Source organism: Bos mutus, chromosome 15 (assembly GCF_027580195.1).
Source record: "Bos mutus isolate GX-2022 chromosome 15, NWIPB_WYAK_1.1, whole genome shotgun sequence".
Classification (NCBI taxonomy): domain Eukaryota; kingdom Metazoa; phylum Chordata; class Mammalia; order Artiodactyla; family Bovidae; genus Bos; species Bos mutus.
Window position 1 is genome coordinate 26,188,289 of NC_091631.1, and position 71,203 is coordinate 26,259,491.

General features: G+C 49.9%; 1 protein-coding gene across 3 annotated transcripts; it reads left to right on the top strand.

The window, feature by feature from the left end:
- Positions 1–2,542: 2,542 nt before the first annotated feature.
- On the top strand, positions 2,543–16,656 carry LRRC32 (leucine rich repeat containing 32). Of its 3 annotated transcripts, none has more exons than XM_070383665.1 (3): positions 2,543–2,700; positions 7,345–7,435; positions 12,539–16,656. In XM_070383665.1, the coding sequence occupies exons 2-3, from the start codon at positions 7,349–7,351 to the stop codon at positions 14,438–14,440; spliced, it is 1,989 nt and encodes a 662-aa protein (XP_070239766.1). In that variant the 5' UTR covers positions 2,543–2,700; positions 7,345–7,348; the 3' UTR covers positions 14,441–16,656. The 3 variants fall into 3 exon arrangements, with proteins under 3 accessions (XP_070239766.1, XP_070239768.1, XP_070239767.1); XM_070383667.1 differs by lacking the exon at positions 2,543–2,700 and adding an exon at positions 2,731–3,413; XM_070383666.1 differs by lacking the exon at positions 2,543–2,700 and adding an exon at positions 3,428–3,570.
- The last annotated feature ends 54,547 nt before the right edge of the window (positions 16,657–71,203 follow it).

Below are 71,203 nucleotides of genomic sequence, written 5' to 3' on the forward strand. Positions count from 1 at the left end.
TGGGGGCTCTACAAGGGTAGGTCCTGGACATTTTGATTCTGGACCTGCCATAGAAAGGAGGTTAGGCTTTCTGGGCAAGGATCACAGGCCAGGCCCCCATCAGATGTTTACACACGTTTCTGCAATTTGGGCTTCACAATAAGCCAGAACATCAGGTGTTACTATTATTCTCACTTTGAAGATCAGCAAACTGAGGTCAGAAAGATCAAGCAATATGCCAAAAGTCACACTCAATGTGATCGCTGAAGACATGAAGAGATGAAGGAAGGGGCGCTGAGCACATGGGGTTCCCGCTTTCAGGCCCTGGTCCCCAGAGGCATCTGCAGCGGGTAGGCTCGCTTGGTTGCCCATCTGTCTCCAACTCCTGGGGAGCCCCATCTAGGCACTGAGTGAGGTGGACCCCTGTGAACTGACTAACCACAACCACAGTCTTTGGAGGTGTGTGGGAGGAGGAGAGTGGCTCTCCCCCAGCCCGCCATAGCCCCAGCCCCGCCCTACCCCAGCCCCAGCCAAAGCTCTGTGCCAGCCCAGCAGTTTCTGCTTGGCAGCAGCTCAGAGAAAAGTGAAGTGGTGCTGGATGTGGGGGGAGCAGGTTGGGTGGGAGAGCCTGAGAACTGTCTGATTCCAGCTCAGCCATGTTCTGCCAATGCTGCAGGGCTGCTGTGAGGCACTTCCCGGGCATTTGGCCCCTTGGACAAGGATCTGGAAAAGGAAGCCCACAGGGAGTGGCAGAAGCATCATTAATCAGCACAATAAAGACAGCCAGAAGTTGCCCAACAACCACTGGGTACAGGCCCCAGGCTGGGTCCGTTATTCTCAGTTTAGGCACCAACCTGAGAAGAAGCTACTATCTTTCTCACTCTACTGATGGGGAAACTGAGGTTGGATGAGATGAGGACTAGAGCTGGGGGCAGGTGGGGGGAATATTAGTGATGACCAGCAGGGCCCTCCGTCAGCATAGATCTGAGGTTCCTGGTGGCGAGGAAGGAGAAGAAGGTGTGGACACCCTTTTCAGGTCTTGTGACCTTTCCTACCCATGCTCTCCTAGCAGCTCAGGCCCCCTCTTAGCAAAGCTTTGCTGATCTCTTCCTCTGAGTCTACGTTAGGCCCTGCCCCATCCCCACCCTGTTCCCCTGGTGCTCACAGATTGTCATCTCTGAGCTGTCCCCATCTGCCCAGGCCTGTACCCACAGTGAGCCAGATGGGAGGAAGGAAAGGCAGATGCCATCGAGAATTCAAGGAACTCAGCTTGTTAAGTCCAGCTTCACCCTGATTTACCACAAGGCTTTGGGTGGTCCCTTCCCCATCTGTAAAATGGGGCACCCTGTGCTACTCTCAGGGCTGGTGACCATCAGGGAAGAGAAACACGTGGAAGAGGAATTCTCTACGATCCTTGGAACCGGGGTCTGGAGGATAGCTGTGACCCTCTTCCGCTTGGCATCCCTCCCTCGGGTCCATACTCAGCAGGGCAGGGCAGCTGTGATTTGGCAGGGTCGAGGCATCTAGAAGAGGAGGTGGCTTTGGGGAAGATGTGTAAAAGACAATGATACCACTGTGCTGCTTTTTGAACAGCACTTGAAGACAACCTGAGTAACGTGGTGCTGGAAACGGGGATTCAGTTTGGCCAGGGTTGGGATGATCCCCTGGAAGAGAGCTTGGCAACCCACTCCAGTATTCTTGCCTGGAGGATCCCATGGACAGAGGAGCCTGGCGGGCTACAGTCCATGGGGTCACAAAGATAGGCCATGGATGAGCGACTAAGCACAGCACAGCTAGCTTTGTGAAGACTGGGCTGAAATCCCTGTCTCTTTGAGTCAGTGTGACTTTGGATGTGCCACTTAACCTCTCTGAGACTCAGTTTCCCCAAATGGGGACCTTACTAGTCCCAGACAGGTGATTTTTATTTATACTCGACGACCCCATCCTTAACTTGTTTCTCCACCTGAATTCTGGAGACTTAGATGGTACCTTTCCACAGCTGCTTGAGGGTCCAGGAGACGCTGGAGGAGGCTCTGAACACTACAGCACAACCAGAGAGGGGACTGTGGACCCACCAGAGGGGGTGGCTGCGGTGTGGGGGAACCCCCTTTGTGGCCGCTCCAGGGCCAGTGAAGGGTCATTTCCTTCCGTGTTCAGCCCCGCCGTCACCTCTCCTGTTTGCCTCCCCTAAGTGCGGCGGCGCCAACAGCGGGAGAAATCGGGGCCAGGCCGGATTTCCTCTGCGGACCTGCGGCTGCTAGAGCCACCCGCCCCTCCGGACCCCGCGGGGCCACGAACTGCACGTGCGGCGGCGGCCTCGGTGGCACAGCGCTTCCTTAGGGACCCCTCTCCTTCCCCGTCCTTTCACCCTGTCCTCTTCGACCCGCCCCTCCCCAGCCTCGCGGTTTCGGCCGCGAGAAAATGCTTCCTCCCCTCGCGGGTTCCGGATAAACCGAGTCACGCGGGGGCGCGCCGGCCGGGCGCTAGGACCCCGCGGCCGGGCCCAGGGGGGGGCGTGGTGGGGCGGGTCGGCGGGAGAGGTATTTAAATTGGAGCCCCGGTCGCCCTCTCGTGGGTCGGGCTCCCGTGGGGCGGTGGAGCGGCCGTGCGCCTCCTCGGGCCGTGACCCCGGGGTCTGGCGCGGGGTGGGACGGGGAGGGCAGGTTTGCGCAAAATGTGCCGGGGCTGCCCGGGAGAGGAGCGGCGGCCGCGCTGAGCCAGGTAGGAGCCGCCCAGCGGGCGAGGCTGGCCGGCCCCTCGGGGAACTGGCGGTCCCGAGCCCCTCTCGAGCACCCGGCGCGGAGCTGAGCTGGGGCTGGTTCATCGAGAAACTGATCCTCAACAATCCCCCTCCAATACTTTGTGCGTGGGGCCAGGGTTGACCCTGCCTCGGCTCCAGGCTCCTAGCTCAGCGGATCTTTCCTGCGAAGGGCAGGGCGAGGCCGGCGTTCCCATTTGACAGATGGGAAAACAACCGCAGAAAGGCCGGCACTTGCCCAGGGAACACACAAGCTAGTCAAGGGCCGTTTAGGATTTGTCTCTGGTCTCCTACTGCCCTCTAACCCTGGCGAGGGGGCGGGGGCTGGGGGCGGGTCTTCGCATCCCACCGCATCAGATAGCCTGCCCATCTCTAGGGGTGCAGAGGGTGAGGCACCCACCTCTCTCCTAGGGTTTCCTCAGCCAGCCTTCTTAATGGGTGGTAGGACGTGAGGGACCCCCACCCCCACCCTCAGCTGCCTGAAATTCCGCCATCACAGACACATTCCTTTGGGTTAAGGTCTAATTCCCCCGTGGGCTGCACATGTCTCCAGAACGGGGCTTGCCCTTAGTGATTCACTGCTGGCTGGGAACATCTACAGCAGCTCTCCCAGGACCCGACTCTGCCCGTGATCCAGGCTGAGAGGAGGGAGAGGAGCACCCCGAAGCCCGGCACTGTGAGCCTGTCTGCTGCTGTGTGTGTTGGGGTTGGGGGATGTGTGGAGTGGATTAGAAAGGAGATCTTGGCTTAGTGTTGTTGAAACACTTGCTTTAGGAGGCAGACAGACTGGATTCTGATCTCGACTTTGCCATTAACTGCCTATGTGACCTTGGGTAAGTCATCTCCCTGAGCCTGGTTCTCCTCGTGGGCAAATTCTCTAGGAGGCAGGCAGCTCAGCACCTGCTGGAAAAAACACAACACACAGACCTGGGCTAAATCCCAAAACACTTATGAGCTGGGTAACTCTGGGGTAAGTCACTTCACCTTTCTGAGTCTCAGTGTTCTCATATGTAAAATGGAAATTATAGTAACTGATTCACTGGGTTGTTGTGAGAATTAAATGAAATGATATATGTCAAGTGCTAAGAAGAGTATCTAACATCCTTAAACACTAGAGATGGGCTTAATATTAGTAGTGCCCCTCCACCTCATCTCTCTCTCTCCCTCTCTCACACACACACACACACACTTTCACACACACCTACACATTTTTTTGGCACTTCTCCTCCCAGAGTCCTAAGATGTTTTTTTGCCTCCTCTTCCCTGGGCCACTTGTCTGCAGGCCGGGGGCTTTCCTCTTGAGCACTCCTCGCCTCGCCTGGGCTGCTCAGCCCTGCGAGTTTATCCCTGCTGGGAAAGACAGTATGTGTCCAGGGTACCTTCACGGCCGTTCTATGCTTGATCATCACAACCACTGGAGGCAAACAGTGGCAAAACAGGAACCAGGCTACTTGCTCTACAGATGGGACATGGAGACCCTGAAAGGTGAAGGGACGTGCCCCAGGGCACAGGGCTGGTGAGGAGTAGAGTCAGGATGGGAGCCTGGGTCTCAGTGAACCCAGTCCTCCCTTTTGAGAGTGAGTAGCCCTCAAATTCTACGCACTGTCTGGGCACTGCTGAAGGGTGCCCACCATCAAGGGGCCCCTCTCCTTTGGATGGCAGGGCAGAGTTCCACGTGCTGCAGGGAAGGGCCCCCCTGGATGTTCAGCTGCCCACCTGGGAGATAGGATGGGATTTGGCAGGGGAACAGGAAACAAGAGCCCCTTTGAGAAGGTTCAGAACTAACCCAGGTCCTCTCTTATCCTTACCTTGATAAGGTAAGATATCCTTACCTTATCCTTACCTACCTTATCCTTACCACTCAGCCCTTAGCAGTGGACTGCTACTCCTCACTTTTCTGTTTATTCAATAGATCTTTAGTGAGTACTGCTTATTAGACCCCTGTTCTCAGAATAAGGAATAAATATTAGGAAACAACCAAAATGAGGAAAACAGTAAAACATATGCAGATCTGGGGAGGTGGAGGGAGCAAGCAGGGCAAAGGCCCTGAGGCAGGAGGGCACTTGCTTGAGGAATGGCGAGAAAGCTAGGAGTCGGTGAGGGAAGGGCAAATGGTAGATGGAGTTAGAGAGGAGGTTGTGTACATCTGAATTTTATGGGAGGTTTTCAAGCAGTGAGATTCATGGTCTGATACATGATTTAAAGACATCACTCAGGCTACTATGTTTAGGGCAGACTGCGAGAGATCAAGGTGGAAACAAGGTGTTGCTGGGATCGAGGCCCAGGGTCGTGGTGGTGCCTCAGTCTGTCGGGCGGTGGGCAGATCCAGAATCTGGTTTTTTAGGAAGAGCAGACAGAACCTGCTGATGAGGGGAGGGAGTGTGGCAGGGAGGTAAAGAGAGAGTCCAGGAGAGAAACTGCTTTCTCCAGCGTCACCATGTCAGCGAGGCGCCACCGCGTGCCGATTCTCACTGCCTTCCCCGACCTGCACAGTGTGAGATGGGGCCCAGTGGAGAGTAAGGCCCCTTTGCCCTGGGGACGCGGCCCATGGTGATGGGGGAGGGGGCAAAGGGAAGGGAACCAGGGGCTGATGGGACGCTTGGCACCAATATAGAGCCCAGACTCGGAGAACCAGAGAGGGCTTCTTGGAGGAGGTGACATCTAGGCTGAGACCCAAAGAATGAGGAGGTATTCAGCACAATAGAGGGGAGGAAGTGAAGGTTAGGGGCAGTGAAAAGATGCTTAGAGAACTGAAGGGAATTTGAGGCTTTCAGAACACAGAATAGGAGAAGGGACAGTGAGAAATGAAGCTGGAGGGAAGAGCTGGCGAGGTAGGCACGCTCCGCAAGGGCCTCGAAGGCCTGCTGAGGGGTTTCCACTCAATTCTGAGTATACTGGCTTTCAAAAGGGTGGTGATGTTCTGCTTTTTAAACAGCAGAACAGAATTTCCTGTAAAAGCCCAACCTGTAACGCAGGTGAGAGGAAGAACAGCTGTGGGGCAGGGGGCCCATGGCCCCGGGGGAACCCAGGGAACAGGGCTTAAAAGACACCACTGCGTTCTTTGCCTATCTGAACAAGGAAGGACCTCAGAGCACCCGCCTTCATTTACAAATCATAGCAAGGATGTTTAACAGGTTCTAACAGTAAGGACTCAGCCCATAAAGTTTCTATAAATGCATCTTCTAAAGCATCCCTCAGATTCACAATTCAGCACTTACTGATTGAGCACCTGCAGGAGACCTTATAGCTAGAGGTTAAGGGCACAGATCCAGAAGCCCACCTTCCTGAGTCTGTCCCTTGTTAGTTGTGTGACCTTGGGCATGTTGCTTAATTTCTCTGAGCCTCCATTTTCCTGTCTGCACAGTGGGAATGGTGATCATAAAACCAAGTCACTGAATTATTGGAAGGAGTAAATGAGTTCATAGCTGTAAAGTGTGGAGAAGAGTGCCTAGTACATGCGAGCTCTGTGTGCGACACTTTCATAGAATATGTCTCATTTGATCTTTAACAAAACTTGGCGAGGTTGGCATTAGCCTCAGAAGAGGAAACTGAGGCTCAGAGAGGTGAAGTGACTTGTACAAAGTCACACAGCAGGTAAGTGGAGGAGACAGAGGAAGCAGTCTGGTGTGGGTGACTCTGAGTCCAGTGCTCTTGGAGAGCATTATGTCTCTCCTTGTTAATGTTTTGTAGGTATTTATATTATGGTCACTTCTGGGCCTTTATCTGTGTCCCCAGTTCCCAGTACAGAGCCAGACATGAAGAGGCATTCAGTAAGATGTGGGTGAATGAATGACTGAATGAATGAAACTGACAGACTGAGCTGTGTGTTGCCAGCACTTGGCCCAGGTTCTCAGTGAATGAGCCCCTAGCAGCACTGGGATGCGACCCGTCTGGGGGCTTTGTGGTCGCCCTCAACCTCAACCAGGCTGCTCATGAGAGAAGGGCTGGCCCAGCAGGCCTGGGTGTCCCACTGTGCAGGCGGTGGCTTCAGTGAAAGTTAAGGGCCTGGCAGCCTGTTCCTGGGGAAGTCCACGGGCCACAGTGCTGGGGGCAGGGCAGGCCTCCTGGCGGGGCTTCCTGTCAAGGCTCCAGGCCCAGCCTTCAAACAATGGCAGGGACTCGGGGATCAGAAAATCAAAAGAGAAAGGGCAAAATAAAGTTCTGCGGGTGGGGGGATTGAGGAATTCCGTTTGGAACTTGAGCTCAGATGGGGGGCCTGCTTGTGGCCTGTGTGGACCTGGAGTCCTGAGCTTGGCCCAGGGCAGCCCTTGAGGCCTGTCTGCCTCCTGCTCACCTCCTCCATGCTGTCTTCTGCCTGATGGGGCCTTTTGAAGCCCAAATCTGACCGTGTCACCCACTGCTTAAAAACTCCTGTCCAAGGTAATGGCTTAGCCCCTCCATCTGGCACTGAAGGCCGTTTGTGATGGGCTGCAGCCCTGTTTCCCACCACCTTCACAAGGGGCCCTGTTCACAGCACCTTCAGTCCAGCTCCCGCTGTGGTCTGGGGTTCCCTGAGGGCAGCTGCAGACAGGAGAGGGCGGTGGGAGCCCGCGGTGGGAAGGAGCCTGCAGTCTTACCATCTTCCCCTTTCTTCCTGCCCTCTGCAGAGCCATGAGCCACCAGATTCTGCTGCTTCTGGCCGTGCTGACCCTGGGCCTGGCTACCTCCCAACACCGAGACAAGGTGCCCTGTAGGAAGGTAAGATGCTCTGCCTCATCAGGGAGAGTTCCTCATATCCCCTGCCCCCGGGGGTCCTACTGGCCCAGAAGCCAGAGGCTAGAGGGCTCAGAAGAGGAAAGGGGATCCACTTAATGCCATTAAAGCTCGCATTTACTGAGCACCTACTAGAATGTCTAAATGCCCTGTTTACTATTAATCCTGCCAGGTAAGTATAATCATTCCAGTTTTAGAGAATTGGAAACCGGCTTGGAGAAGTTAGCCAACTTGTCCGAGGTCATTCACTTCAGTAGGGACTCTATTTCCTCAGGCCATCCCCACAGGTCAGTGGGTCCAGCTGGTTGCTGAAGAATATGTGTGCGTGAGTGCTAAGTCACTTCAGCCGTGTCCAACTTTTTGTGACCCCATGGACTGTAGGACCAGGCTCCTCTGTCCATGGGGATTCTCCAGGCAAGAATACCGGAGTGGGTTGCCATGCCTTCTTCCTGGAGATCTTCCCAACCCAGGGATCGAACCCACATCTCTTACAACTCCTGCATTGGCAGCCAGGTTCTTTACTACTAGTGCCACATGTGACGCCCTGAAGAACATGTATATGTGTGGGGAACCTGGGGTGGGCAGCTGGGAAAGGCTCTTCTGTCCTGGGCCCCTCCTGGGGACAAATCCCCTCCCTAACTGGGCTCCTTAACTTGAGCCCAACTGCCGTATTCCTGCTGTGATGCCTCTCACTTAGTACTGCCCAGGTCAAATGCCGCCTTCTCCAAGAAGCTTTCCCTGACCCCTCCCAGGCCATCCCTTTTCTGGGCTCCCACAGTCCTAAGCCTCCCTCCTTCTCAACACTGAGCACATGGGGTAGTTGGTAAATGGGTCCACGGCTGACTCAGCTACCAGACCAAGAGCTCCTCAAGGGTAGTGACAAGGTTTGATCCATTTTGTCCCATTTTCCTAGAGTCTGGGAAACGCTCTGAGGTTACTGTGACCCTGTGGGATACAGAGAAAAGAGCTTATCTAGTCTAACTGGACAGCTGGACAGTCACTGAGGTCAAGGCCAGAGCTTGGGCTGGGGAAGGGACAGGCCCTCCAGTAGCCTCATTTGGACCTGGGACTGGGAGCTCATGACACAGAGTTGGTGGTGTTTTAGTCACCCAGTCGTGTCTGACTCTTTTGTGACCCCGTGGATTGGGATTTTCCCAGGCAAGAATAGTGGAATGGGCTGCCATTTCCTTTCTCCAGGGGATCTTCCCAACCAAGGGACCGAACTTGCATCTCCTGCATTGCAGGAAGATTCTTTACTGCTGAGCCACTGGGGAAGCCCTAGTGACACAGGGTGGGCAGCTGCTTTGGGAGGTGCATGTGCTAGCAGCCAGGGCCAGCAGCACTTTCCTGGGGTTTGCAGTGTCTGCTGTGGCCACCTCACTCGTGCTCCTTGGAGCCCTTCCAGGGTTCCCAGAATCCAGAATAATGGGCAGAGAAGGACTCAGACATCACCACATGCAGCCCCACATCCTTCCTGGGGCACAAAGCTCAGAGGGAGGGAGGAAGGGCCTGGGCCACGCAACAGGCAGAAGGGAACTGGGTGAGCTTTGGATTTGGGGCAAAGGAGGTAACAGGCAGGAATGGACTTTCTGAACTCCCACAGAAGGCACTATGATGCTTTTCAGTAGTAAAAAGAAATGGCCACATGCCGAGGGCTAGCAAGGGGCCTGCTCTACACTAAGGACCATCTCTCATTTTGTCCTGCCCAGAACTTCTCTTTTCAGCTGAGGAAACTTAGGCTGAGAGAAAAGATGTGACCCCCAAGGTCATACAGACAGGAAGTAACAGATTTGGACCCCTCCCTCCCAAGTTCATGGTGTCCACTGCCGGGTGACTCTCCCTGCTCTGCTTCCCTTCTGTGTGTAGATAGTATGATGGGGTTGAGTGGCACCCTCTTCCCTCCTAAAAAAAAAAAAAAAAACCTGGGCAATGGCATCCTGGCACATCAGAGAGAGTGGATAGGGGGTCATTAGGGGAAGCTCAGAACCTGACTAAGGGTGGACACTCCCAAGATCCCTCCCCACATAAGTCACTCATGCTGGGGGCTCGGAGATCAGGGAGCAGTGGGTGCCTCACAAATGGTGTCCTGAGAGCTGCCCTGGCCTTCAAGTTCCTTCCTGGACTGAACTGGAGAGCTGAGCAGTCCTGCCTCGTGGCGGTCCCCTCTGGGCCTCTGTGACAGGGGTTCTGGGCACTGGGCAGAAAGCAGGATTGGGTGCTGGACTGGGCCAGCTTCGTGTCCTGGCTCAACTCTCAGGGGCTGGTGCCACAGAGGACCTTTGAGTATCCAGAGGTGAAATGGAGCTGGGCTTATACATGGGGTAAGCGCTCCCCACCCCACACAACACATGTTATGTCTGTGTTCATTTTGTTGTTTCTTCTTTAATCAGGATGGTTCAGGGAGCTGAGAATATGGATGAGGAGTCTATGCCCAGTAGCCCCAGCTGGCAGAGAAGTTGTGAGGGAGGAGGGAGCAAGGAGCCAGGCAGGTCTGGCAAGGTGGCTAGAGTATGAGGATGCTACTTTGCACTGGGCCCCAATGGCAGGGGTTGTCCCTGGGCCTCTGAGTAATGCCGGTCACTGTGCCGTGTGGACTTGGAAGAGTCACACATGCCTGATGGAAGACAGCCTGTTCCTCCTCGCATCCCTCCCCCTACCTTGGGCTCTTGGGAGGAAGCTGAGAGCTGGGCCAGGCAGGGAAAACCCAGGCTGTATTCCTACCCTGTCGGCCCAGCTGCTGATTTGTGACCTCATTCAAGTTACTGCCATCTTTAGGCTTGGTCTCCCCATCTGGGAAGGGGGTGGGCTGAACCCTTTGCGCTCTAATAGTCTTTGACTCTGGTCTGAATAAATGGATCGTGTTCAGTCGTGTCCGACTCTTGTGACCACACGGACTGTAGCCTGCCAGGCTCCTCTGTTCATGGGATTTCCCAGGCAAGAATACTGAAATGGGTTGCCATTTCCTCCTCCAGGAGATCTTCCCAACCCAGGGATCAAACCCTATCTCCTGCATTGGCAGGCGGGTTGATTACCACTAGCGCCATCTGGGAAACCCTGAATGAATGGATCATCCCTTGATTGAGTCAGTCCCTCAGACCTGTATTAAGCTGATGATGTCTTCCATCTACTGAAAAATGTACTGAGCACTTTCTGGTGCTCAGAAAGGCCAGGTCCAAATATCCAGTCAATCAAACCCTTTGCCCTGAGCTCACTTTCTAGCCGGTCCACACACAGATAGTCACAGGGAGAAACAAAGGGAAGCACAGGGACTGTGAGAGCCCAGGGGAGGCCCTGACCTGCCCAGCATTTAGGGAGGTCTCCTGGGTGGAGGAGACCCTGGTGCTCAGCACACAGAGTTCGCGATCCTGCTCTGGTTGGGCAGAGCACAGCCAGCACATGGAGCAGCGGGAAGGAGGCTGAGAGGTGGGTGTGGGAGGGTGCAGTGGGCCGTGGTCAGGTGTGGGCTGGGCTAGGGTGGGTTGGGAGAAGATGAGCAGGGACCACAAACAATGTTGAGCCCTGCTTAGGGTCCTGGCTCTGCCTGGAAGGGGTTTAAGTCAAGGGCAGCATGGTCAGAGTGGAGTTTCTGACAGTTTCCAGGCATTCGGCTGGCAGACCCGTCAGAAGGGGTCAGTGAAGACAGAGAGGCTGGGGTGGAGTGGGCCTGAGCTGGGTGCTTATGGAAGTCAGAGCCTTTGCTGGGAAAGGCTGGGGTTCCTGGTGTGCCGGAAATGACAGAGGGAGACTGCATTCACATGGAAAGAATTCTGGCCCCTGAAGGCACATGTGGTGGAGGACAAAAGTGGGGTCTTCGGTTGTTAGGAGACTGGGGTTCAAAAGCTACTAGCTCTGTTCCTCACCAGCTGGGTGATCCTAGACCCTCTCTTCCCCTCTCTGAGCTTGAGTTTCTTAAAGAGGGGTGATCATGTTTGATGGGCAGGCTACCATGACAATCCAATGAGACTATGGGTCTGAAAATGTGAAATAAAATATAAAATGCTGAAGAGGCATTGGGGAAGGATGAGTTACATTCTGGATCAGAACCAGATGGAGCTCACACAGCAAAATCAGCTCTTGTTAACAAAGAATATGGGTTGGGACTCTGGTCATCTTTTTCCCGGCCCCAACCCCATCTCTGGGGGCCCATCTGGACTGGACCATGGGAACTGAAGCCACTGATGGGGTGGGGGTGGGGTGGGGTAGATGGAGCAGCAGGAAAGAGGTCACATCTAGGGAGTGTCAGCAAGGAAGGCAGGCTCTGGAACCAGAGTTGTGCCCCATGGAGTGAGGGTTCGAATGAGATCTGAGGGTGCGAGACCAGAATTAAAACAGAGGACTAGAGTGGAAAGAGCATTTTTTGTTTTTGGAAACATTTCTCCCAAAGTGGTTTCTAATCTAACATCAGCTGGGTAAGTTTAACTCTGTGGGTCCATAGAAGGAACTTGGGATGTAGAACGAGGAGGCCTGGGTCCCAGCGTGGCCCTGCTCCTCACTGGCTCTGGCTCACTCTAAATGATACGTGGCTTAGTTTCCTGTAAAATAGGATAATAGTCAGTACAGAATTTTTTTGTTAGTACATTTTTCCTTCTGCCTATCATCTGTATGGTCTACCCATCAAAGCTTCCTTGAGTCCCTCCCTGATGCCAGCACTGCTGTGAAGTGAAGTCACTCAGTCGTGTCCGACTCTTTGCAACCCCATGGACTGTAGCCCACCAGGCTCCTCTGTCCATAGAATTCTCCAGGCAAGAGTACTGGAGTGGGTTACCATTTCTTCCCCCAGGGGATATTCCTGACCCAGGGATTGAACCCGGGTCTCCCATTGCAGTCAGACACTTTACCGTCTGAGCCACCAGGGAAGCACTGCTCTATCATGTACCAAAGACAGCGGCAGGGAGCAGGGTGGGGATCATGCAGACCTAGGCGGGTTAGGCTGGGGTGGAGGACCTGAATCATGCTGGGAGGACAGAAGAGAGTCCTAGCCAAGCCTGGTGGGGGCTCAAGTCATCCTTCCTAGAGGCGAGTGTCGGGTTCTACCTCCTAGGGCATGCACTAATGCCATTGCTCTCCCTGCCCTCCCACCCTCCCCAGGTGGACAAGGAGGTCTGGTGCCAGGGCCGTGGCCTGCTCCAGGTCCCCTCGGTGCTCTCACGGGACATCGAGGTCCTCAACTTATCTAGGAACCAGCTGCGGAGCATCCTGGCCTTGCCCCTGGGTTTCTACACGGCACTTCGTCACCTGGACCTGAGCGCCAACGAGATCAGCTTCCTCCAGCCAGGGGTCTTCCAGGCCCTGCCCCACCTGGAGCACCTCAACCTGGCCCACAACCACCTGGCGGTGGGCACAGCGCTGAACACTGGGGGACTGGGCCCCCTGCCGCACCTGACGTCCTTGGACCTGTCGGGGAACAGCCTGTACAGCGGCCTGGTGGAGCAGCTGCTGGGGGAGGCGCCCGCCCTGCGCACTCTCTCACTGGCGGAGAACAGCCTGACGCGCCTGGGCCGCCGCACCTTCTTGAGCACACCCGCGCTGGAGCGGCTGGACCTTCACAGCAACGTGCTGATGGACATCGAAGACGGTGCCTTTGAGGCCTTGCCCCGCCTGGTGCACCTCAACCTCTCCAGGAACTCCCTCACCTGCATCTCCGATTTCAGCCTCCAGCAGCTGCGCGTCCTGGATCTGAGCTGCAACAGTATTGAGGCCTTTCAGACGGCGGAGCCGAGGGCCGAGTACCAGCTCGCCTGGCTCGACCTGCGGGAGAACAAACTGCTCCACTTTCCCGACCTGAGCGCACTCCCGAGACTCATTTACCTGAATGCGTCCAACAACCTCATCCGGCTCCCTGCGGAGCCACCCCGGGGTGGAGCCGAGGGCCTCCATGCGCCTTCCGAGGGCTGGTCATCCTTGCCCCTCTCCAACCCCAGCCGCAATGCCAGCACCCAACCCCTCTCCCAGCTCTTGAATCTGGATTTGAGCTACAATGAGATTGAGCTCGTCCCGGAGGGCTTTCTTGAGCCCCTGACCTCACTGCGCTCCCTGAACCTCAGCCGGAACTGTTTGCGGGCCTTTGAGGCCCAGCCCGGCTCCCTGCCCTGCCTGACGCTTCTGGACATCAGCCACAATGCGCTGGAGACTCTGGAGCTGGGCGCCAGGGCCCTGGGGTCCCTGCGGACGCTGCTTTTACAGGACAATGCCCTGCGGGACCTGCCCCTGTACACCTTCACCAGCCTGGCCAGTCTGCAGAGGCTTAACTTGCAGGGGAACCGGCTCAGCCCCTGCGGGGGCCCAGCTGAACCTGGACCCTCGGGTTGCGTGGCCTTCTCTGGTATCTCCTCCCTCCGTGTCCTGAACCTGGCGGACAATGAGATGGAGATACTGCAGGCAGGTGCCTTCCTCCACACGCCACTGGCCGAGCTGGACCTCTCCTCTAACCCTGGGCTGGATGTGGCCCCAGGGGCCTTGGCGGGCCTGGAGGGCTCCTTGGAGGTCCTGGCCCTGCAGGGCAATGGGCTGGCCGTCCTGCAGGTGGACCTGCCCTGCTTCAGCTGCCTCAAGCGGCTCAATCTGGCTGAGAACCGCCTGAGCCGCCTACCTGCCTGGACACAGGCCGTGTCCCTGGAGGTGCTGGATCTGAGGAACAACAGCTTCAGCCTCCTTCCGGGCAGTGCCATGGGCGGCCTGGAAAACAGCCTGCGGCGCCTCTACCTGCAGGGGAACCCGCTCAGCTGCTGCGGCAATGGCTGGCTGGCGGCCCAGCTGCACCAGGGCCGTGTGGACGTGGATGCCACCCAGGACCTGATCTGCCGCTTTGGCTCTCAGGAGGAGGTGTCCCTGAGTCACGTGCGTCCCGAGGACTGTGAGAAGGGGGGTCTCAAGAATATCAACCTTATCATCATTCTCACCTTTGCAGTGGTGTCTGCCATCCTGCTCACCACGCTGGCCACCTGCTGCTGTGTGCGGCGGCAGAAGTTCAGCCAACAGTACAAAGCCTAGAGAGTTTGGAGGCCACACACGGGCTCTGTCCAGAGACCCTGCTGGGGCAGTGGGGGAGCCAGAGGCATGGAGAAGGGTGGGGACTGACCCATGATCACACAGTAAGCCAGGGTCCAAGACCCTCGGTCTCTCAGTCCCAGCCCAGGGCTCCTTTCCCCGTGTCCTGCTGCACCAGTAGGTGACCCACTTCTCAGGCCGCACATCATGTAGTCCAGCTGTGGAAGCCGGAAGTTGGGCAGTTTCAGGAGTGACAGAGTGTAAGGCTGATCCCATCAGATCTACAGATCTTTGCCAAGCATCTGTTTTGTGCCACATCCTGCCCTGGGCACTGGGGGCGCCGGGGAATGAGACACATCCCTTCCCTCAGCATTGCCCAGTCTGAGTGGGCAGGTGGTCACAGAGTGTGCGGTCACCACGTGGAGTGTGAAAGCCAGGGCTCCAAAGTTCTGCAGCCCCAGCTGGCTGAATGTGGATAGTCCTTCCCTGGCTGGGCCAGGGCAAGAAAGGGGCAAGACCAAGAGGATTTGTCTGAGACATTTCCAAGCAGACTATTTGTCACATCTTCTGATAATGACTTTCAGCTTCTCTGAAACATGAAGAGCTTGTGACCGGAAGAAAGCTGGAGCCACTTGAGTAAGGCTTGGATCCAGTGTTGTTAGGCAGGCTGCGGCAGCTCTGGCAGGGTTGGTTAAGAGGCAGTCTCCCTGGGCTCTGGCCCAGCACTGGACTGGTCTGTTTCCTGCTCTGCACAGGCGCTTTCCTACCTGGCACCCACAGGTTGCACACATGGGTCCAGATAACGGCCCTAGCCGCGCCCCCCCACCCCATCCCACCCCGCCGCCCATTCCCTGTCCAGGTCCTGCTCGGGCCTGCTGCTCCAGCTCAGCCCCATCCTGGCCAGTGAGCCAGGAGTGAGACCCTTAGGTTTCTGGTTCTGTTTTACACCACACTTGGCAGCAGTGACAAACCCAAGCCTGCATTTGCCTCTTTATGACAACCCTCTGAGGTTGGTATATTATCCCGTTTAACTAGAGGCTCTGAAAGTCTCCCTCCAGGGATCTCCAGCTAAGAAATGCCAGAACTGAGCTCCAGGCTCACATCCTCCTGCGTCCAGAGCCTGAGCTTGGCCACTGCAGGGGCTGCAGGCTGTAAGATGGACAGGAAATGGCCCCATATGGCTGGAACGGGGCCAGGGAGCATCTGGGCACACCCACCCACTCTTCTCCTTCCTCTCTCCCAGGCGGGCAGAGAGAAGACGGGCAGCCACAGGCCCGCTCCTCCTCCTGTGCCTCTGTTTCTCTTATTCCATCCTTTGCTGACTAGGTGGGCTCTCCTTTTCTCATCTAGCCCTAGAATTCCCTCCCTCCTTCTCCCTCTGTTGAACATAGCCTGGAATTTGAGACCATTGAGTCCAACCTCCCTGGTACGTAGATAGAACAGCTGAGACTTAGGAAGAGACTGGAACTTGCTCAGAGCTGCTCAAGTCAGGACAGAGCCTGTGAAAAAAGGTAGATTCAGATTTCAGACCTCACTGAGGGAGTCAGGGTTGGGGGGCTTGGGGGTTGGACCTGGGCAGTTTCCTTCTCTCTCTCAGCTGTCACATCACAAGATGATGCTGGCTCCAACCTCCCTTTCTGGTCCTTGTCATGCAGGGAATTTTTCCCCCTAGAAAAATGCATAGAAAAATCCCATGCAGATATAGCCCATGGAATCGTGGGCTGTCTGGGGACAAAGGAAGCCCTGGGACAAGCCCAGGACTCTGTGTCATGGTCTTCACCTTCTTACTGTGTTTGGCCTGCACTCAGGCTCACGATGGTGCTCGGTAAAGTATGAGATGATGAAAATGGCCCTCTGTCCACCCCATTTTACAGATGAGAAAACTGAGGCTGAGAGAGGGTCAAAGACTCAGGGAGTCCATGGCAGAGCAGGGCCAGAACCTGGCCTGGTGGCCTGGCCCCACCCGGGGGCCCTGGTGGCGAATGGGGCAGCTGGTGGGTCCAGTCCTGTTCGGGATCATGACCACAGGTGCTCAGTGCACACAAACACTCTTCTTCAGGCCTGAGGGCAAGGCGTGGGCCCCTTCTCGCCTGATCTTTGAAAACACTACAGGATGCTGCTTTCACCTCCCGGGAGCCAGGCCACAACCCAGGCCTCAGGACCCGCTCTTTGTGTAACCCACATGAATGTATTAAAAATGATTTTGGAGAAATGGTGCAGCCTGCCGGCCTCCTCCTTGCTGCTGGGAATCTTTGCATCCACTGGAACCCTGCCCTCCTCTACTTCCCTTCCAGGCTTTGAAGCCTCATGGCAGACCCCTGGGGAGACAGGCGGAGGACCACTGGGTGGGAGACTGAGGCCCTGGGTCTCACCATCTTGACCCTTGGTGTCTCAGCCACCATCATGCCCCTGCCACACCTCTGTCTCCTCACACTCGGCAAACGCCGCTCCCCACCTGCGAAGAAAACGGTGACTTCCAGCAGGAGCCTGTTAGTACCTCTCTCTCTCTGCAGCTCCATTCGAGTGCTTCCTCTATACCCGCTCCCCACGCTGTCCAGAGGCAGCATGTCCTGGGCATGTCCTGTCCTCTCTCACTCATTTATTTTCTCACTTTGCGCTCCCTTCAGCCTCTCCTCTCTGCTTCTGTCTTCCTTGCAGATTTCAGCTGTGCTCAAGTCTTGCCCATCTTAAAAACAGTACGAAGACCCTTAAACCACTTTCCCCTTCCTTTCCGGACATCATGGGTAAACTTCTCAGTAAAGTAGCTTCCCCTCCCTCCCCTCCATCCTAATCTATTCCAGGCCACTTCCAGCTGCTCCCAGCAATCTCCCCAACCCAGGGCTGAGGTCACCAAGGTTGCACTTTTCAGACCATGTCTCCCTGACCCGTGCACTGTGGGGCCCGCCTCTATCCCCCAATCACCCACACCTTCCCCTTGGGACACTCCCCTGACATCTAGGACCCTAGATGCCACTCCTTTTGGGGCTTCGCGGTGTGCTCATCTTCCTCAAGCCATCAGAAAGGCAATCAGAAGGACTCTTCTCCCAGGAACATCATCACCCTCACTGATGTGGCTGCCCCATCGCTCTGACGATGCCCACATCTCTGTCTCCAGCCCCCGACCTTCCTGAGCATCCAGCCCTGCTACCCTGACACCCAAAGGCCTCCCCAGCTAGAGAGTTAAAGGCCTCCCAGGGGCTGGAGGATTGAGAGTGAGCAGCCAGGCTGCTCAAGGTTGAACTTGGAAGAAATCAAGAGGGGTCAGAAGAAGAGCATTCATGGTTCCTAGAAGGGAACTGGAGGGTGAGAGTGTGGGCTGTGGGGTCTAGGGGAAGCAACAAGAGCCACCTCACCTGGGGTGGGGGTGGGAGTCCGGTGAGGGGCACTGAGGCAAAGTCTAGAGGGCAGGGAGTGGGTGCCTGGGCTCTCCCACTTTGCAGCCCCCTGTGCTTATCTTCATGTGGTTCCATCACCCCTTCTCAGCTGCCTGACAGTGAGACACCACCCCCTCTGCAGGTGCCAACCTCTTCTCCACCTTCTCTCCCACAGGCTCCAGCTCTGCCTCCCCCATCCCCCAAGTACCCTGGAGATTTCTCCAGCCCAGCTTCTTCTCTGGGCTGTGGCCTCTCACCTCTCTGTTCCTGCTCCCAGCTCCTATTCTCCAAAGGAAAAATTGAAATGCCTATTTCATGTATGGGGCTTGGGGGTGAGCATTTATGTGATTCAATGCCCTGGCACACAGGAGATGCTCCTTGATGGCCCACGGGAGGACAGTAGCACGGACTGAGCTCAGTCCAGGGCTCTGCGGGAGCCTCCAGGCCCCTAACCTCTTTTCCTGGCAAACAGAGGAGTGTGCTCACCTGGCCAAGACCCCCAGCAAGGCAGAAATTCCTGTTTTCAGCTGAGCATTGACACAGCTGCCAACTAGGTCATCAGAGCATCCGGCAAGTTCCAAAGAGAGAGGAGGCCAGTGCACAGGCCCTGTCACAGACAGACTGCAGTGCCAGGCCACCAGGCTCACTTGATCCGGTGAGCCGTTGTGGCACTCCACCAGGGCCAGGGCCCAGTAGGAGCTAGGCTTGCAGGCCAGGTGGGAGGGCGGGGGGCCAGCAGCCCCGGCCCACCAGCTGCTGCACCCTGTTGGTTCCCTATGCTGGCTCAATCCCCTTCCCTGCAATCCAGGATCCACTGTCTGCTCTCTGCACCCTTGCTCTTTAGTAGCTCACAGGTCCTGCAACTCTCCAGCTCCATCTCTCTCTGGCCACCTCCCACCTCCTATTCCAAGCTGACCCTTAATTAGCACTTCCAGGTTGGGGCCTGAACTGAACACTTGACATACATGGCCGAAGAGAATTCTAACATGCTTTAAAAACATTTCTGTAATTGTCATCCTCACTTTAGAGACACTGAGACTCAAGATCCCACAGCTGTCAAGTGCCAGAGCTGAGACTGAACCCAGGTTCACCCCGCTTCTCTCTGGAGCCAGCAATCTTAACCATTAGGCAGCACTGCCTCCTGACCCTCCCAACTCCCGGCTCTCTCCCACCTCCTCTACTCAAAATGCCCCTGCCAGTATCACCTCCTCTGAGAAGACCATCCTGATTTCCCTCCTCCAGCCACTGACAGCTCTGGCTGCCCTGGGCCGCAACATCAGGGTGTCGGACTGACCTGCCACTAGACCAGGAGCTCCTGGAGGGAGGTCCTACCCAGAGTCCCTCCTGTATCCCTGGGGCCTGTGAGCCAGCACAGAGGCAAGTTCAAAGAAAAGGCTTCCTGAATGGATCGCCCTGCCCTCTAGGACCTAAAGTCTTGTGGGGATTAAGATCAAACCAAGAATGGGTGACAGGCTTCTCAGACAGACCCTGGAGACCCAGTGGGACTCCTCTGGGGAAGAGGAATCTTCTTTCACCATCCTCGTTCCCCTCGGTTCCTCTTGCTTCTGGGACCCTGGCTTCTCTTCTCCATCCCCCACTTGCCCCCGACTCGCCTCTTCTCCTTCCCCTCCCTCAGTCATCTCCCCTCCACCCTCATCTCCCTGGAATCAGCTGGGGCTGTGGTGTTGAGAACATGGAGGGGAGGGAGGCCCAAGCTGTTTATAGGAACTGGAGCAGCTCCATCCATCAGCTCTGTTTGGAGCTGGAGACCAAGCATAATAAATACCTTGGCTCCTCCCCAGTTGTGCTTTCCCTGAACTTGGCCATTCGAACTCCAAATCTCTCTGGCCTGCTGGTTCTCAGGACCCAGCTCCCACCCCACTGCACCCTACCCCCACCTCCCATCAGCTGCCCTGGAAAGAGCCCTGCCCCTGGGACCAGATATGCAAGCTGAGCCTAGGCTGTGCTGCAGCTTTGCTTTGGAAGCAAACCATGCCCTGCATCTGTGCCTCCATTTCCCCATCCGTAAAATGGGGTCATCATCACTGCCCTCTGAACACACAATGCTGCTCACACATTAGGCTTGAGTATCTGCTTGGTGCTGGGCCCCGGGCCCCTTGAGATCCCTGGGAACAGGCAGGCAGAGCCTCTGCCTATTGGGCAGAGGGAGGGGCTGCACCATAGCACAAGCAGGAAGTGGTCAGCACCACGAGGGAGGTCCAGACTTTGGAAGTTTGTTTGCAGCAGGGAGCGGCCCTTCCAGCTGGAGGAGTCAAGGAAGACTTCGAGGACATCTGGTCTGGCCCTGCAAGGAAGGGTAGGATTTCAACATGCAGAGATGGGGAGAGCCTCTGCCTGGCAGAGCAGACTCTGGGCAGCAGGAAGATGCGGGCCTGGGGGTGGTGGGGGCAGAGAGGAGTCTCCATCTGCCCAGCTTCCACCCTATCACTCCCAACTTTGTCCTCTTCTCTGATCCTCCAGCACCTTATGCTTTTTGAACTCTTCCCTCCTTCCCTAGAGAGCTTTACATTCACCCAGCTCTCCCAAGTTGTAGATGCATTCTCGGAATTCTGCAGTCATGTCCCCACTCCCAGCCTCCCCCTCTCCCCAAAGTCATCCTAGAAAGTGGAAGATTCGGATCAGGGCAAAAGTCATTGGCCAATAGAACATGTTTCTGGAATGAATAAGGGAATAAATGAATAAAGGAATGAATAAAAGAGTGAGTCAATAAAAAAGAATAAGTGAGTAGGAAATTGTTTAATTCAATTGACATACTGTGCTGTACATACAAGCTCCCTCCCCTGGTGGTGCTGTTTTTTGGGGGGATGGGTGGGAATAGAAAATAAACACATGCTCGCATGCACACACACACACACACATAAAGACAATATGGCAAATCATGATGAGTGTTATAAGAGGAAATAATAGGGAGATGAAATGGGTGGACCTAGAATTCCTTTCTGAGGATGGAGTCTGTAAGCTGAGACTGAAGGAGAACTAAAGCTGAGTGAGTGAATTAATATTCCTTCTAGCCTCTTCCCGTCACTCCCATTAATTTGCAAGAGCTGCACTCTAGACCCAGAGGTCCATTCTCATGCATTAAAAAGTACCCTTACCTCGTTCCCTCTGGACCTTCCCCTCCCTTCAGTGCATTGGCTGTCCCATTCTAGAATCATGGAGAAAAATATGGAAGGCCATGCATAACAGGTGGTGGGAGGAATGACCAAGGGATGGGTGTGAAGAATCAAGTTGTGGGGTAGAGGGCTGGTTAGGCCACAGGATAAGAGAGTCAAGTTCCAAAGGCCCCTGATTTAAAATTTTGGGTGGAGGGTTGGATGGGCTAGGCTCCCTCCACCATTCTTGAGTTACCCATGTCAGCTTGCACTAACCATGTTTTTTCAGCCTAGGTAACTTACTAACATTCTCCTATTTAACCTATATGTTTTCTTCATAATTAAGTCACCATTGACAGACATATTTAAAATACATGCAAACACGCTTATGCATGTATCATTGTTTTATAAAAATGGGATCATATTATATACAGTTTCCTGCATCTTACTTTTTTATTCAGCAGTACTTCGAGGAAATCCCACCAAACAGATAGCTCTGATTCATTTTTGACAGTATGCAATATTCATAGTGTGAATATACCATAATTTATTCAACTATTCACCAATTGGAAGAGAAACACTTTGATATCTTGCAACTGTAAACATGCAGCAAAATCATCCTTGTTCATATACCCATAGTCTCTGGAATTGTATTGCTGTCAGATAACTACTTACAAGTGAGATTCTACATCAATGGACAGATAGATATATATATATATATATATATATATATATATATAATATGCTGCTGTAGCCGTGGAGAAGGCAATGACACCCCACTCCAGTACTCTTGCCTGGAAAATCCCATGGACAGAGGAGCCTGGTGGGCTGCAGTCCATGGGGTCGCTAAGAGTCAGACACGACTGAGCGACTTCACTTTCACTTTTCACTTTCATGCATTGGAGAAGGAAATGGCAACCCACTCCAGTGTTCTTGCCTGGAGAATCCCAGGGACGGGGGAGCCTGGTGGGCTGCCGTCTCTGGGGTCACACAGAGTCGGACACGACTGAAGTGACTTAGCAGCAGCAGTGCTGTGCCGTGCTGTGCTAAGTCGCTTCAGTTGTGTCCAACTCCACAATCCTATGGACTGTAGCCAGCCAGGCTCCTCTGGGATCCATGGGATTCTCCAGACAGGAGTACTGGAGTGGGTTGCCATGCCCTCCTCCAGTGGATCTTCCTTACCCAGGAATCAAACTCAGGTCTCTTATGTCTCCTGCATTGGCAGGTGGGTTCTTTACCAGCAGCGCAACCTGGGAAGCCCATATATATGATACATAATTTTAATAAAGCTACTTTTCAAAAAAAACAATGATGTTTCATGTTTCCACAATCAACTTGTGAGATAATCTTTTCCTATGCTTCCTGCCAGAAATGTGGGTAATAGCTACAGATGTAAAGTAGTCACTCGTTGTTACTTTACATTGCATTTCCCTACTGCTGAATCTGAGCAGGTTTTCATTTGTTTGTTGCTTGTTTGGATCTATTCTTCCATGAATTGCCTGTTTTTGTCTTATGTTCACTTTTCTGTTGAGTTATTGGTTCCTTATCAGCTTGTTAAACCTCACTATGCATTGCAGTTTTTAACTTTATCTAACATTTTTATAACATACATTTTCCAAATCTCTCATCTGTCTGTTGACTCTGCTTATGTGTCTTTGTTCTCAATTGTTTTTTGGAGCCTCATTTTTCTTTCATAGCTTCTCAATTTGAGTATTTCACTCAGATTGTTCATATAGTCTAAATTTTCTTTTTTTTTTTTTACATTTAAAGCTTTAAATAATCTAAAATTATTATGAAGATGGAAAAATTACTTGCTTCTGAATGTACTATTTCCTTTCCTGAAGGAAATGAGTCTTGAATATTCATTGGAAGGACTGATGAAGATGGAAAAATTACTTGCTTCTGTATGTACTATTTCCTTTCCTGAAGGAAATGAGTCTTGAATATTCATTGGAAGGACTGATGCTAAAGCTGAAGCTCCCATACTTTGGCCACCTGATTCAAAGAGCTGACTCATTGGAAAAGACCCTGATGCTGGGAAATGTTGAAGGCAGGAGCAGAAGGGGACAACAGAGGATGAGATGGTTGGATGGAATCACCAACTCGATGGTCATGAGTTTGAGTAAGCTCAGGGAGTTGGTGATAGACAAGGAAGCCTGGCATGCTGCCAGTCCATGGGGTCTCGAAGAGCTGGACGTGAGTGAGTGACTGAACTGAATTGAATGTACTATAATTTTGACAGCATCATGTATTAAATAAGCAAAAGCTCACTGTCAAATGCTAAATTCTGATATATATTTGGTATCTATTTCTGTATTACCTGTTCTGTATATTTCATTGATCTACTTCTCTATTCCTATAATAGAGAAGTTTGTTGTTTGTTCTGATACAAAATGATGCAAGTTCTTTTGTACTGTTATTACTTTCCATAACTTTTGGGCTATTTCCAGGCATTTACTCTTTCATATAAACATTTCACTCTATTTGGAACTGATCTGGGGAGTTTTGACATTTCTATGATATTAAGTCTTCCCATCCAGGAGTATTGGTATTTCTTCCCATATATTCAGTTCTCATGTTCAGTCTTTCCACAAGACTGTATAGCCTTCTTCATGTAGGCCTTACGTTTTTCTTGTTAAATCTATTCCTAACCTATTTTGGACTTTTTGTCAAGATTATAAATGGAATATTTTTCCTATTTTCATTTTTATGTGTTTATTGTCAGAATAGAAAAAAAAAGTACAAAATTGGTTTTTGCTTATTTATCTTGTACCCTAAAATTGATGTAGCCCATCAATTTTTCTTAATTCAAATAGGGTATTATTTGTTTGTTTGTTTTGTTTTTGTTTTTTGCTTCTCTGCTAGAGGCTCTTGGGTTTTTTGGGTACACAATCACTTAATCGACCTCGTTGTTCCCATAGCTCCCTGATGCCCTCATCACTGTAGCGTCTGTCTGCAGCCACCTCTCCTCACCTGAATGGCAGCCAGGTTGCAGGGACCCCCCTCCACCATAACCCACCATGGAGCTCCTTCTCCTATGTTTTTTCTCTTTTCAAGACCAGGGCTCCAATCCCGTCTCTGATTTGCAGGAGTAGAGTGGAGGTGTTACACGGCAGGGCAGGGTGGACACTCTGAATCCCAGCCGATTTGTTCCACAGAATGATTCGTTCCACACTAACTGGAATTCTGTTCTCCTCCTAGAGCAAAGGTTGAAAAGTGGTGGCCTTTGAGCCAGATTTAGCCCTCAGACATGCTTTATTTGGCCCACACAGTGATTTATAAAAATCTGGATTGGTTGCCAACATTTAAAACTTGAAAGAGTTGTTTTATATGGAACCATATAAAAAAAGATCTAGATTTCTGATTTATTTTTTTTAATCATGGAGAATCTGAGAACCTGGGTCCCCAGCCCACAGGACAGTGAGTGGCAGAAGCTGTGAAACTGTATCTCCCATCGAGACTGTGAGCGCCTCAAGGGCAAGCAGCCATCCAGCCCTTTCTGTATCCCAGCACCCGATACAGAGCCTGACTCCAGGCTGGGGTCATTAAAGTTTAATTCCTTTCCTTTTGTATCATGCACAAGTTTCGAGAACTTGTGAGTCAAGAGCCCCATACAGGAAGGGTTCTGACCGTGGCTGTGCATAAACACTTTGGCAGTCTGATGACCCTGTGGACCTCTTTTCAGAACAAGGTTTTCTAATTCATAAAACAAAAAAAAAATACGTGATTGCAAAGGAAATCAATCCTACTGAACAGAGCTTTCAAACTATTAAAAAATAATTGTGATTGGATGATCCATGCTTTTTATTAACATGCTAAAATAACAAAATCTAGTTGCAGATATGATAATTACTATAACTTTGAAGTGCTGTTGAGCATGAGTTCAACAGCTAACATGAAAACATCTGTGATTTCTGTAGGTAGTGGGACTGCTAACCTCCCATTACCTCCTGGTAATGGTTCAGGGATTTGTGGCCCATGTTCAGGATGGAAAGATGTATTACATTTCACCAAGAGGCTAGTGATGAAAAGGAAGATGTAAATTTTTCTCATCTGAGTTCACCACCCCAGGAATTCTACCCTTGTGTCCCAAGGATCTCAGGTCAAGACCCTTGCTTTTGGGAAAAGGCGCTAATGGCAGCTATGACCAAGTCACAGTAACAGGGAAATGCAATCCCGTAGAAACCACTGCAATCTCGGGCATTCTCGTCCAGGGCAGGGTTGGGATGTAAATTAGGTCACTTTTTCTGGAGGGCTTCTTGACAATATGTTCCAAGAATCCTAAAAATGTGCATCTGCTTTAACCCAGCACTTCTGTTTCTAGGAGTTTATCCTAAGGAAATAAAAATGTAGCCAAAAGAAAATTGACTGTAAGGATGTTTATCATAGCCAAGGGCACATCCAGCTTTTGTGCGGCCTGACGCTTATACAATTTAGAGGGCCCTTTTCTCAAAAAGAAGACAAAATATTGTTAGACTCCTCTCCTGGGCATGTAAAAAAGTTCTGTGCAAGTGAGGTTGTTGTTGTTCAGTCGCTAAGTTGTGTCTGACACTTTGCGACCCCGTGGTCTGCAGCACACCACTCTCCCCTGTCCTGCAGCACACCACTCTCCCCTGTCCTTCACTGTCTCCCGGAGTTTGCTCAGATTCACGTCCATTGAGTCGGTGATGCTATCTAACCGTCTCATCCTCGACCACCCCCTTCTCCTTTTGCCTTCAATCTTTCCCAGAATCAGGGTCTTTTCCAACGAGTCGGTTCTTCACATCAGGTGGCCAAAGTAAGTGAGGACCCTACAGCTAAAGTTCCATTAACTAGACCTAAATTGACCCAATAATAGCATTGTTAATGAAATCTAAGATTAGAAACAGACTGCCAACAATCAGGGTTCAATATAGTAAGTCACAATATATCTATACAAGGGAAAACTGATCAGCTGTTTTAAATAGTATGAATGTAGACATGTTTATTGACATGTGTTTATTGACATGAAGAGATGCTCCAAACAGTGTGAAGTGGAAAAGCAGATTATAAAACATGCGTGAGATCCAGTTTTGTTAAACAGCATGCTAGTTATGTGTAATAGGAAGCTAAATGGGACTTTCCTGTCTCAGAATTACTGCAGGACTCAGCAAGAGATTACAATGTCCTCATGCCATCACCTGCCTCCAGACTCACACTGACCCAGGAGAGGAGAACAGCTGCTGAGACTTTCCTCCAAGGGATAGTCCAAGTGTTGGGCTTCACCCCACATGGCTCAAGCCACCAGGACTTCCTTAGAGCTCAGAGGACCCAGAGCCTGAGCTCACCTCTCACACAGAAAAGTCTGAAGATGAGGGGACTGTGAGAGCTGTCCCTGGTGAGGGTGGGTTTGGGGGATGCACCTTCCAGAGTTTGGCAACAAAAGAGAGGAATGTCTCCCAAGGGACCTACGGGAAACTGTGCAGGGTACTGGGCATGAGTCATCCCCAAATATCCCTTTGCAACAAGTCTGCTCTCCAGGGCAAGGGAACTATAGAAGGACCCCCTCAGCAAGATTGGAGGTGGGCAGGAGTGGAAAGGGCAGGTGGTCAGCCAGGGAATGTGTCAAATAAGCCCAGGGCCCAGAGAGGGGAGACCACAGAGGAAGCTCCATATAACCACAAAATTGTTTACTCTGTGAGACCAAGAACTAGAGTTTGGGCATCTGCTGCTTAGAGGGATCTAACTACAGTTTACAAAGTCTCCCTTCTGAGCAGACTTGGCACTTTCCTTGACCTCCCCGACTCCCACTCAACCCTGAGCCCAATCTGAAGATGCAGAAGAGAAAGAGATAAGATTCCCTTTCCCCACCTCAGGTTTCTGAAGTGTGTCTGCCTGGGAGCTGTAGGGGAGGAGAAAAGCTTTGAGAAATTCTCTTCATTTGTCTTTTTGTATAATTGAGATATAATCTAGTCACGGTAACCTATGTAAGCCACTCAGTCCTGTCCGACTCTTTGCAACCCTATAGACTGCAGCCTGCCAGGTTCCTCTGTCCATAGGATTTTCCAGGCAAGAATACTGGAGTAGTTTTCCATTCCCTTCTCCAGGGGATCTTCCTGACCCAGGGATCGAACCCAGGTCTCCTGCATTGCAGGCAGCTTTCTTTACCATCACCCTTAACACACAATTATGTGAGTTTTGACAAATTCATACTGTTGTGTAACTACCACCACAGCCACGATGTAAAACGTTCCCATCACCCTAAAAAGTTCCCTTGCACCCCTCTATTATCAACTCCTTCCTCCAAGCCCAGCCCCTAGAAATCACTGATCTCTTTCTTGTCGTTTTGCTTTTTCCAGAATAAATGAAACCACACAGTCTGTAGCCTTTTGCGTGTGGGATCTTTCACTTAGTACAACCCACTTGAGTGTCATCTGTATTGCTGAATCAAGTTTCCTTCTCATCACTGAGTAGTTTTCCACTGAGTGATACATGACCCTTTGTCCATCCATTTACCTATTGAAGAACATTTGAGTTGTTTCTAGTTTGGGGATAGAATTATAAATACAACTGGTATAAACATTCATGTATAGGATTTCTGTTAACATAAGTTTTCCTTTCTCTTGACTAAATAGCTAGGAGAGGAAGTGTTGGGTTCCATGGCAGGTGTGTGTTTAACTTTCAAAGACACTGAAAAACTGGTTTTCCAAAGAGACTGTACAGCGTTCACTTCCCAGCAGCCACGAATGAGTTCCAGTTGCTATTCATCTTCAGCAACAACTTGGTATTGTTGTTGCTCTTTTTAATCCATCTAATAGGAGTATAGTATGAGACTAAAATTTTGTTTTAATAGAGTTTTAAAGAGCAGTTTTTGGTTCACAGCAAAGTTGAGCAGAGAGTACAAAGGGTTCTCACATATTCCCTGTCTCCCAAAAAAGCACGATTTCTCCCCGCTGACACCCCACCACAACAGTACATTTGGTATAACTGGTGAACCTGCACTGACACAGCATCATCACCCAGAGTCCATGGTTTGCGTTAAAGTTCACTCTTGGTGTTCGGCATTCTTGGTGTTCTCGGTGTTTGAATCTGGGCAAATGTACAATGACGTGTATTCTGCATTGTAACATCACACAGAAGAGTTTCACTGCCCCAAAACTCCTCCATGCTCTGCCTAGTCATCCCCTCTCCCTGCATCTTCTGGCAACCACTGATCTTTTGACTGTATCCATGGTTTTGCATTTTCTGGAATGTCATATAATTGGAATCATACAGTATGTAGCCATTTCAGATTGGTTTCTTTCACTCACTAACATGCTTATAAAGTTCCTCCATGTCTTCATGGTTTGATAGTTCATTTCTATTTAGCTCTGAATAATATTCCATTGTCTGACTGGGCCATAGTTTATTTGTCCATTCACCTATTGAAGGACATCTTGGTTGATTCCAAGTTTTACCAATTATGAATAAAGCTGCTATAAACATCTGTGTGCAGGTTTTTGTGTGAACATAAAATTTTATCTCATTTGGGTAAACACCAAGAAGGGCAATTGCTGGATCATATAGTAAAAATACGTTTGATTTTGTAAGAAGCTGTCCAACTGTCTTCCAAAGGGGCTGTGCATGCCTGCTCAGTTGCTCAGTCGTGTCCGACTCTTTGTGACCCCATGGACTGTAGCCCACCAGGCTCCTCTGTCCATGGGGTTTTTCAGACAAGAATACCATTTTGTATTCCCACCAGCAATGAATGAGAGTTTCTATTTTTCCACATCCTCACCAACATCTGATGTTGTCAGTGTTTTGGATTTTGGATAGTCAAACAGGTCTGTAGTGATATCTCATGTTGTTTTAACTTGCAATTTCCTGATAACATACTATTTTCATGCTTATTTGCAACTGATATATCTTCTTTAGTGAGTTGTCTGTTCAGGTATCTTGCACATTTAATAAATTGTGTTGTTTGTTTTCTTAGTGTTGAGTTTTAAGAGTTCTTTTTTTTTTAATTCTTTTTTTAAGAGTTCTTTGTATAATAGTCTTTTATTGGATATATCTTTTCAAAGATTTTCTTCCAGAGACCGAAGTTTTAATTTTAATTGTACTGGACTTTTTTTTACCTTTTAGTTTTGAAACATATTCAAACTTGCAGAAGAATGTAAGAATAGTACAAATAACTTCCAAATATCCTTCACTCATTTTCACCAGTTGTTAGTAATTATCAACATTTTGCTTTGTCATTTTCTCTCTCTCTCTGTACACACTCTCCCCAAGCTATTTGAGAATAAGTTGCATATATTGTTAGCCAAATATTTAAACATCTTTTTCCTAAGAAAAAGACATTCATTTCCTCTGAGAAAAAAGACTTTCTTTTTCCTAAAGAAGAGTACAGTTATAAAATTCAGGAAATTTAACATTGCTATAATACCACTATCTAATCCAATTCACTAAGTGCTCCAATAATGTCCTTTTTAAAATTAAAATTTACTTCTTTTTAATTGGAGATAATCACTTTACATTAATGTGTTGCTTTTTGCCAAAGGTCAACATGAATCAGCCACAGATATACACATATCCTCTCTCTCTTGAGACTCTCTCCCACCCTCCACCCCATTCTACCCCTCTAGGTTGTCACGGAGCACTGGATTTGAGCTCTCTACATCATACAGCAAATTCCCACTGGCTATCTAACTTTTACATGTGGTAACGTATATATTTCAGGGCTACTCTCTCAGTTCGTCCCCCCTCTCCTTCCCACGGTATCCACCAGTCTCTTCTCTGTCTGCATCTTCATTGCTGCCCTGTGGATAGGTTCATCAGTACCGTCTTTCTAGATTCCATACATACGTGTTGCTGCTGCTAAGTCGCTTCAGTCGTGTCCGACTCTGTGCGACCCCAGAGACGGCAGCCCACCAGGCTCCCCCGTCCCTGGGAGTCTCCAGGCAAGAACACTGGTGTGGGTTGCCATTTCCTCCTCCAATGCATGAAAGTGAAAAGTGAAAGTGAAGTCGCTCAGTTGTGTCCGACTCTTAGTGACCCCATGGACTGCAGCCTACCAGGCTCCTCTGTCCATGGGATTTTCCAGGCGAGAGTACTGGAGTGGGGTGCCATTGCCTTCTCCATATATACGTGTTACTATATGATATTTGTTTTTCTCTTTCTGACTTACTTCCCTCTGCATAATAGGCTCTAGATTCATCCATCCTGTTAGAACTGAGTCAGATGTGTTCATTTTTATGGCTGAGTAATATTCCACTGTGTATACGTACCACAACTTCTTTATCCATTCATCTGTCGATAGACATTTAGGTTGCTTCCATGTCCTAGTTATTGCAAATATAGTAAATATTGCTGTGATGAACATTGAGGTACATGTGTCTTTTTCAATTATGGTTTCCTCAGGGTATATGCCCAGTAGTGGGATCGTTGGGTCATATGGTAGTTTGATTCCTAGTTGCTTTTTTTTTTTTTAAGGAATCTCCATACTGTTTTCCATAATGGCTGGATCAATTTCCATTCCTACCAACAGTGCAAGAGGGTTCCCTTTTCTCCACATCCTCTCCAACATTGATTCCTGCACAGCAATTTCCTCTCTAGCCTAGGATGAAATCCAGAATCATGCATTCTGTTTGGTAGCCATGTCTCATCTCCACTAATCTGAAGCGGTTAGTCTTTCACTGTCTTTTTCATTTTATGACGCTGACACTTTGGATGAGCCTGGACCAATAATCTTATAGACTGGTTCTCAGCTTGGTTAGTCTGATGTCTCCTCTGTCAGGTTCTGCCTTTTCAGCAGGAATACCACAGACGTGAGGCGTCTTTCTCAGTCACCACATCAAGAGGCACTTTAGACTCCACTGAATATAGCTTTTAAAATACATTAGGGGGAAAAGAAAACAGAATGGAAAGAGGATATTCACCAAAAAATGAGTAACATTTCAGGTGATTTTTATTTTCTTATTTGACTTATCCATATAATGGACTCATACCCAGCAAACATTTAATCTATATACCCACCACCTCCAAACAGCCCTTTCACCCACTTCAAACTAGATCTTGGTCCTTGATGCTCCATGGAAAAAGAGGTCACAGTCAAAAGGTTGTTATACAACATAACCTTTGTCTTCTGAATTTCTAATATCCCAGGTCCTTCCACTTAAGTGATTACCCAAGGTTATTTTTATTGAAAACAATTTTCACCTTACACTCATAAGAGCTAATGCTACTAGCCTTTCAGATTTTTTTTTATACAGTTAACTTACATTAGTCATGAATGAAAAGAAAAGAAGTTTATATATATATTTTTAAAAAGGTGAAAAATCACTTGCTTCCATGACATTTTGAATAGTGGACCAGAAACCTCAGCAGCCTGAGGTGGGGGTTGTTCATTCCTCTGCTCCATCCCCAAGCCTGACAGCTGCCACAGAGGTCACGGGGGTGGGGTGATTTATACGTCACTGCCTACATCATGGAAATTCTCAGCGTGGCATCTTCAGAAGGAGGAAGAGCTTGGAGACAGGCACCTCAAAGGGGAAGAGATCTCTAAATTAGTCATCGGGCACACATTTCTTCCCCAGAAATGTCTTTCATCTTCTTTTCATCCTTATGTCCCTGAGGGTTCAGGCCTCTGTGATCTTTCACCTGGATGGTGGCCCCAGCCACCGACCTCCCTGGCCTCCCTGTCTTTGGACTCTTCCATAGCTAAATAATCTTCCCAGAGCCCCTCTGTTGTTCCCTCTCTTATCCATGATTCTCCACTGCTCCATTGCCTTCTTAGTTAAATGCATTCCCAAACTCTGAAACCCTGATGCCCACTTCTCCCAACTCTCTATCCCACCCTGCCTCCATCTCTCCCAGAATCCCGAACCCCAGCTCCCAGGCAACAGTGAGTTGCTCACTTGTTCCTTTAGCGTGTATCCTGCCTTTGAATTTTGCTAGCACCATTCTCATCCCTCTGATGCCTTCTCCGGATGGCTCTGCCTGTCCAAAGGGCCACACTTCAAGGGCAAGCATCAGAGTTACCTCTTTCAAAAATTTTCCAGCAAACCTTAATTAATGACTCCTGTGGGCCAGGCTCTGTGCCAGGCCTTGAAGATACAACAATGAGAATGACATATAGCCTGCCTCCAAGGGGTTCACAGTCCAATTGCAAGTCCAGAAAGATAACACATGAACAGAGAAATCAAGGGATAATATGGGGACAAAAATATTGTTCATTTATAAATAAATATTAAATAATAAAAAAGAAGAGAGGGCTAGAAACATAATATATGACACAGAAAATAAGTTTCCTTTTTAGGTGGTGTATCTGTTTGCTCAGGCTGCTGGAACAAGGCACCAAAAACTGGGAAGCTTAAAACAAAAGGAATACATTGTCTCCCAGTTCCGGAGCCTGGAAGTTCAAGATCAAGGTGTTGGCAAGGCCGTGTTCCTCTGAAGGCACTAGGAAAGGAACTGTTCCAGGCCACTCTCCTGGCATCCTGGTGGGTCCCTGGCATGTACAGCACAATTCTGGTCTTCACAGGAAGGTCTTCCTGTGTATGCGTCTCTGTCCAAAATTTGCCTCTTCTTTAGGGTACCTGTCACACTGGGTTAGGGGCCCACCCTACTCTATTATGATCTCATCTTAATAATGAATGTCTACATCAACCCTATTTCCAAATATGGTCACATTCTGAGATGCTGAGGGTTAGGACTTTAACATATGAAATTGTCGGGGGGAGGCACAATTCAACCCATAACAGGTGAATAGAGACCAGAGGCCAAAGTGGAGGGCTGAGCATGGAGGAGTAGAACTGGAAGTTTCGGTTCAAGCTAAATTCACCCATGTGAGAAAGGCAGCTGGGTCAGAAGAGGGGTTGGGGGGAAAGACAGAAACAGTTCATGGAAATTTAGAAGAGTGTTATTGCTGTGTGGCACGCATTGACGTCTCTTCCATGTTCCACAAAAGCTATTTCAGCTCTGTATCCTGGAGTGGGGGAGGGGATTGCAGCTGTGCTGACCCCAAAGCCAGGCCAGGAGGCCAGGGCTCCTGGTAACGCAGGCTAAACCTACGGCATGGAGGAGCTGGGGTGCTCCTGGCTGAGGAAGCAGAGTAAGGAAGAGCCTACAGCACCAGCTCTGTGAGGGAAGAAGGAAACAAACACAACCAGCTGTGTTTGACATCAGACTTTGCCGTATGCACTCATTTCTGATGGCATGGTTGATTCTCATAAATACCTCATAATGGTAGAATTTATTGTCCCTATGTTATCGACATGGTGGCTCAAGTGTGGTGTGGCCACTAGGAGACCTACTGCGGGCGCCAAAGTTTGAACCCAGGAAACAAAACAGCAAAGCCCAACTCCTTCCAGAGGTACATTCTGACCATACCCTACTCTTCAGCAACTTGGGGCACCTCATGTGCACTGAGCCCCAACAAGCCATGCCAGGAGGATGTAGTCACATTCCTTGGCTCACTTCTGATTTCAGACAAAGGTCACCTCCCACAGCCAGCATCTTACCCCAAGCTTGTGCTGCGCATCTCCGCATTGGCTGCAGCTCTTCAGCACCTGACTAGCTGGGGCAGGCTATGCAGACAAGGGGTGCAAAGGCCCTTACCCAATGGAGTGAGTGTCTGGAGCAACTTCCTGCAGGTAGACGATTTCTGGGAGGTGTTCCGTAGGCTCCGCAGGGTCCTGGTGAGCGCAGCCCCATCGCACACTGCACAGATGATAGAACTCACGAGGGTGGACTTTTCTCCCTTCCCTGTCGCATTCTTCACAGCCCTTTACTCCCGCTTCTCAGAATCACTTCCCTATAAACTACTTACGCTGGGACCTTGAGTCATGCATTTGGAGGAACTCAGACTACAACAACAGTGATGATGCTGGTGGGAATGAGGAGGAACCCTTTCCAAGGGGCCCCTCTGAAACAGACTCAGAGGCATGCATGAAGAAGCCAGCAAAGGCTCATATATCACAGACCATCGAATAGGGTTTTGCTTCCAAGGCAAAGCTGGAGAGGGAGGCCTGAGTGTATCACACAGGTTAGAGATCCAGGGCTCCTTCTAAGCATGGAAGAGACATGCTTAGTTAGATTCATACTTCTGAAAGATCAGGCTAGCTGCTCAACAGAGGGTGGATGGGAGGTAGCAAGACTGGGACCAGTGAGAGAAATGAGGAGGCCGTTGTTGCAACTGAGTGTAGACAAAGAAGCCTGGACTAGGGGAGTGGTGATGGCCAGGAGACGAGAGGGCAGGGTCCAGAGCAGTTTAGCAAGTCAAACTTCTGGACTCATGAGAACCCGTAGAAGGTCAGAGGTTGAGGATGGAGAGAGACTGTCAGAGATGACTCCAGGCTTCTGGTGTCTTCCCTGACGGAGGGGACGTGGTGGGAGGGGAGTGTGTTGGGTGTCAGTGATCCTGGGTTAGGTAGGTCCCTGGGGCACTTGGAAGTCTGTGTGTGGCACTCAGGGGAAAGCCTGAGCGTGAAACAGACACAGGGGGCACCCATCTAGTGTGTGCATCACTCACGGGCCTGTTCCTGCTGCTGAAACCAAGAGGGGTCACGCTAGGTCACTCCTAAGCATCCTGCAGCTCGTGGGGAGAGCCTCTGCCGCTTCTTCTTCCTCGTGTCCCCCAGCCGGGGGGAGAAGGAGACAAAATCTAGTTTCAGACTCCACCCCCAACCTCGGGACACTCTGCTTCTTCTAGGTGGAAGCCCAGGAGACCCAGCATGTCCCAGGAGATGAGGGCCCCGGAGGAACTCAGTCCCAGCCCCTGGAAACCCGTTTCATTGTTTCCACAACAGCACCAGACCAGAAACAAGGCAGAAGACTCAACGGGGAGGCAGACTTTGCCAAGTCGCTTTCCTGTCTCAGGTGGGTGGGGATGGGGCTGTGGGGAGCATCCCAGTGGAGATGGGGAACATGGCAGTAAGGCGGGAGAAGGTCCAGCTTGGTCTCAGCTGGGATCCCAGCAGGAGATTGGGCCGTTCAAGGTGAGGGGCTGAAGAGAGATGAATGATGTGATGGGCAGATGAAGGGAACCAAAAGAGGGTGAGGAGCGATGTCCAGACCAGCGACAGAGGGGCGGGAAGCAGTTCCCCACCTGCAGCAATGGCGTTCCCAGAGCCAGCAGAGCCTGCACTGTGGCCAGGCAGGAGGAGCAGGCAGACCAAATGCTTTGCCCTCTCTCTCCTCCCTCCCTGGCCTCCCGCCATAGCTTCTTCTTGGCTGAACCTAGCAGAAGGGTGAAGCCTCCACAGAAGTCAGCCCCCCGGGACACAGACCAGAACGGAGGACAGAGCTGGGGCGTTTGGAGAGCAACCAGTGCAGCGTGGATTCTGGGTGAAAGTGCCAGCTGCTCTGCTTTCCAGATGTTCAAGGAGGCTTTTCACCTCTTCATTTTCCTCATCCGTAGAGAGACAACTGGCGAGATGCCTGCCACATAGAGAACACTCAATGTTTCCTTTCCATGGTCCAATCTCTTACACAGGTCTACTCAGCAAAATGCTCCCTACCCCATGTACACATGGGCACTCCCACTGCACCTCCAATCCTGTTTATCTCCACGTTAGACTAGATGTTCTTTGAAGCATCTTGGTGTGCAAGGCTTGGAGTCTGAAGACTTGGGTCAAGGCCATGGCTCTGTCCCCTACCTTAAGAAAGTCCCGTGACATGTCTGAATCTTGACTTTTCTCATCTACTAAAACAGTCACCATAAACAGTGCATTTTTAGTATTTTAGCTCATACCCTTGGTACACCTTCCCATGTCCTCTGAGATTTTCCTTCAGGAGGGAGCTGTGGGCACTAATTCACATGTGTGTAAATGACTGACAACTGACTCAGAGCTCTTGCAAGGGCCTGGGAGGACAAATAGATGCCTCAGTCATCAAGATTATAGGGTGTCTCTTATTCATTTCTGCATCACTGGTATCTCACACCATGTCCTACTCCTCATGGGCAGAGGGTAAAGGTTTGTAGAAAGGCTACATTCTCCTCTGATGTACCTCTGTGTTCTGGATACCCATACGGAACCTGGCAAACAAGGTGCCCATGGGGATTCTCCAGGCAAGAATACTGGAGTGGGTTGCCATGCCCTCCTCCAGGGGATCTTCCCAACCCTGGGATCGAACCCAGGTCTCCTGCATTGCAGGCAGAGTCTTTACCATCTGAGCCACCAGGGAAGTCCATGTGATCAGTATGTGAAGGGATTGCTGAGTTCAGTGGGGCCCCAAAGACCATGTGTGAGTGTGGGGTTTCCTGGCTGCTGCAGTTTGGCGGGGTGCAGGATCACACCTCTCTGCATGCAAGAAGTCAACGCCTTGGCAACAGCTGCAGCCAGCTGGCACCAGGTCCCGGCAAGAGTCATTGTTTGGCCAAAACAGGAAGCCACCAGAGGGGAAGTGTGGCCTCGCCTCAGTGAACCCCTGAAGAATGGCCCCTGAGAAACCTGGGGACGTGCTGGCAGGCACGGACCACACTGCAGCTGTACCACCACTGCCTCAGGCCGGGCAGCAGACCTCACCTGACCTGTGTGACTTGGTGCAGGAGAACAGGGCTGAGAGCCAGGGTCGGGGTTATAGTCCTGTGTGACCTTGGGCGGTTACTGCCCCTCTCTGAACAGGTTTCCTCATCTATCGAGTGATGAATCGAACTACACATTTCACCAAATGGATCCATGTCTGGCAATCTCATGGGCAATCCCTCTGGCCACCTGTTTCCTCTTGTCTTTTAGAACAGACCAGGCCCATGGAATGACCACTTTCCACCAGGAGAGGGGAGGCATGATGGTTCAGATGCACTTCACAATTAGGAAAACACCATCTCCTCATTTCATTTCATTCTCCCAACAATTATGCCAAGAAGAGAAGGTGGGGTTAGCCCTCCCATCTCACAGAGGAAGACACAGAAGCTCCAAGTCAGGATTTGAACCCCCAGCCCTGGCCTTGGGTCCCAAAGCTCTTGGGAAGCCTCACGTCGTGCATGAGTGCACACTCAGGCTGGAGAGGAAGGCAGCCTTCCACGCCGCAGGATGGGCTCTGACCCTGAGCCACGGGGGACAGGCGCTGTGGATACCCAGAGGAGCTTGACTCAGGCTCGCAGCTGGAGGTCTGCTCTGTTTGCTTGCTGTGTATTTTTCTCAGTTCAGGCTCTGCCACTTACCCACTTGTGTGACACAAACAAGCCACCCCACCTACCCTCTGCCTCAGTGACCTTAGTGGCCACCTGGAGAGGATGCTCATCCTGCTGACCCCCAGGCTGAATGGGGTTGGATGAGCTGAGGGGGGACAGAGGCTTATCATCCTGTAGATGTGTTGGTTGCCCATCCAGCCTCTGCTGCACTCTGCCTGCCTTACTTACAGGACCTCAGTTCTGCTCAACCTCTCAACCCCCAAGTTTAACACTGTGAGTGCTCAGTCACTTCGGTCGTGCCCAACTCTTTGTCACTCTATGGACCATAGCCCGCCAGGCACCCCTGTCCATGAAATTCTCCAGGCAAGAACACTGGAATGGGTTACTTGCCCTCCTCCAGGGGATCTTTCTAACCCAGGGATCAAATCTGCATCTCTTACATCTCCTGCATTGGCCGGCAGGTTCTTTACCATTATTGCCACTTAGGAAGCCCAATTAATCTAAGCCAATTGATCTAGACCAATCAGCACAGGCATTCCATGAGAGACTATCACCAACTGGAAACATGACCCAAGTTGTCCTGTTCAAACCAAAGAAAAGGACTTTAGTCCAGAGTTGGGAGAGAAGTCCTCTCTTGCACTTTCCTGCTGGACATTTCACACGGAAATGTGTAGCCTCTGTTGTCACTGATAGCTGTCATGGGGCCACAAAGGGAACCAGCCAAGGACAAGAAAGAAATAGAAAAGCTTATGTTCTTGATTATACAAGGAATTGCTGCTGGAGCCAGAACCACCCACTGAGGGCTTGTAGTGGTGAGAGGTGATACATTTCCTTGTTATATTTAGACACTAGAGACAGGGTTTTCTCTTACTTGCAGCCAAAGGCATCTTCAGTGCCCCTTGTTATCAAGCAGATTCTGGTACACAGCGGGAGAATGAGCTGCCCTCCCATGTTGGCTCCCTCATGTTATTCAAGCCTTTGGACGGTTGCGAGGATGGTTGCAAAACCTCTGGGCACCCAGCCAGAGCTGATGACTTGTTCACAGCTTTTTGGAAGCTCTGCATTCTTTCCTCTCTGTTCCTTGAGCCAGAGACAATTCCTCCCTCCCCGCAGCTGGCCTCTGGCCTCGGCCCAGCCACCCCACCGACATGAATGCTGCAAGATTGATGGGAGCAGAGAGACTGTGAGCCTAGGCCCCGAGACCCCAGCCCTGGCTGCTCTTTCAGCTCAGCCTCTGTTTTTCTCTCTCCTCTTCCCTCCAGGGACCTCGGCCTCTTTCCAACTTAAAATCAAAGAATTTTCAGAATATAAGAGCCCCTGGAAACGACCTGGTGCAAGCTCCTTGATGTACAAAAGTGGAAATCGGGGCCCAGATGGAGGTGAGAAACTTGCTCCAGATCATATGGATCTGGGACTAGAACCTAGGTCCCTTGACTCCCAGTCCAGGACTCTTTCCCATAGGCTATGGGAACGTCATAATTTGACATAACTTTTTCTTTTTTGAATATCGACGGTAGAGCTGGCATTTCTTATCCCAGCGGTCCTTTTCTGTCCCTGTGACCGCTGCTCTGATTTGGGCTTCCCAATCTCTTGCCTGGGTATTGGTCTCACTTGAAGTCTGTCCAGTTCTCATCTACAATTCTACCATCCACACAGCAGCCAGAGGGATTGTCCTTAACACAGACCTGATTCTCATCTCCCTGCTTCACTGCATAGGCTGTGTGACCCAGAATCTGTAATCTGGTTTACAGATCCCCTCAGGACAGGTCACTGCCCAACCTCATCTTCCAGGTAAGATCTATATTCCCCACTACTAAACTTGATTGATGCCTCCTCCAGGCAGCTCTCCCACATCCCTCTGTAGTCAACAGTACTATATTAGAGTCTATCAAGGACCTCTTCTCAGGGTGGGAGGCTCTGACCCAGCTGTCTGCTCCCTGGATGGTGAGTGTTTCCGAAGCAGAGGCTGCATCTGCTCAGTGTCCCTGCCTGCCTCTCTCTCCACCAGACTTGACCTTGCCCTGTACTCTCCATCAGGCTCGAACTTGCCCATGTGCAGTTTCCTCCTGTTGGTTCCAGTCATCTGTCAATTGTCCTGGGAAGGCAAGGAGCTCAAGGGTGAATGGCAGGAGATTCTGATTCCTCCTCCTGAGTGGGCTCCGTCCTGCCCACTTGGCCCCTCCTCAGAACTGACCTGGGTGTGAGTATGTCTCTGCTCTAGAGCACAGACACTAGACATTAGCCTGGGGCTATAGGAAGTCACAGGGGCAAATCTTAGCAGACAGTGTCCTCTGAGCATAGCCAAAAAAACCCCGAACTTGGAACTCAGTGCTGGGATTCTAGGAGCTCCATTTCCAGGAATCAAATCCTAAGGGGGAAAATTTCAGAATGTGAAAAAAGATGGACATGGGAGAATTTATAATAGTGAAAATCTGGAAACAATCTAGAAGTCTAGCAATAATTGAAAGGTTAAACATATGCTCTGATGGTGAAATATAGTACCGTCATTATGTTTGCAAAGAGTTGTTATTAACATGGAAAAGTGTTAAGTGAAAAAGAACAGAATATAAAACCATATATGTAGTATGACCATAACTAGAAAAAAATACATAAAGACTGGGAAGAAATAGACTGAACACTAAAAGTGGTTGACTTGGGGTAGAAAGATTAAAATTTTTCTTGGCTTATACTTTCCTGACAACAAAGGTCTGCCTAGTCAAAGCTATGGTTTTTCCAGTAGTCATGTATGGATGTGAGAGTTGGACTATAAAGAAAGCTGAGTGCCAAAGAATTGATGTTTTTGAACTGTGGTGTTGGAGAAGACTCTCGAGAGTCCCATCGACAGCTAGGAGATCCAACCAGTCCATCCTAAAGGAAATCAGTCCTGAATATTCACTGGAAGAACTGATGCTAAAGCTGAAACTCCAATACTCTGGCCACCTGATGCGAAGAACTGACTCATTGGAAAAGACCCTGATGCTGGGAAAGATTGAAGGGAGGAGGAGAAGGGGACGACAGAGGATGAGATGGTTGGATGGCATCACCAACTCAATGGACATGAGTTGAGTAAGATCTGGGAGCGGGTGATGGACAGGGAAGCCTGGTGTGCTGCATTCCATGGGGTCGCAAAGAGTTGGACACAACTGAGCGACTGAACTTAACTGAACTGATACTTTCCTGTGCTTTCCAAACTTTCTACTGTAAACTCATACTCATTTTATAATCAGAAAACTTCTCCTATAAACTTCTATTCATTTTATAGTCAGAAAAACAAATTAGACAAGGAAAAAAGATCAGTTCTAGTTCTAACTTTGGTGATAATTAGACTTCGGGCAAGTCAACCACCCTCTTTATGATTTGACTTCATCTGTTTGTTCACCTGTTCCTTCCTTTTTTTCATTCTAGGAATCTCTCCAAAAGGTCTCACCTGTGCCAGCTGGGTACTAAGGACCCAAAAGTGAATCAGAACATAGATATGTGAAAAGATATTTAACCTTGTTCATAATCAGAGAAATATAAATTAAAATTAAGCCAAGGGTTATGTTTAAGTTTATCAGATTGGCAAAGCCTCAGATGTTTGATAACATACTCTTTTGGCAAGACTGCGGGAAATGACGTTCTCTCATAACTGTGTGTGGTGGGTATACAAAAAGGGGCAAGCTCTCTGTAGAAGGAATTTGGTAATTTCTAGAAAAATTACATATGTGCTTATTCTTGAACATTATTTGTCATTGCCTTTCTTTGGGATTGGAATGAAAAAAGACCTTCTGCTGTCCTGTGGTCACTGCTGTGTTTTCCAAATTTGCTGGCATATTGAGTGCAGCACTTTCACAGCATCATCTTTTAGGATTTTAAAGTCTTAGGTTTTATTTAAAATATCAGTATGAGCTCTTGGTGTGAATTTTATTAAGCCAAAAGTATTTCCCAGCTCTGCACCCTGAAATAACCTAGACATAATGACAGCCAGATAGCACTGAGCACTCCTCGCATCCAGGCTTGTGGTCTCTCATGTCACTTCTCATTTAAGGAACCAGAACTTCTTGGATAAATAGCTGATTCCAGATTTGGGCCAAAAATGCACAAGACAAATCTGGACATCTTGTCACACCAGAAAGTCAGGAAGCTACTAAACACTGCTTAGGATTCAGATCAAAAGGACTCAGAAGTCAATTAAAGAGAGCTCTACTGGCCAAAAATGGGATGATTTGATAATAACTATAATAGAGTCGGAGAAGGCAATGGTACCTCACTCCAGTACTCTTGCCTGGGAAATCCCATGGATGGAGGAGCCTGGTAAGCTACAGTCCTTGGGGCTGCTAAGAGTCGGACACGACTGAGTGACTTCACTTTCACTTTTCACTTTCATGCATTGGAGAAGGAAATGGCAACCCACTCCAGTGCTCTTTCCTGGAGAATCCCAGGGACAGTGGAGCCTGGTGGGCTGCCATCTATGGGGTCGCACAGAGTCAGACACAACTGACGCAACTTAGCAGCAGCAGCAGTAATAGAGTAAAACATATCAAATGCACTAAAACTATAAGATACGAATGATACAAAAGCCCAAAACAAACAAAACCCTGTTGGTCACCTTTAGAGAATATTAGAGACTCAACTCCTTATTCTGAAAGCTGATAAATAAGAGGAAAACATCAAGCATTTTTCTTACAATTCATGAATAGATTGTACCTCAGAGAAACCAGAGTTGATGACAGAAGTTTCTCTCTATAGAAATATTCCAGTTAATAAATGAAGAAGAAAGTAAAATATTGTTTTGAAAATTTCTGATAAAGTAGTGGATCTAGGCAATGATCTTCAAAGTCTTTTGGTGCTGGTTTAGTCACTAAGTTGAGTCCAACTCTTGAGATTCCATGGACAGGGGAGCCTGGAAGGCTACATACAGTCCATGGGATTCTCCAGGCAAGAATACTGGAGTGGGTTGCCATTTCCTTCTCCAGGGGATCTTCCCAACCCAGGAATCGGACCCGGGTCTCCTGCTTTGTAGGCGGATTCTTTACCAACTGAGCTTTAAGGGAAGCCCCTCAAAGTCTTTTAGAAGCCCCCCAAAGAAAAGATAGATAATGAAATATTACGTGCCTTTTGAGGAAAGCCTGGTAGTCTCCCCTCTTATGCATGATTTCACTTTCCACAGTTTCAGATACCTGCTGTCTACTGTGGTCCAAAAATATTAAATGGAAAATTCCAGAAATAATTCATAAGTTTTAAACTGTGCACTGTTTGAAGTAGCATGATGAAAGCTCACATCATCCCTCTCTGTTTTGCCCGGATGTGAATCATACAGTCCACTTGTCACTGAGCAGCCACCTGTGTTATCAGATTGACTGTCACAAGTATCATGGTGTTTATGGCCAAGTGATTCTGATTTTACTTAATAATGGCCCCAAAGTGCAAAAGTAGTGATGCTGGCACTTCAGATATTCTCTTTCTGTGCCTAATTTATATTATACATTAAAATTTATCATAGGTATGTATACATAAGAAAACATATAGTATATATAGGGTTTGGTACTATCTGAAGTTTCAGGCATCCACCAGGGGGTCTTGGAACATACTCTCCATGGATAAAGGGAGGCTACTGTACACACACCTCCTATGAAGAATTCTTTCTAAAATGTTAAATATGAATTTAATGAAGTCTTTAGATCTGTCAATTATAGTAAAGGCAGGGGACTGAAGAATATGTTAGACAACACCATGGGGGATGCAGCGGGGAAAGTCCAGAATGTGAACGACTACAGGGACAAACAAGGTGGTTTATTCCACAAACGAGGGAAAAAATAACAGAAGAGGGAGAAACCTACAGATTGAAGGAACACAAAAGACCCAACAAACAAGGGGCGTGTATGGACCTTGTTGGATCCTGGTCTAGAGCAAATCAATTTTAAAAGACCATTTATGAGACAATTGGGAAAATTTAAACCTGACTGGATATTTGATAATAATTTTTAAATATTATGAAAATGTATGTATGATAATGGTATTCTGGTCATGCCATTATAATTTAGAAATACATACTGCAATATTTAGGGATAAAATGATTTGATGTTTTGGATTTGCTCCAAATAATAGATCCAGTCGGGGAGAAGTTGCGGGTTAGAAATGAAGCAAGAGTGGCCTTGTACACAGGGTTCTTTGTACTGTTCTATTTTTGGGTATGCTTAACATTTTCCACAATAAAATGTCTTTGCAGCTCTCACGGAGGTGGGGAGGAAGACTCAGAGACATCAACCAAGGAGGTCAGTTTCCTCTGAGGCAATGGTGGGGGCAGATCCCGGAGCAGCGCACCTCCCTCCGCAGTGAGCAAGCAGGAACGGGCATGCAGAGGGAGGGGCTCCCATAGAGGGAACAGCACGAGCCTGGGCAAGAGGGTTCCCTAATCTGGGACAGTAAGGAGAGTGGCTAAGACAGAGATGGGGGGAGGGCCTCGAAGGCCCTTCAAAGCCACGGAGGGCCTTGAAGGCCCAGCAGGGAGGCTCAGGAAGGATTTACACTGGTGAGTAACATCGTGGGCTGTTTCAGCCATGTCACCCAAGCAATCGGACAGACTGAGGGAAGGAGCCTGAACGGATGGATGTGGGGAGATCCGAGCAGAGGCTGGGCAGGGGTCCTAGAGAGACTCCAGGAGGCCTGAGCTGGGGTGGCCCAGGGACAGGTTGGAGCAGCTGCGTGGCTACAGTGAGGAGGTACTTGAGCAGTTTCTGGCTCGGGCAACTTAGTGGATGTTGGTGCTATTATTAAAATGGGGCAATGTGGGGAGCAGTTTAGGTGCCCCCATCTAGAGCCCTGGCTGAGAGGCAGGGGCCTAGGTTCTGGCCCTAGCTCTGCTGTGTGGCTGTGGACCTCAGGGCATATCTCTACCTTTTTCTGGCCCAGGGGTCCCCATCTCTGAAGCCTCAGAGCAGAGGTTCTCCAATTCCCCTTGGCCCATGCATGCATCCTTCTTGCCTGCAAAGAGTTCATAAGTTCTCTTGCCTCGCTGAAAATCCAGTTGTGTGATGTCAGTGGCATTTCCCTTCAGAAAAAGGAAGGTTTTCAGAAAAATGAGGTTAGCGAGCGTGTTATCAGGAAAGGAAAGTGAGTTGGGCCCCACCTTCGGCAGCCCCATGTGCCCCACCTCACCCCGACCCTGGGCATGCTAGGCCCCTCTGCCTGGAGCTGGGGACCAGACACAGAAATGTCACGCTTCAGACAGAGACACTGATACAACATGGGTGAGTATTGACTACTACGACTTTGATTTCCAAGCAGGGCTGGGCTACCCCCAACAGAGTCAGCATCTTGTCTGGTGCCCACGGCCCGAACCCTGGCCACATTGGGCAATTGGGAGGTCACAGGAGGCTCCAGGGTCTCATTAAATATCAGCAGGGCCCTAATGATGAGCTCTTTGTACGTGAAGAGGCAGAGCCCCAAAGAGAAGGGACATGGCCAAGATCACAGGGCAAGTCAGAGAACACAGGTATAGGTTACATGACATGAAAGGGGTCAGTTGGTCCCAGACAGCCTGTCATGCTGAACTCCGAGAATGTCCTGCTCCTGATGGATGTCCCCAGAAAGTCCTTCTCCGGTTACAAATATTAAGTGTGTTTATTAAACTGCACCACTCCCAACCCTAAGCTTTTGACCATCTGGACATTCTTTAAAAGTCTGTCATAAAGACAAGATAAAAAACAAATTCTAATCCTTCCAATAAAATTGCTGTGTACATCTGAACTGACAAAAAGAGCCCCGAAATCAACAAGTTGATAACTTGGTATGTTCAGCAAATCAGTCTTTTATAGGGTTGATCCCTTGGCTAATGGATCATTAAGTGAATACACTTCAAGGGACTTGATCTTGAGCCTCCCCCTGATTCCACCCATCGCCCCACCTCCGGACTGTGAGCCCCGCAGCCCCACTCCAGCTGTCCTCTCTGCCTCCAAATGCCGGCCCAGCGCCTGGCACACGGGGGTGGGGGGCAGGTACTGGTGAGTTAATTGTTGAGTTAACTAAGGAGATGGAGCTCTGAGGTTGGATCTGGCTGTCCTCAAGGGTTGAGGGGCTCCTTGGAGGGGGATTAGCAATGGTGTCCCTGGTCACTCCCAGTACAGTGAGGTAACAAGGGTGGAAAAAACCCTCACTCTTGCTCTTTGCAAAAGTCACCTTGGGTCATACTTTCCACTGTGCCCCCTCCAGGGAGGGCGTCTGGTTCACCCTCCCACACACCCAGGGGCTGGGGGTTTTCAGGTGAAGTGGAACTAGATACTTAAGTCTGTGTACCTTTGCAGACTCACTCAGCAACAAGGGAGCCAGACAAGGCAGTGTGTATGTACACTGGTGTGCGACACCGGTGGGCTTGTATGTGTGTGTATGTGCAAGGGTGTGTGTTTGTGTTTGCACATGCACGTGTGGATGGCTGTGGTGTATATACTGATGCTCATATAAACTGTGCTTATTGTTTCTGTGTATGGATATGTGTCAATGAAATGTATATACACACCCAGGTTTGTATGAGTCTCTGTGTGTTTGTGGGAGCATTCATTCAAATACCAGCTTTCACAGTGTGAGTATATTGAGTTTTGGTACTTGTCTGTCCATGGAAGTATATGATGATTGGGTGTGTGTGTGCTTTTTGCATAAATCCATCACTTGTGTTAATCCATGTGAGTGTACGAGACATGCATGTGTGTTTCGGGTAAGGTGTGTGTGTGTTCCGTAGGTGCATCTTAATGTAGGGCTATGGATAAATGTGATGTGTACATATGGATGCCTGTGGGAATAAGTGTTTTGTGTGTGCCTGTGTGAACATGTGTGTGTGAAGATCTAAATATGTGTGGGCACAGGTGAATTTGTGCATGAAGCGGGCTTGTGTGGTGCGTGTGGTGTGTGTGAGTCACATGATTGCAGGTTGCACACATGAACGTAGCCTCACTGCTGTCTGTTTCCTCCTGGGAAGAAAAGAGCTTCTGAGCTCTAACCACGGCTGGTGACTCTTCCAGGAACGATGTTTCCTGAACCTGAAAAGTGAGACCATCAGAGGTCCTATGTGAATGAGGAAGAGGCATGGACCCGAGGCTTGAGCTCCTCTAAGCCGGGAGGTGGCCCCCAGGGCCGCAGCTGTGGGTCAGGCTGGCGAATGGCAGGGACACCTGGGACCTCAGCCCTCACTCTGCGCCCTGGGGAGTGTCACTGCCACCTCCTGTGGCAGTTCACCCCTCAGTGGCTTTCAAACGTTTTTAGGGGTCATGCTGCTGCTAAGTTGCGTCAGTCATGTCTGACTCTGTGTGACCCCATAGACGGCAGCCCACCAGGCTCCCCCGTCCCTGGGATTCTCCAGGCAAGAACACTGGAGTGGGTTGCCATTTCCTTCTCCAATGCATGAAAGTGAAAAGTCAAAGTGAAGCCACTCAGTTGTGTCTGACTCTTAGCGACCCCATGGACTGCAGCCTATCAGGCTCCTCCGTCCATGGGATTTTCCAGGCAAGAGTACTGGAGTGGGGTGCCATCGCCTTCTCTGTTTAGGGGTCATAGGGGGAAATAAAATCTTACAAGTCTCCCCAGGCGTGGAAAATAGATGAGTAAGTGGGAATGCTGTGGCTGAAGGCTGAAGTTGGGGAGGGGTGGGAAGGGGTCTCCATGGAACTGAGCCTAGGCTGTCTCTGGGCCTGTTGGTTTACAGTTTAGAGTCTAGTTTACAGTTTAAAAAACATACTGATATCCATGATCTCAGCTAATCCTCCTGAACTTCTTCCAGCTGTTTGAGGAGGCTGGGAGCAGAGCGGTAAAAAGCCCTGGTTCTACTCTGGCCCCTCTTCTATCTGAGCAGTTTCTGCGACCCAGCCTCTCTCATAGTGGGAACCATGTGAGATCCGTATTTGGCGCTTAGTAAGCAGCACAGAAATGTGAGCTCCCGTGTTTATGGCTATCCTCATTTTACAGATGAGGAAATTGAGACCTGGAGAGACTGACTTGATCCCATGTCAGCCTGGAAGTGCTGGGAACCACTCATGTCCTTGCTGACCTCAGATATTCACCCTCTGTCATCAGAAGTGTTTTCTTGTTCTTCTGGGCTTGGCCAGGCGGTGGTAAACCCCACATGTGGTTCTGTGGTTGCCCACACAGGCCTAAAAATAGCCAATAGGAGCCCGGGGCTCCCCCTTGGTGAATGGCAGAAGGCTTATGCTCCAGACAGCTTAGCTCTGCCCACAGATGAACAGGTCCACTCTAGGGAGGGCTGGGTGGTCTGAGTACCCTGCATGACATGCCAGAGGCTTTGCCAAACTTGTAACAGAGATTATTGCATTTCTCTGACTTGTTCTGTGAAGTCTGTGATATCCCATTGGACAAATACGAAAACTGAGCCTAAGAGGGATGAAGTGATCCACCCAAGGTCAAGGAGCTTCAGTGAGAACCAAAGTAGCTCTGATCTAAGGCCTATGTTCTTACTGCTTCAGCTTATCACCCGTTCCTTATCTTGAACCTGGGACACCTGGGGCAGGGCAAGAGCAGGACCTTTGGAGTCACACAGACCCAACTTCAGGTCCCAGCCTCACTGATGACTCCTTGTGGCCTGGATAAGTCCTCACCTCTCCCAGCTTCAGTCTCCTCACCTACAGAACAGGAGCTGCGTGGCCCGCCATGTGGAATCACGGCATGGATGGAATGTAATAAAGCATGGAAGTGCCCAGGGTAGGACCTGGTGTACATGCTCAGTACACAGCCATTCACACTCTCTCCCCATCACACCACTGAGGACCAAGCTTTCCTAGTTGGGATGAGAGGAGCAATGTCTGCTGAGCCTCTGAAAGTGTCTTGCTGGTTGGGAGGTGAGACTACTGAGGAGAGGTCAGGAGAGGAAGTCCCTGTGAGGGGTGGATTTCCTGAAAATGGACTCAGGAGTATTTTCAGATCCTCATACTGAAAACTTGCCATTCTCCATCAAGAAATGGAGTGCATTGCCTCTCCCCTTGAAATTAAGCAGAACCCTGTGACCGTGTCAGTGAAGAGAATGCAGCAGACATGACGTTACATAAGTTGCCAAGCTAAAATCTACAAAGGTAACTCAGCTTCCACCCATCTGTCTGAATGCCTCTCTGTCACCGTTTCTCTCTCTGAGATCCAGTAACCATATTGTGAGGAAGCCCAAGCCACATGGAGAGGCCACTCTAAGTGTTCTGGCTAACCAGTGCCCTACCCAATTAATCTCTTGGCCAATGGCCAGCTTCAACCACTGGACTTACCCATGAATGACTCTTCAAATGATTCCAGCTCGCAGACTGCCAACCATCCCAGGTAATGCCGAGTCGAGCAGAGATGAACTATCCCCTCTGAAAGTGAAAGGAAAGTGAAAGTGAAGTCGCTCAGTCACGTCCGACTCTTTGTGACCCTGTGGACTGTAGCCCACCAGACTCCTCCGTCCATGGGATTCTCCAAGCAAGAATATTGGAGTGGGTTGCCATTGGCTTCTCCAGGGAATCTTCCTGACCCAGGGATCGAACCTAGGTCTCCCTTATTGCAGGCAGACGCTTTAACCTCTGAGCCACCAGGGAAGCCCTGAGCCCTGACTACATATAGATTTGAGGACAAAATAAATGTCATTGTTTCAAGCACTAGGCTTGGGGTACACAGCATTAGGTGACAGGTACACCTCTTTCCTCTTTCCCCTGTAGCCCTCTGAGTTCCCCCAGCCAGACACAAGTAAGCTCCTTCCCGTGCCCCACTTCCACTCCAGCAGGTATAACTTGGAGTCTGTCTTCTGCCCACTGTTGAGCCCTCCAAGCCAAGTTGGACAGCCCTGTCTCAGAGGCCAGCTCTGTGGTTTCCAGTTGTGTGCCCTTGGGCAAGTCATCAACCATCTAGGATGCTTTATTTTTTGTGTTGATGGTAATTAGGATAGCGCCTCTTGGGAGTTTAGTGTGCATCATCAGTTGCTCAGTCGTGTATGATTCTACAACCCCATGGGCTGTAGCCTGCCAGGCTCCTCTGTTCATGGGATTATCCAGGCAAGATTACTGGAGTGGGTTGCCATTTCCTCCTCCAGGGGATTCTTCCCAACCCCATGGGCTGTAGCCTGCCAGGCTCCTCTGTTCATGGGATTATCCAGGCAAGATTACTGGAGTGGGTTGCCATTTCCTCCTCCAGGGGATTCTTCCCAACCCAGGGATCTAACCCGTGAGTCCTGCATTTCCTGTATTGGCAGGTGGATTCTTTACCACTGAGTCACCTGGGAAGCCCCAGGGAGTCTGGGGAACTCATTCAACAAAGTACCCAGGCACATAGTGAGTGCTTCTTAGAAGGATATGGGCATGTAAGGCTTGTGAGAAAGGAAGTAGTCAAAGATGTAACTCCAGCCTCTGCCTTAGTCCAGAGAGAGGGGAGGAGTGGGTCCAGGGAGCCGGAAAAGCCATGAGTTCTGGCAGATGTCTAGTGCGAGAGGCCCAGCCCTGTGCAGGCAGGATGTGTCCCAGGTGATGCTGCCCTCAGGTGGCTCCCAGATTAACTGAGCTATAGGAGCAAGAGGAATGGTGCTGGGTGGGCCTGGCAGGATCCTGTCATGGGTGAATGAGGTCGGGGAGTGGAGGGCAGCAGGTAGCAACAGGAGAGGGAGGGATGGGGGGTTGGGTAGCCTGCACCAGAATCACGCAGGTTCAGCCACACTTGAGCATTGCACTGTGAAACTTCTCGGAAACCCAGAGGCACTCTTCCTCTCCAGCCAGAGCTAGCCAGGCCCCATCTAGAGAGAAAGTCACTGCAGGGGTTCCCAGACCAGAGACATCCTTATCAGCCACGGTTGTCTGGGATACTTGGGAATGTAAACACGCCTGATGAGATGGGCCAGCCCTGGGAAGACACAAAACAGATGTGCTCAGGGAGACGTCCCCTCTCCCCATCACCCCATTCCCTCCCTGAAACCCTGAAAGCAGGAGGAGAGGGAACCCCAGCCTCACACAGAGCTTGAGGGGTCCTCTACTCCCAACACCGGGGATGTGTTCTTGTCCTTCTGGTCACACTCAGATTTGAAGAGGCCACAAGGAGCCCACTCTGTTAAGGCCATGCTGGCCAATGGCACAGCATGGTGCTACCCGGTGAGGATAACTGGAGGTGAAGGGCACACAGGCTGAAGTGCCTTCACACACCACTCGGGCTCTCCAACTTGCACAAACATTTGGGCCAGGCACGGGAATGGGTGCTATTGTGAATTGGGACCCAGAAAACACAGCCCTCCTGATTCAGTGTCTGGTGGACATGCATGCTAAGTCACTTTAGTTGTTTGTGTCTGACTCTTTGTGACTCTATAGACTGCAGCCTGCCAGGCTCCTCTGTCCATGGGATTCTCCAGGCAAAAATACTGGAGTGGGTTGCCACGCCCTCCTCCAGGGGATCTTCCCAGCGATCGAACCTGAGTCTCATATGTCTCCTGCTTTGGCAGGCGGGTTCTTTCCCACTAGCATCACCTGGGAAGACTTGTCTATTGGGCAAAATGGCCAAATAATAATAATAATGAGCTTGTTGTTGGGCACTGACTGTGCATCAGGCACTGTTCTGAGTGCTGTACATGGATGAACTTTTTAATTCACACACAGCCCTATAGTATAAGACGGTGAATATGTCTGTTTCACAGAGCAGGAAGCCTAGACCAAGGGAGGTGGCAGCATGTGCACAAGATCCGAGAGCTGGGATTCAAGACACAGAAGCCTGGCCCCAGGGACAGAGTGGTGAGGGCTGTATGGGGCTCCAACTGTAGTTTCTCCTGGCTCAGCCAGTGAGCTGAGAAAACACTGGGGTGGGGTCAGCGGACAGTAGATGCCTCTCCAGACTCAGACCCTGACCTCTTCTTCATAGCCCACCCCTACTCACTCTACCTGGGCTCCAATCCTTCCTTCTCATTGTGCTCAGGCCTGCTCAGACCTGTGACTTGGGACTCCCAGTCCTGGTGAGGACCCTTCACAACCACATGCTCCTGGGATCCAGAGATGCCAACGTCAGACAGTGAGAGCAGGGAAAGAGCAGTAGGTTTGGGGTGGGACAGAGTTTACATCCTGGCTCTGCATCCCTGGGCCTCATTTGTCATGTCCGATTCTTTGCAACTCTGTGGATTATAGCCTGCCAGGCTCCTCTGTCCATGGGATTCTCCAGGCAAGAATACTGCAGTGGATTGCCATTTCCTCCTCCAACGGATCTTCCTGACCCAGGGATTGAACCAGTGTCTCCCGTGCCTCCTGCATTGCAGGCAGATTTGTCACTGCTGAGCCACCGGGGAAGCCCCACCTGTAAAATGAGGTATAGTCTAAATGACTTGCCAGGGCCTCAGGCTCCACTGACATCCCAAGAGTGTGTCAAGGCAAGTAACTGTGAATGCATCTGCAGAGATGCAAGCAAGGAACCTGGGCGGCCAAGACAGGGAGATTCTGCTGTCTGGGGGCCTTCCTGGAGGAGGAGTCATTGAGCAAGCACCTGAAAATAAATTTCTTCTTTTCTCTTCCTTTTCTGCCTACTTTTTACCCTTTTCCCAGGCTGAGCAGGGGGCTGTATGCTTGGTATCACCAAGGCGTAGATCAAGGTCTGTACAGGGTCCAGTGGGGGAGGGAGCATAGAGTGAGGGACGGGTCAGGGCCACCTTGTGGGGCGATCTTTGGGCGGCATGATCCTTGAAGAATGGGTGGGTATTTGCCAGGCAGACCAGAGGGAAGAGGGGGAAGGAGCTGTGGGCAGACGGAGCTGGGACCAGAGCAGGAAGCCTCGGAGGCTGTCTGGTGCACGGATGGCCGAGCTCGGGGGCTCCTGAGCGCAGCAGGAACTAGGGGAGCAGGAAGCAAGGCCTGAGCTGAAAGCTGAGGAGCTGGGCTTTCCCCTGAGGATGCTGGGGAGCCATGGATGGGTTTTGAGGAGAGGAGGAGTGTGATCTGACCAGTGTGTCCAAAATGTGTCTCTGGCTACTGTGAGGAGATTGAACTGGAGCAGAGGGGTGGATGGGAGGCTGGGAGGCCACTGGGATATAAGTCTGGAAAGTGAAAGTCGCTCAGTAGTGTTCGACTCTTTGTGACCCCATGGACTATAGTCCATGGGATTCTCCAGGCCAGAATACTGGAGTGGGTAGCCTATCCCTTCTCCAGAGGATCTTCCCAACCCAGAAATCGAACCGGGGTCTTCTGAATTGCAGGCGGATTCTTTACCAGCGGAGCTATCAGGGAAGCCAATAACCAGGGAAGCAAGTCTGGGGCTGCAGTCAAAGGCGGTAGGCAGAGAGGCTCTATGTAAGAGCTGAAGGGGTGGCCCTGGAATATGAGGGCTTGTCAGAAGAAGGAAGGGGAGCCAGGTGGCCTCAGGGATCTGGCTAGTTGTATGGTGGCTGGACCCTGGGCTGAGCCCTCACCTGGGATCAGGCTCCAGGTCAAAATGGGACGCAGGGGTGGAGAGAGGGTGGGAAAGGCTGTTACAGGGGAGTGAAGGGTGGGCTGACTAGGACAAGGAATGGGACTTTGGGAAGATGCCCATGGTGTCTTCCTCTTGAGGGTCTAGAGAGGAGGCCTCGGGGCTCAGGATAATAGAATCCTCTTGGAGGTGGTGTGGGTCACTCAGCCCATCCTTCTCTCTGAAGGCTGGTCTGTGCTCTTAACTGTGGGTGATTTGAGCTTTACAGAGTGCTGTTCTGTGTGTGCAGTGTAAGGCTGGGACCAGAAAACCTCCAAGCCCCTTCCCTTTCTTACCATTCCCGGCTTCTTTGTTTCCCTCTGCCCTGTTGACTGGGCAGCTTTGTGTCAGGCTTCCCCAACTCCAGGCCTCAGCTGCCTCCTCTAATCCAAGCCTGTGTTAAGCTGAAATGATCTCGAAGGTTCCACAGAAGGCCTCCGTGTTTGTTCAGAGAGCAAGCGAACAGATTCCAGCTGCCAAGGCCCCAGATTTCATTCCTCTCCAAGGAGTCCACGCTCAGCCCTGCTTCCCTGGCCAGTCAGCCTGCCCCCCAGCTCTGCCCTCAATTAGTCGGCTCCTAGGGCATGGACACAGCCTGTCTGCTCCCAGCTCTCCCACTCCCTGACCCCCCAAGCGTCCTGGAGCTGGGGAGGCGCGACCTGCAGGCCTGAGGCTTTCCTGCCAATCTCAGTAAAGCCCTGTGTTTCCAGAGAGTGGATGTAGCAATCCTGCGGCTCTCAGCCGACCCTGGAGTTCAGAAAAAAGGCAGCTGGTGGCAGATAGATAATAACTTCTGTCTGGGTTTTTAAAATTTTCTTTAAAAGCGCTGGACGTCATCGCACTCCCACCCCCGACCCGCTCTCTGCCCGCCCCCCCCCACTCCGCCCACCACCCGGAAGGTAGAGCAAGGAGAGCCGAGACTTTGCAGATGGCGAAACCAGGGCTCAGAGAGAGAGGAGGAAGTGACGTGCCCAGAGTCACGCAGCAAGCAGCAGAGCTGGGAATTAAACCTCAGCTCTGCCGCCAAGCCTGTTTTCAGAAGAGACTTCTGATTCCAGTAATTCCTAAAGTTCCTCCAGAACTCGCATCCTATCCTAGGGTTTTCCCAGGCAGATGAGAGAGGTCAGGAAAAGGGGAGGGGCAGGACAGCCTGAGTGTGTGTGCGAGCCTGACCCTCCCAGCCCTGCCTCCACATGAACCTGGTACCGTGCCACAGCCCTCAAGTCCCTGGGCAGTCTGACCCTCCAGCCTCTTCTCTCTCCTCGTCTTTGCCCTGTGAGCTCCTGCCACATGGTTTTCTTTGCTTTCTTAAACATACCAGGGTCCCAGCCACAGGGCCTTTGCACATGCAGCTCCCTTAGCTTAGAAGGCGTATCCCAAGCCCCAGCCCCTTCCAGGCTCACATAACGCCTCCTCATTTTTCTATCCTTATTAAATACCAGTCCTATTGAGTTATAATTCATATATCATACAATTCTCCTATTTAAAATACATAATTCATTGGTTTTTCAGGATAGTCACAGATTTGGGTAACTATTACCATATTCAATTTTAGAACATTTGCATCTTCCCCACAAAATTGCCATACTCAATCATCACTGCCTCCCTCCCCAAAATTTCACAACCACTAGGAGTTCGTCAAGGCTGTATATTGTCACCCTGCTTATTTAACTTATACGCAGAGTACATCATGAGAAACACTGGGCTGGAAGAAACACAAGCTGGAATCAAGATTGCCGGGAGAAATATCAATAACCTCACATATGCAGATGACACCACCCTTATGGCAGAAAGTGAAGAGGAACTAAAAAGCCTCTTGATGAAAGTGAAAGTGGAGAGTGAAAAAGTTGGCTTAGAGCTCAACATTCAGAAAACGAAGGTCATGGCATCTGGTCCCATCACTTCATGGGAAATAGATGGGGAAACAGTGTCAGACTTTATTTTTTGGGGCTCCAAAATCACTGCAGATGGCGGTTGCAGCCATGAAATTAAAAGACGCTTACTCCTTGGAAGGAAAGTTATGACCAATCTAGATAGCGTATTCAAAAGCAGAGACATTACTTTGCCAACATAGGTCCGTCTAGTCAAGGCTATGGTTTTTCCAGTGGTCATGTATGGATGTGAGAGTTGGACTGTGAAGAAGGCTGAGCGCCGAAGAATTGATGCTTTTGAACTGTGGTGTTGGAGAAGACTCTTGAGAGTCCCTTGGACTGCAAGGAGATCCAACCAGTCCATTCTGAAGGAGATCAGCCCTGGGATTTCTTTGGAAAGAATGACACTAAAGCTGAAACTCCAGTACTTTGGCCACCTCATGCGAAGAGTTGACTCATTGGAAAAGACTCTGACACTGGGAGGGATTGGGGGCAGGAGGAGAAGGGGACGACAGAGGATGAGATGGCTGGATGGCATCACTGACTTGATGGACGTGAGTCTGAGTGAACTCCGGGAGATGGTGATGGATAGGGAGGCCTGGCGTGCTGCGATTCATGGGGTCGCAAGGAGTCGGACATGATTGAGTGACTGAACTGAACTGAATCTAATCTGTGTTATCTATGGATTTGACTATTTTGGACATTTCATATAAATGGAATCATACAATATATGGTCTTCTGAGATTGGCTTCTTTCACTTAGCATAATGTTTTCAAGATTCTTCTGTTGGTACATATTTTATTACTTTATTTATTTTTGTTGCTGAGCAATATTTCATCACATAGATGATACCACATTTTATTTATACATTCATCAGTTGATGAACATTTGGATTGTTCCCACTTTTTAGCTGTTATGACTAATACTGCTATGACCAGCCTCTTGAGGACATATGTTTTCATTAACCTTGTATATATTCCTAGGAGTGGAATTGTTGGATTATGTGGTAACTCGATGTTTGACCTTTTGAGGAACTACAAGACTATTTTCCTTAGAGGCTACATCAATTTCCAATTTCTCCACATCCTCATCAACACTTTTTATTGTCATATATATCATATCTCCATCATAGTGAGCATGAAATGGTATTTCATTGTGGCTTTGAGTTGCATTTCTCTGATGAGTAATCATGTCAGAGCATCTTTTCATGAGCTTATTGGACATCTGTACATCTTCTTTGGAGAAATGTCTGTCTAGATTCTTTGCCCATTTTAAATTGGGTTCTTTGTCTTTTTTATTATTGAGTTGTAAGAGTTCTTAATTATATTCTAGATTCAAATCCCTTATCAGATGTAAGGCTTTGTAAAAATTTTTCCTATTCTTGATGGTGTTCTTTGAAACATGCAAGTTTTTTGTTTTGATGATATCCAATGTTTCTAATTTTCTTTTAGTTGCTTATACTTTTGGTGTCATACCCAAGAAGTCACTACCTAATCCAAGGTCACAAAGATTTACAACTATTTTTTTTTCTAAGAGTCTTAGAGCTTTAGTTTTAGATCTTTGATCCATTTTAAGTTCACTTTTTGTGTGTTATTAGATAGGAGATCAACTTCATTCTTTTGCATGTAGATACCCAGTTGTCCCAGCACCATTTGTTAAGAAGACTACTCTTTTTCTCATGGAGTGGTCTTGGCAACATTATCAAAAATTGATTGCCTTATGTTAACTCAAGCATCATTTCCTCAGAGAAGCCTTTGCTGACATCCCTTGCCAACCTAACCTCAGCTTAGCCAGGTTCTCTGTAACATAAATGTGCCTGTATGTGCTGGTCACTCAGTCGTGTCCAACTGTCTGCAACCCCATGGACTGTAGCCTGTCAGGCTCTTCTGTCCATGGAATTCTCCAGGCAAGAATACTGGAGTGGGTAGCCATTTCCTTCTCCAGGGGATCTTTCCAACCCAGGGATCGAACCCGGGTCTCCTGCATTGCAGGCAGATTCTTTACCATCTGAGGAGGTGGGATAGGTTATGAATTATATTTATCTGTTTAATATTGCAGTCATGAGCACACACACACTCTGTAGCCAGACAGCCAGTTCTGCCACATCCTGGCTGCCTGATATACTGTTTCACCTCCCGTACCTCAGATTCCTCACCTGTAATAGGGGATTTACTCACCTCATATTGTTGTCACGAGAGTTGACATGTGTAAAGTACATGGCAGGTGGCGATAACATTGAATGTATGAGCTCTCATTAATCGGTGTCATCTCCTTAGGTGTTACACTCCTTGAGGATGGGAATCCTGTCTGTTTTGGCTTTCATGAAATCCTCGTGGGCAACATCGGGAGGGCTCAGGGAAGGGCTTCAGTGCGGGCTTCTTGAATTAATTAGTGGGCGAAAGCGCATACACATGCATGAGTGAATGAGCCTGGCAGACGGGGTTCTAATCCCACCCTCACTGTCTGGCTGTCTGGCTTCAGAACACTGAAGCCAGATCCTTGGAAACTCTCGTGGTTTACTCCCTTTCTCTGCATGGGTGCAGAACTCTCTCTTCACTTCAAATAAGGGGAACCTAATATATAACTCAGATAAGGGGGGCTGTTGTGAGAGAAGCCAGAGTGGGGCCCAGAGACCCCTCCTCCTGGGCACCCCCGACGACCCCCAGAGTCTTCCAGACAGTAAGTGTGAAGATGTGATCCCATATCCTCTCCAGGCTCAAGCAGCCTGTGATTCAGAGGCAGCTGACGTCTGACGCTCTTAATTCAGCCCAAATGCTGAAGGTCTGTGTCTTGCAGCATGGAGGAGGTGGAGGGGCACATTCCAAGGGAGAAAGCTCTTCCTGCCTTCTGCCCATGGAGGGGAGCCATGTGCCCTGAACTTACGGACAAGCACGTCCTGGCTCTTGTACCCGCCTTTCCTTCCTGCTTGGTTTCTCGACCCGCACCTGGGATGGCCTGGTCTCTTGGACCGAACTTCCTCTTGCCTGCCCCCCTCCACCGTGACCTCACACCCAGCTCACTTCCAGGGAAGCCCACTGTGATCCTGCTCATGTCACCCTCCACGCCCTCATTTCATCTAGGAGACAATTCTTCGGAGGCTTAGGGAGGTGAGTGACTAATCCAAGGTCATGGTGCAGCAAATAAATGGCAGACCAAAGAGTCGAACCCCAGGCTCCCAACTCCAAGTCTGGACCCTTTCCTCAATAGCTGCCTCCATTACACGAAGAGGGAACCACCATCCACATGGCCTCAGGGACAGGGCCAGAGCAGGAGGTGTGGGAGCTCAGCCAAGCTCTGTGATCCCCAAGGCAGCTCCTCTGGCAAAAGGAGCTGCCTAATGCTTTCCCCTGGCAGAGGACCCCTGGCCACAGTGGGAGGGGTTGCCCTGGGAAACAAAGGGAGGGGAGGTCCCCACTTGGAAGGGTACCGACATGAATTTAAGAGCTAGGCAGATCTGTTCAGGTTACTGCCAACCTCTCTGAGCCTCAGTCTCCCCTGACCCCATGCCATGAGGATAATAGTACCCACAGAGCTAGGTTGCTATGAGCATAAATTAAGAGTGAACATACTGCCCTTGGTGCTGGGGAAGCTGGGCTCTCCAGGAGTTGCCGGGAGTCCCCCTCAGGAGGCAGACCCAGGCTCATAAGGAGGAGACAACTGGTTCCCAGATCCCTCCCAGATCTTTGAATTCCCTGAGGATGTTTTTAGGAGCCATATCTCAACCGGAAAAAGAGGTTTATAGTGCTAATTGTCCAGAGGAATGAATCTGGGAGAGTCACCGGATGACTGGAGAGTTGATTTGGGTTAATTAAGTTTTTTTTTTTTTTTTTTAACTCAGATTTCCTTCAGGACATTTGTCCACTGAAGACAAGCAGGTCTGAGACGGTCATCTGAGGGGGCTGCTGCTCTGTCACTTCGCTTTGGAGCCTAGCTCTGCCTCTCTGAGCCTCAGTGTCTTCATTCGTAAAATAGAGAAAAAAGGGAGGGTCCCATATGAAGGTTGCAGCCCTTGCTCCTGCTGCAGTGAGGAGCTGGAGCTCCAACTGGGGGCCTTTAAAGTGGGGCCTACAAGGTGCTGAGGAAAAGACCCCTTCCAGGCGGGGGAATCTGGGTGCACTTCCTGGGGGCAATGGCTCAGAAGAAAGAAAGCAGTCCAGGTAGAGGGAACAGCTTGCAAGGGTAGATCAGCGGGAAATAGCAGGGCCCGCAGAGATGGTTGTGACAGGGATGTGAGATTCAGGAGGGAAGGCCGAGGGGGAGGTGGGGGGTGAGGATCATGCAGAGCTCAGGTGACTGGCAGGGGCGGGATTCTGACTGAGCCTTGGGGCAGCTTCTGGGAAGGGCTCCTGGATCTATTCTCAGAGTTCCCCAAGGGGCAGGGAGGGGAGGGCCGAGTGATTCAGGTCTGCTCTGCTGTTGACACAGCTTCCTGACAGGCACGTTGGTTGAGAGGCAGGTTCTTCCTGGAGGGCGTGGCTTCCCACCCAGCCACCCCCACCCACTGCAACCCCTGGACCCAATGGAAGGTCAAGGGAAGTGGGGCCCAACCCACGCCTGAATTATTCACCAAACAGCCCAAAAAAGCCAACAAGAGACGCCCACGTTAATAATAAAAATAACAATTCCTTAAATGTGATCAGAAGTGTGGGAGCTCACTCGGTAGGGGCGCCTCCCTGTGAGGTCACTCTCTTTACCCTCCTGACTGACATGCACAGAACAGACTGGGGAGGGAAGTGGCTCCAGGGAGGCCAGTCACTAGGAGACTGTACTCCTGAGGGCATCTGTGTGTGCACAGAGGGGCCAGGGGGCTGGGCACAGCAGGGAAGGGACCTCTGCCTGGGGACAGTAGCCCAGTGGGTTCCCTCAGTCTTAGCGGGGTGAAGAGGGGTGTTGCTGGGCCCGGGGTCTCTCACCACTTTCCTCACTGGCCCCGCAGCAGGAGCAGCAAACTGGAGGAGCAGCAGGGGAGCTCAGTAACTTGGCAGAGCGACCTGATGCGGGGAGGGTGGAGGAGGGAGGGGGACGGGGCTAGGGTGGATGGGGCCTTCTCTGGCAGCCCAGTGGTTAAGACTCCTGCTGCTGGTTGGATCCCTGCTTGAGGACCTAAGATCCCTCAGGTGTCCACTGTGAAATGCTGCCAAGAAATTTAACCAAAAAGTGAAAAAAAATTTTGGATGTAGATGGAGTGGGGGCTGGCAGGAACCAGATCAGGGAGATGGGCTCTCTGACCCGGGAGATGGGGCAAGTCTCTTGGGCAGCATGCTGGCATCCCATGGGAAGACTGAGGCCCAGGGACAAGGGGACTGTGTATCCCAGGATTTGCTGTTGTTGTTGTTGTTGTTCAGCCGCTCAGTCGTATCCAACTCTCTGCAACCCCATGGACTGCAGCATGCCAGGCTTCCCTGTCCTTCACCATCTCCTGGAGCTTGCTCAAACTCAAGTCCATCAAGTTGGTGATGCCAACCAACCATCTCATCCCCTGTTGGCCCCTTGTCTTCCCGCCTTCAATCTTTCCCAGCCTTTTTCAATGAGTCAGCTCTTTGAATCAGGAGGCCAAAGTGTTGGAGCTTCAGCTTCAGCATCAGTCCTTCCGATGAATATTCAGGACTGGTTTCCTTTAGGATTGACTGATTTGATCTTGCAGTCCAAGGGACTCTCAAGAGTCTTCTCCAACACCACAGGCTAGATTAGAACATATCAGTTCAGGTCTGAAGTGAGCTGCCTTTCCCCTGAAGTCATCCCCACGGGGGATCCTGAAGTGTGAGCCTTCCAGTCACACCACTGGTGTGAATGCAGTGAGCTCCCACGGGAACTCTGCAGGGAGTAAGGCGTACTTGGAAGGATGTGTCTTAGTTGTGCTGCTCTCCCATCTCACTCGAAAGACAGGGGCGCTCCTCCCCAACACCAAGGGCAGGGCTGACTTGCCTGCTCTCTGAGCACAGTTTGTGAATGGACAGACTGACTTTCAAACCCCAGTCCCCTCTGACCAACTGCTCTTCTCCTGGCCTGGCAGCCAGGGCCAGGCCAGACAATGGCGAGTTGTTGGGCCACTCCCAGGCATGTCCAGATTTGGCCTGCCAGACCTTCCAGGGCCAGAGGGGACCTTCCTGCATGGCTCTGACTAACAGGCCCCTGGTTCTGTGTAGCATCACAACAGAGTCTGTTGCCAGGGTAACCTCAGACCCGGTAGCCTGGGACCTGGGGCTCTGGCCACCTCACACTGGCTGCTAGCATGAGCACTTCTGGTGCAGCCCTCCCTGGCTCAGCTGGGCTGTGCAGGACAACAAGGCAGGAGGAGGCCCTGTCTGGGCCCTGGAGCTGAGCCAGCCTGCAGGGAGAGCAGACTCTCCCAGGGCCTTGGTCGTCTCCTCTATCAGGGACCCCACATCATTACCTCATCACATGGACCAAGGCAATAGCATGGGTGCCTCTGGAGCTCTCTCACCCCTCATCCCATCTGTTACCGCAGGCATTCTCCACTCCCCACTCCACCCTCCCTTCAGCTCCAGGGCCAGCTCAGGCCCCCTCCTGAATCCAGTCTAGATCACAGCCCAGTCTCCTGTCTAGACACTGGGCCTCACGTGCCCAAAGTGGCCTTAATATGGATCCAGCCTTTCCCTCCAGAATTCCTCCCTAACTTCCCCATCACTCTTGGCCACAGATGAACCTCACCCTCCCATCAGCAAAAGCAAAGTTCATGCAATCTAACCAATATATGTATACATTTATTTGTAAATTATATGCATATGCCACCATACAAATATACTAGATAAATGATAAAACATATACCAAAAAACAGAAACTGAAAAAAGAATGAAAGAGTAAATCAGTTATTTTATGTTTTGTTTTCTTTTTCTTTAATGGTTTAAAAAATCTTCTTTCTCTGATTATATATACTATTACTAAAAATTGTACTTAAATGTGGTTCATTTTTCATAGAGAGCAGACTTGTTGTTGCCAAGGGGGAGGGAAGGTTGAGGGATGGACTGGAATTTTGGGATCAGCCCTGGGATTTCTTTGGAAGGAATGATGCTAAAGCTGAAATTCCAGTACTTTGTCCACCTCATGTGAAGAATTGACTCATTGGAAAAGACTCTGATGCTGGGAGGGATTGGGGACAGGAGGAGAAGGGGACGACAGAGGATGAGATGGCTGGATGGCATCACCGATTCAATGGACGTGAGTTTGAGTGAACTCCAGGAGTTGGTGGTGGACAGGGAGGCCTGGCGTGCTGCGATTCTTGGGGTCGCAAAGAGTCGGACACGACTGAGCGACTGAACTGAACTGAACTGAGATGCAAACTATTACATAGAATGGATGGACAGCAAGGTCCTACTGTATAGCACAGAGAACTGTATTTGATGTCCTGGGATAAATCATAGTGGAAAAGAGTATAAAAAGAGCGTATAACCAAGTAAGTCACTTTGCTCTATAGCAGAAATTAACACAACATTAGAAATCAACTGTACTTCAATAAAAAAAAAAAAAAAGTGTGGTTCATTTAAAATAAAACCTTGGTTTCATGATGCGGTGCATTCATTAACTGAGAATCTGGTACTAAACTCCATGTATATTTTCATTTGGTTTAATTTCTGTTGTAGTTGAAAAGTATACATACCTCATAAAGAGCAGATGCTCCATGTGGAAGAAGAATGTTCCTGGTTGTGCTTACTAAATCACACAGTTTGAACTTTTTATTTTATTTTTTCTTTTCTTTTTTAAAAAACTTATTTATTTTAGTTGGAGGCTAATTACTTTATAATATTGTGGTGGTTTTTGCCATACATTGATATGAATCAGCCATGGGTGTACATGTGTTCCCCATCCTGAACTCCCCTCCCACCTCCCACCCCATCCCATCCCTCTGGGTCATCCCAGTGCACCAGCCTTGAGCACCCTGTCTCATGCATCGAACCTGGACTGGCGATCTGTTTCATATATAATTATATACATGTTTCAATGCTATTCTCTCAGATCATCCCACCCTCACCCTCTCCCACAGAGTCCAAAAGACTGCTCTATACATCTGTGTCTATTTTGCTGTCTCGCATACAGGGTTATCATTACCATCTTTCTAAATTCCATATATATGTGTTAGTATACTGTATTGGTGTTTTTCTTTCTGGCTTACTTCACTCTATAATAGGCTGGTGTGAACTTTTTAATTCCATGCAGAGGTTTTTGTAATTTTATTTAAATGATATCAATCTCTTGTTGGAAACTAATCAGAAGGTGTTACTTTAAAAATATTTTTGACAAAAAAGAGTTCAAAACCAACTGAAACTCTTCAGTCAGAAGATTTTAAAATTCTTTATATTATATTTCAAATGTACAGATGCAACAGACAATGCTCAGTAACAAAATCATTCCAAAATACGTCTGCAAAGTATTCTGTCTGTAGTGCGAGTTTCCTTCCCAAAGTGGTTCCTTTCTTTTAATCTTAAAATATCTTTACCTATGGCATTCATTTGTTTTAGCTTCTACTGGATAGCATTTCCTTGTCATCACAAAGAAAGCTGGCACATTTGGATGGTTTGTCTTTTTGTAAAACAAAACAAAACAGAAAAACCTCATTTTTAAGGTGGCAACTCTTGGGCTCTTCTGGTGGCTCAGTGGTAAAGAATTTGCCTGACAGTGCAGGAGACACCAGTTCAATCTGAGAAGATCCCACGTGCTGTGGAGCAACTAAGCCTGAGCGCCACAGCTATTGAGCCTGTGCTCTGCAGCCCGGGAGTGGCAAACACTGAAACCTGTGCTCCACAGTAAGAGAAGCCGCCACAATGAGAAGCCCGCACACCGCAAGGAAGAGTAGCCCCCGCTTACTGCAACCGGAAACAAAAACCCAAGCAGTGACAAAAACCCAGCACAGCCCCCCAAAATGGCGGCAACTCTTTTAATGACTTTGCTATGAAACAACCAGAAAATTTCTCTATGGTGCAAAAGGTTTTTATGGCCCCTGCCTTTGTCAATAATATGTTTGGTAAAGATTCAATTATTTAAAGACTTTGTTTTTGTAAAATTAAGTGCCTGAATGAGACCTGTGGCAGGTTAACTGAAGTCATCATCGGGGGAGTGGGGATACCATCCAAGCTTCCTCAGGAGACCTGGGATATGGGACATATGACCTAGTCTATTTGGTTAATGTTAGTAGTGCTTAAATTTTTCTTCCTTTTTTTAAAAGGTAAAGGCAAGTATAAATAAATATTCTAGAATGTTCTGTCTACAAGAATGGGTCACTTTGTGCACACCATTCTGGACACCTCTGGGCTGCACAACAGGGTCCTTGGCCATCTTCACAGCCCCTTGGGATCTGTTCCACTATTCCTCCCACTTTGGCTCCCATATAAAACTAAATTCAGTGTTCCTGAGTATATCATATGTTTTCTGTCTTTTCAATGGAAGTCTTTTTTGCCTGATATTCCCATCCCCAGTGGACTGGTTCAAAATTTTATCCTTCCTTCAAGAGCCACAGACTGCTGCTCCATAAAGACCATTCTGATTGTCTGGGCAGAGTCACATATTCAGTTATCCAACAAATATTTATTGAGCACCTGTTGAATAAAATATTTATTTATCCAACAAATATTTATTGAGTCAAATACATGACTGATCTAGGGGCTACTGAGCATATAGCAGTGCACCAAACAGACAAAAACCCTTGCCTCCGGGAGCTCACATTCTAGCGGGATAGACAGTGATGTTCAAGGCTCAGTCCTCATGCCATTTACCCACAGGTCGTTGGCCATTTACAAGTTTGTCTCCCCAGGAAAGCATTTCTTCCTACAAGCAGGGATTTCTGAACCTGAGCTCTAAGTCCAAATAGATATGGTTGGAATTAATAAATAAGACAGGGGATAATCAATGCGATCACACTAGCCATAGACGGACATCTGACACCAAATCCAGATGGAGGTCTTCCAAGTGCTTGAGCCCAGCACACGCTGTCTCATAAATGCTGTTCCCAAGAGCCTCCTCCCAGCTTCGGGGATGAAGGAACTGGATGGCCCCCTGCAGCCGGCAGGAACCACTTCCACCTCCGAACGTCCCTATATTTAGCTGCGTGCTGTGACCCTGCAGCCCTCTCTCTTCTCCATGGCCGGAGGGAATTGCCCAGGCAGCTTTGATGGCATGTTTTCCCAGGCCCTGCTCCTGCTTCCCAGACCTTCAGCATCCCTGCAGGAGGCGGGGGCCTTAGCCCAGTCTCCAAGCAACTGGCAGGTTCAGTATCCCAAAATAGCATTGGCACTTGGCAAAGGAGAGACAGCCACCTGTAGGGACAGTGCTGCCTTAGGGAGGGGAGGCAGGGCAGGGTCAGGTAGGGTTAGGGGAGAGATCATGAGAACTGAGGTGGGGATGGGTAGCACACTCCTGTGGTCCCTGATCTCTTCCTAGCATTAAGTCCTTGACCCTTAATTCTTCCACCTGGCCTAAGGCTAACTGCTGACAACCAAGACAAAATCTTGAGCTTGCCCTCTCACCACTACACACCCAATCTGGATACTAGCCACACAGTTCCTCCTAGGTCCCCACCTCTGAAACTTAGCTTAACTAAATTTCTCTCAATCCCAAGCCCACCCCCAGGATCAAAGAGCCAGTTCAAACGCCACCCGGGTGCTGGAGATCCCCCGATGCACTAGGTTGGGCTCAATGGTTATGCTTCAGTGCTTTCTGCCCCTGCTGCCCCTGGCCTGCCCTGTAACTTCTTCCTGGTCCAAAACCCCTACAGTGGTGTTTGCAAGATACAGGTTCTAGACTCACCTCAATATGTTACTCTGGGGGTGTTGCTCCTTGGTCTGGCTCTCGGTTTCTTTGCTTGTGAAATGGTGGAGTTTTACTCTTTAATCTCTAAGAAATTCCCAGCATTCTGAGCCTGAGATTCACCACCTTGGAGAACAAGATCAATTTGATAGAGGGAACTTGCTCTGATCCTCAGACTATTGGAGGTGTGGTCTCTTCCTCCCCCACTGTCCCCCATCCCCATCCTTCCCCACAAAGCCAGGTGTGGGCTCCTGAAAGGGCTTCTCTGGCTGCCACTGGTGGGATGGGGCATGGTGGCGAGGCTGCCGCCCATGCTAGGAGGCCCCCCTCTCCCATCCATCTGAGGGTTCAGGTTTCTCTGTTTCTGTCTCAGCTGGCGCACTCTGCCCACAAGTCTTGTCGACTGGAGTGAGACGTCCCAACATTTCCATGTTGTTTGCTTCAGCTGGGCACAGGCCCAGGGGTTCTGCACAGACCACCGGGATCTCTGTGGACAATAGGAAATCCCAGCTGAGCTGCTCCGGAAGGGACCAGGGAGCCAGTTCTCGCTGGAATTCCAGTGAGGCAGCAGAGATTCCAGAGGATGCTCGGGTCTTACGGGTTGGGGAACCCCTTTGAATTCTCAGGTGTGTCCCCTCTCCTTTCAGTGGAGAATAAAGGCAGCTTCCAGGAAATGTAAGAGGTCTTCTAAACAAGATTGGATGTCCCATCAGGGCAAAGACGGTAATGATTCAATGGAACATATTCAGTAAATGTCTGCTGTGTCCCAAGCACTATTCTAAACGTGGGGGTACAACAGTGAGTAAAACTGACACAGTCCTTGCCTTTAAGGAACTGACATTCTAGTGGAGAGAAGTAGACAAATAAATATATACTATTCCAGGTAAATGGAAAGAAGTGCTCTGAAGGAAAATAAAATGAGGCAAGGGGACTACAGGGTGGCCACTCTCTGGAAGCTGACATCTGAGACCTGGAAGAAGTAAGAGGGAGCCATGGGGAATCTGGAGTAGGAATGTTCCAGTCAGAAAAGCCAGCATGAAGGCCCTGAGGCAAGAGTGATGCAGGAACAATGAGAAAATCAGTGAGGCTGCAGCAGAGTCAGGGAGAAAGAGAGGAGATAAAGTACACAGATAACGGGGCTGGGGAGCAGGGCACACTGAGCACTTTTATTTTTGGTTGATTATAACCCACAGTAAGAAATACATTTTATATTTCAATTCAGTATAAACACTTTGGGTGCAGCTTTGGGCTTTCCTAGTGACTCAGCTGGTAAAGAATCCGCCTGTAATGAGGGAGACCTGGGTTTGATCCCTGTATTGGGAGATCCCCTGGAGAAGGGAAAGGCTACCCACTCCAGTATTCTGGCCTGCAGAATTCCCTGGGGTGGCAAAGAGTCAGACACGACTGAACGACTTTCAACCCATGGATGGAGGAGCCTGGCAGACTATAGTCCATAGGGTCACAAAGAGTCGGACATGACTGAGTGACTTCACTTCAAAGGTCAGTATAAATGCACATATACAAAAATAACACTGAAGTCAACATTTCATAAAACATACCTTTACTATATACACGCACTCCTATATTTGATTTCATTCTACTTCACTAAGAAAAGAATGCTGGTCACGATCCTCAAATTGATTTGCCCTCCTGTACTAAAAAGTCATGGCCCACAGTTTGAAAAACACTGATACTGGGCCTTACAAACGATTGCAAAGAGTAAGCTAGGAGCCACTGGTCAGGTTTGCACAGATGTGAGTAATGTGGTTGGATTTGCCTTCCTGTTCCGATTTTTAAATTAAGGCATAATTTACACACAGTAAGATATACCTTTTCTCTTGGCACCGCCTCCTATGCCTCCCAGAGGGACAGAGCAGCCCAAGAGAAGGTTTGGCAGCCACAGGACTGTAGATCTTTGCTCTTCGGTTGGTGTGGCCTCCCCTGAGGCCCCAAGCCCTTTAAAAGCGGTTAGTTTCTTGAGGAATCTGTCACCATCTGGTCCCCATGTAATGCCTGTGGGTCTTTCTGGAGCACTGGAAGATTCCATTCCAGCCAGGGTAATTGTCACCAGAGATGGGCATGACTGGGCTTTGGGAGGGGCGGCACTGCCCAGAGCAGGGCCTTTGATGACTTGAAAAGAGGGAGTATGAGACAGAGACAGAGAGAAAATCAGGACTGGAGGTGACAAGAGAGAGACAGAGGGGAACACCAGGACGGAACCGAGCAAGAGAGGGAACGCGTCAAGCAGATGGGAACTTAGGCCGATGTGACAGCAGGAGCCAGAGTCGGATGGCCTGATAAGGACAGAGACCAAGAGAGCAGAGAAAGGCAGAGACCAGGGAGAGACCAACATCCAAGGACAGACAATAGGGAGGGAGGAAGGAGAGACCAGAAGGGAGAGAGTGGGTAGAGGGGGAGAGAAGAGATGGTAGCCAGGGCCAAAGGAACAGGCTGAGAAAATGCTAGGACGCCCAAGCTGGTGAGACTGGTGGCTCCAGGGAGGGGGCTTTCTGAGCTGCTGGAGCCCCCAGGCCCAGGGGGTGCCCATGCCCCCTGGTCCCGGGACAGCTGTGGTCACATCAGGAGAGGTCAACTGCTGCTCACTGGCCTCTCCGAACCCGGTCCCCACCTTGCACCACCCATCCAAGGGCGCCCCCCTCCTGCCTCCCTCCTGGGCCCTGGCCCAACACCAAAGTCACCTTCCCACTGGACTCTAGGAAACCACTTCTCCTCCGAGCATGGTCTTGGGAAGAGCCTTGGCCCACGAGCCTTGGTCCTGTCCCTGCCTCTATTCACTGCACAACCTCCTGTGTTCTCCTCCCCTCTCTGTGCCTCAGTGGTTTTGTCTGTCAAAAGGACCGGGCTTGTCCGTCTAGCGCTTTGTTCTGACCCAGCAGGAAAATTGGGCTCCGTAGGTGATGGACTGCTCACCGCACATGGCCTCATCTCAGCCTTGCCTCACACTCACTCAGTCACTTGTTCACTCATTCTTTCATTCACTCATCCCCTCTGCCAGTTCCTCTGCTTTAGCCCCACTATCTTTTCCTTCCTTCCTTCTTTCTTCCCTTCATCCTTTCCTCTTTTTTTTTTTTAATTTTATTTTTTGGCTGCACACAGCATGTAGGATCTTAGTTGCCTGACCAGGGATCCCCCTGCCTTGTAAATTCAGAGTCTTAACCACTGGATCACCAGTGGTGGTGAAGTCCCAATCCCTCTCATTTTGTCTATCTTTGTCTTCCTCCCTCCCTGCCTCCCTTTCTCTTTCCTTTCTCTGCCTCCTTTGTGCCAACACTGGGGTGGGCACTGATGCCTCAGAAGTGGGTCCTACAGGGTCCCTGGGTCTGGTGGGCTCAGCCCAGGACTGAGGCATAAGGTGTGGAGCCAGTAGGGGCAGATCTGACTCCAGGCATAAACGCCCCTGCCCCAGACCAGGGGGCTCCCTCTTGTGCCACTAGCCCCAGCCCCCACATCTACACAGCCCTGCTTTGGGCAGTTTAGCTCTGGACATTGACCCCAGGATGCACAGAGGGTGACACTGGCATAATCAAACACTTCCCACGTTAGAATCAGGGGTGGCCATAGAGCCCAGAGAGAGGCAGGGACTTGCCCAAGGTAATACAGCTACTCATAGCCTGACTTACTTCCTACTTTGTCTTGGTTCATCCTGGGGGACCTGTACAGATCACACACCCAGGCCAGGGAAAATCTAGCCATGGCCAGTCAGAGTGAGGTCACTGATGGGATCCATGTGTTTAGGCTTTGTTCCCCCCTGCAGCCCTCCCCACCCAGCCCCAGGAGGCCTTGGGAGGTAATGGCGGTTGGGGGGTGGGGTGGGTTGCGATGTGTCAGGCAGGCACTCAGCCCAGGGATGATGAATGCTGAGGCCAAGTCTGAAAAACAGGAGAGAAAGTGATCCCCACCCGCCACCTTACATCTTCAGATAGGAGGAGGGTAAGGGGGTGGGGCACGGGAAAGGTCAAGCCTCAGGCTGGAGTGGGGTCAGCTTGATGATGCCGGATGCCTGTAGGCTCCATGGCTTCAGGCGAGCCTAGACTCTGAGTCCTTCAAACTTGCCTACCAGTCCCCAAGCTCTATAAGCCAGTTCCTGGCACTAACCCTCATAATGCGTCTCCTACGGGTTCTACTTCCCTAACAGGGCCCTGATTGATGCACCATCCATGGCACAGACCATGTGCAGGTGCCATTTTGATGCAACATTCTTTTCCAAAGGATTTTCCCTGTTGCTTCAGTCTTCATTTTTGGCTGCAGAATATTTTATCTTGTGAATGCATCATGATTTACTCAGTCCCCTCTTGCTGAACATTTGTCACTGTTGTTCAGTTGCCAAGTTGTGTTCGACTCTTTGCTGGACATTTAGGTTACTTCTAAATATCTCTATGGGGCTTCCCTGGTGGCTCAGTGGTAAAGAATCCACCTGCTAATTCAGAAGATATGGGCTCAATCCCTGGGTCGGGAAGATCCCCTGGAGAAGGAAATGGCAACCCACTCCAGCTTTATTGCCTGGGAAATTCCATGGACAGAGGAGCCTGGTGGGCTACAATCCATGGAGTAACAACAGAGTCGGACGCAACTGAGTGACTAAGAAACAACAAATCTCTCTCTATATATATCTATATAAATATATCTAAATATTCTTATCTATCATCTATCCAACTTTCATGAACATCACTGTAGTTTGAAAGTTTTTCTCAAGAGGAATCTCCAGGCATAGGGCTCTGGCACACAGACTACCTGCCCATATCAGTCCAGCTTCCATCTCTCTTTCTCTCTCTCTCTCTACCTGAGGGCTTCCTTCAGTGCCAAGGGAGCCTGTGCAGGGAAATGCCAGAGATTCCATACATCCATGGGCACCCTTCAATTGTGAGGGGCGGGAGCTGGACCAACACTGAGCCTTTAGCTCCCCATTTGAAAATTCTGGTGTGTGTTCTGTTCAGTTCAGTTCAGTTCTGTCACTCAGTCATGTCTGACTCTTTGCAACCCCATGGATTGCAGCATGCCAGGCTTCCCTGTCCATCACCAACTTCTGGAGTTTACCCAAACTCATGCCATCCAACCATCTCATCCTTTGTCGTCCCCGTCTCCTCCTGCCTTCAATCTTTCCCAGCTATCAGGGTCTTTTCAAATGAGTCAGCTCTTTGCATCAGGTGGCCAAGGTACTGGAGTTTCAGCTTCAACATCAGTTCTTCCAATGAACACTTAGGACTGATCTCCTTTAGGATGGACTGGTTGAATCTTATTGCAGCCCAAGGGACTCTCAAGAGTCTTCCCCAACACCACAGTTCAAAAGCATCAATTCTTTGGTGCTCAGTTTCTTTATCGTCCAACTCTCACATCCATACATGACTACTGGAAAAGCCATAGCTTTGACTAGACGGACCTTTGTTGGCACAGTAATGTCTCTGCTTTTGAATATGCTGTCTAGGTGGTCATAACTTTCCTTCCAAGGAGTAAGCGTCTTTTAATTTCATGGCTGCAGTCACCATCTGCAGTGATTTTGGAGCCCCAGAAAATAAAGTCTGACACTGTTTCCCCATCTATTTCCCATGAAGTGAAGGGACAGGATGCCATGATCTTAGTTTTCTGAATGTTGCACTTTAAGCCAACTTTTTCACTCTCCTCTTTCACTTTCATCAAGAGGCTCTTTAGTTCTTCTTCACTTTCTGCCATAAGGGTGGTGTCATCTGCATATCTGAGGTTATTGATATTTCTCCTGGAAATCTTGATTCCAGCTTGTGCTTCCTCCAGCCCAGAGTTTCTCATGATGTACTCTGCATATAAGTTAAATAAGCACAGTGACAATATACAGCCTTGACATACTCCTTTTCCTATTTGGAACCAGTCTGTTGTTCCATGTCCAGCTCTAGCTGTTGCTTCCTGACCTGCATACAGATTTCTCAAGAGGCAGGTCAGGTGGTCTGGTATTCCCATTTCTTTCAGAATTTTCCACAGTTTACTGTGATACACACGGTCAAAGGCTTTGGCATAGTCAATAAAGCAGAAATAGATGTTTTTTCTGGAAATCTCTTGCTTTGTTGATGATCCAGAGGATGTTGGCAATATGATCTCTGGTTCATCTGCCTTTTCTAACCAGCTTGAACATCTGGAAGTTCATGGCTCACGTATTGTTGAAGCCTGTGTGTTCTGTATACCCGCTC

Coding starts and splice junctions, on each gene's coding strand:
- LRRC32 (XM_070383665.1), top strand. CDS start 7,349: ATGAGCCACCAGATTCTGCTGCTTCTGGCCGTGCTGACCCTGGGCCTG. Junction 7,436..12,538: donor ACAAGGTGCCCTGTAGGAAG/GTAAGATGCTCT, acceptor CACCCTCCCCAG/GTGGACAAGGAGGTCTGGTG.